Consider the following 72,089-nt stretch of genomic DNA (forward strand, 5'->3'; position numbering starts at 1 on the left):
TGCCTGAAGCAGTTTGTTCCTGAAGCTCCAATCTCCAGTCCGATGCTTATTATGATAAAGTCCCCCTCCTTGGGGGGGAACCAATGCACACTTTAGACCAAATATCACTACTTAACGAATGCTTAACGGGGTCACACATCTGCTGCTTGAGAGCGTAAATCCAGATTGCACTCTATACGATGGCATCTGATGTCAAATTATATGATATAAAACAAACTGTCAGAATATCTACCACCACTGTTGTTTAGTTAAGCCTCCCTTCTAGTCACACACAACTTTTGAATGCTGTTATCAATAACATATACATTTAGCAAGTATAGCATATTTTTGCATATATACATGGGTATTCCAAAGTTCAGAAACAAAATTACATTGTATGGCACCAGGTTAAGTAATAGTATTGCATGCATACACACATTCCCACTATGAACAAACAGTACTTGGCTCATTGCAGCTACTTTAGGCAAGGTTGCCTTCGAGAGACAAAGAGTTGCAGGATTCACTTGATTAGTTAGGATACTATAAGTCGAAAGGCACTGTTTTAGTTTGCGTTATCTGGCCAGCAAAAATCTACGTCATCATCAAATAGATGGGAATGTTGCCTCTCTGTGCAAATAATTATGTGAGTTTGTATATGTATATAGATATATTTTATTTTTCAAGGTACGGATATCACAGTAAAAAGACTACAGTATATATGTCACTGCCATAGATATTTGTCAAATTGCAGTTGTGTCCAGGAAAAAAACAGTTCATTTGTATTGATATATACAGCACCAGTCAAAAGTTTGGACACACCTACTCATTCCAGGGTTTTTCTTAATTTTGTAGAATAATAGTGAAGACATCAAAACTATTAAATAACACATATGGAATCATGTAGTAAACACAAAAGTGTTAAACAAATCAAAGTATATTTTATATTTGAGATTCTTCAAATAGCCACCCTTTGCCTTGATGACAGCTTTGCACACTCTTGGCATTCTCTCAACCAGCATCATGATGTAGTCACCTGGAATGCATTTCAATTAACAGGTGTGCCTTCGTAAAAGTTAATTTGTGGCATTTCTTTCCTTCTTAATGCATTTGAGCCAATCAGTTGTGTTGTGACAAGGAAGGGGGGTATACAGAAGATAGCCCTATTTGGTAAAAGACCAAGTCCATACTATGGCAAGAACAGCTCAAATAAGCAAAGAGAAATGAAAGTCAGTCAATATGGAACATTTCAAGAACTTTGAAAGTTTCTTCAAGTGCAGTCGCAAAAACCATCAAGCGCTATGATGAAACTGGCTCTCATGATGACCACCACAGGAATGGAAGACCCAGAGTTAACTCTGCTGCAGAGGATAATTTCATTAGATTTACTAGCCTCAGAAATCGCAGCCCAAATAAATGCTTCACAGAGTTCAAGTAACAGACACATCTCAACATCAACTGTTCAGAGGAGACTGTGTGAATCTGTCCTTCATGGTCGAATTGCTGCAAAGAAACCACTACTAAAGGACACCAATAAGAAGAAGAGACCTGCTTGGGCCAAGAAACATGAGCAATGGACATTAGACCGGTGTAAATGTGTCCTTTAGTCTGGAGTCCAAATTGGAGATTTTTGGTTCCAACCGCCGTGTCTTTGTGAGACGCGGTGTGGGTGAACGGATGATCTCCGCATGTGTATTTCCCACCGTAAAGCATGGAGGAGGTGGTATTATGGTGTGGGGGTGCTTTGCTGGTGACACTGTCTGTGGTTTATTTAGAATTCAAGGCACACTTAACCAGCATGGCTACCACAGTATTCTACAGCGATTCGCCATCCCATCTGGTTTGGGCTTAGTGGGACTATCATTTGTTTTCAACAGGACAATGACCCAACACACCTCCATGCTGTGTAAGGGCTATTTGACCAAGAAGGAGAGTGATGGAGTGCTGCATCAGATGACCTGGCCTCCACAATCCCCCAACCTCAACCAAATTGAGATGGTTTGGGATGAGTCGGACTGCAGAGTGAAGGAAAAGCAGAAAACAAGTGCTCAGCATATGTGGGAACTCCTTCAAGACTGTTGGAAAAGCATTCCAGGTGAAGCTGGTTAAGATAATGCCAAGAGTGTACAAAGCTGTTATTTGAAGATTCTCAAATATAAAATATACTTTTATTTGTTTAACACTTTTTTGGTTACTACATGATTCCATATGTCTTATTTCATAGTTTTGATGTCTTCACTATTATTCTACAATGTAAAAAATAGTAAAAAATAAAGAAAACCCTTGAATGAGTAGTGTATATATTTGAATAAGACATTGTGACTGGCAATGAGCAGACTGCAGTGTCTTCTGAGGTAGTTTACCTACGGTAGGATTTTATGACTTAGCCATACAGTTGCCATACTGACGGAAAGCCTTGGAAGCATACATGATATATATGTGAAATATAACACCATACAATGCACCACAAAACTCCAAATTCATTCATTCACTTTGGGCACTACCAAGTTAATAATTTGAAAGAGCTTAATTACGTTTCTTGCACACCCACTGTTTTAAGACAACACGGGTGTACAAGTTAAGGAATTAAACATCTGTGAGGAATGCCATTTTCAAGTGAGTTGAGAGTAGAGTGCAAAATAATCTTAGAATCTAGAATCTTAGAATCTGGAAATCTAGAATCTTCGAGTCTTCGACCTACAGTAAGACTGGGCTGGCCACACAAGGTGAGAGAGAGATTTAGAGTGCAATCTGCTTACCCCAACAAGCTACAGTACAGAAGGAACCCTCCTCTGATCATTGTGAATTCATTTCTTTTTCCATTTGTAGAGTTTTGATGCTCAACAGAGACTAAACACATTACTTTAGGCCTATGTATGTGCAGAATGAGAATAACATCCAGTTTCACCCCACCAAATCAAAAGAGGGGAGATGGAAATAAACAACGACAACAATGCAGCTAAACCTCTACAGCTTGACGGCTGCTAAAACAGGTCAATCAACCCGACTCAGATTTCAAAGGTAAAATAAAGAGGTATTATAGGTACAGTGCAAAAAGGATGAGAAATTCAAGCTTAACACAAAAAAAAACATGGCACCAAAGAAAATGCATGCAATCAACTGAGGTATTCAAGTGAAAAGGGCCTAATGATACTTTTGAGAGAAAATAAAGACATTTAGTCTACAAAGCTATGTTGTCACATAAGCTATGTCACAATGTGTTTGAACTAAATAATAAAACAAAAACGCTGGTATCCATATCCCTAGGAACTCACATGTGCAACCCTGTAGCGCCACATCTACATAAGCTTTGGTAAGTGAAGGGATGTGTGAACCGCAAGTCTGTTGAAGAACAACGCTGTCTGTGTGTTCTAAAGACTGTACTTAAAAGGTGCTCTGTGCCTTACAGAAGTATCCAATTCATACAAAATCTGCAGCATATTACCTGGGTGATAAGTCTTATTTTTCATGTCTTTTTCATAATATCTCAGTCAATAAAGAGACATAATTAAATGCTAAAAAAATAACCATCAAAAGGAATATTGTCAATCTTAGTATCAAAAGAAATACACCACCGTTTAAAAGTTTGGGGTCACTTAGAAATGTCCTTGTTTTCCATGAAAACGTACAAGAAATGAGTTTGAATAGGAAATATAGCAAAATGAATAGGAAATGTAGTCATTGACAAGGTTAGAAATAATGATTTTTAATTGAAATAATAATTGTGTCCTTCAAACTTTGCTTTCGTCAAATAATCCTCCATTTGCAGCAATTACAGCCTTGCAGAACTTTGGCATTCTAGTTGTCAATTTATTGAGGTAATCTGAAGAGATTTCACCCCATGCTTCCTGAAGCACCTCCCACAAGTTGGATTGGCTTGATGGGCACTTCTTACGTACCAAGCTGCTCCCACAACAGCTCAATAGGGTTGAGATCTGGTGACTGTGCTGGCCACTCCATTATAGACAGAATACCAGCTGACTGCTTATTTCCTAAATAGTTATTGCATAGTTTGGAGCTGTGCTTTGGGTCATTGTCCTGTTGTAGGAGGAAATTGGCTCCAATCAAGCGCCGTCCACAGGGTACGGCATGGCGTTGCAAAATGGAGTGATCGCCTTCCTTCTTCAAGATCTCTTTTACCCTGTACAAATCTCCCACTTTACACCATCACATTGCCTCCACCATGCTTGACAGATGGCATCAAGCACTCCTCCAGCATCTTTTCATTTGGGCTGCGTCTCACAAATGTTCTTCTTTGTGATCCGAACACCTCAAACTTCGATTCGTCTATCCATAACACTTTTTTCCAATCTTCCTCTGTCCAGTGTCTGTGTTCTTTTGCCCATCTTAATATTTTATTTTTATTGCCCAGTCTTAGATATGGCTTTTTCTTTGCAACTCTGCCTAGAAGGTCAGCATCCCGGAGTCGCCTCTTCACTGTTAATGTTAAGACTGGTGTTTTGCGGGTACCATTTAATGAAGCTGCCAGTTGAGGACCTGTAATGTATTTGTCCTCTTGCTCAGTTGTGCACCGGGGCCTCCCACTCCTCTTTCTATTCTGGTTAGAGCCAGTTTGCGCTGTTCTGTGAAGGGAGTAGTGCACAGCGTTGTACGAGATCTTCAGTTTCTTGGCAATTTCTCGCATGGAATAGCCTTCATTTCTCAGAACAAGAATAGACTGACGAGTTTCAGAAGAAAGTTATTTGTTTCTGGCCATTTTGAGCCTGTAATCGAACCCACAATTGCTGATGCTCCAGATACTCAACTAGTCTCAAGAAGGCCAGTTTTATTGCTTCTTTAATCATCACAACCGTTTTCAGCTGTGCTAACATAATTGCAGAAGGGTTTTCTAATGATCAATTAGCCTTTTAAAATTATAAACTTGGATTAGCAAACACAACGTGCCATTGGAACACAGGACTGATGGTTGCTGATAATGGGCCTCTACGCCTATGTAGATATTCCATAAAAAATCAGCCGTTTCCAGATACAATAGCCATTTACAACATTAACAATCTCTTCACTGTATTTCTGATCGATTTGATGTTATTTTAATGGACAAAAAAATTGCTTTTCTTTCTAAAACAAGGAAATGTCTAAGTGACCCCAAACTTTTGAACGGTAGTGTACTTGAAACCAAAGTTTCGACTTATGTCATAATAAACATATAATCTCTTTCTTTTGCTTTAGATATATTGATAGATTTATAATGTTTATATAAGCCATCCAGTTGCCATGGTTATTAATACATAAGCTACATGAACATGCATCCTCAAGTGCTGTTTAAAAACTATTTTTAAATTACAGTAACTGGGAATGTTGACTTTCTATCCTTTTTTTTCAGGATACGAGGGAGGGCCTTAGTATGTAAGGCAAATAATATTCATATTTCATCATATAGTTATAGATATTGTTACGTATAGTATTGTGGTGTCCATCCGACCACACAATTCTCAACATAACAGACCCTAATGGAATAAGTGCAATAATGACTGACGCTGCATTCCTAATGGCACCCTATTCCCTATATAGTGCACTACTTTTGACCAGGACCCATAGTGTCCTATATAGGGGAAAGGGTGCCATTTGAGACGCATCCTAAGAATACCATCTCAAGAGAGTTTAGACCGAGGTGGGCCCCAATGGTCTATTTTGTCGGTGGTCTGGCCTCTGCTTGCCATGTTCTTAGCCATAGCGTTTTAAAAACCACTTTAAAACTGGCACTAGTGCACAGACTGAGGAGTTCAGCATTGTTTGATTTACACGTTTGATTTGAACCCTCTATGTATAATCTAAAACGACTCATAATAACCATAAGCCTCATATCTCACTGACACAAAGTAGAGGTTAAACAAACCAAAGTAAAAAAAACAAAATAAAAAACAGAAATAAACAAAGTGACACCTGACCTTTTTTTTCTTTTTAACACTTTGCTATACATTAATAAAGCACTCTCGTGATTACACAAACCAGAGAAGTAAAGTAAAGATTGTGTTTGCGCAAAAAAAACATCCAATGTGAAATCCGTTACGACTAGATCAGCTCTCTTGTTGTGTTGTGACATCCCCAGGTCTCTACATAACGTTCCCTGGCTGCCTTAGTTGTGCCGTTGAGGGCTGGAGATACAGGGCTAACGTTGCGGTGTATTGGTAACTAGCATCAATCGCTAGCACCGGTAGCTACTGGTTAGCGTCAGTAGCTAGCATCAGTGGCTACTAGCTACCGTCGGTATCTAGCTAGCAGCTAGCATCAGTTGGCTAGTGTCAGTTGTAGGTAGCTAGTGTCAGTTGCTAGCATCAGTAGCTAGCTAGTTAGCGTGTGACGCTCAGTTGTTCGGGACCTGAGGTTGGTTGGCTTTGAGGCTGCGCAGGGCCCGGCGCGCGGCGGCAGACTTGGCAATCCGATAGCTGCGGCCCACACCTTTGAACTTGCCCTTGCCCACGACCTCCACCGTCACACGGACCTTCCCGTCGTACGTCCTCTCTGCAGGGCTGAAGAGGAGGGCAAATAATTACATAAAGGACACTAGAGGGACAATGGCATTCTAGCAACACAACCATCTTGGTCAGGAAAGCTTTTATTCTAGACACTGATTAAATATGGTAAAATATTGTATAAAACAATGCATATGTGAATTTTAGGATCTATATGGGGTAGAGGGTGAGGGGATATAAAAGAAGGGGAAAGATTACATTAATTGCAATCAAGTAAGTAAGCTAAAACTAAAACAAAACAAAATAATTCTTACCTGAACTTGGCCGTCTCTGGCTCCATCTCCAACAGCTCCCGCACCGGAGAGCGAGGGACATTAGCCGAGAATTTCTCTGCGAGGGAAAATAAAAACGTTATAACATGAACCTTCATCTTTTTAACTCCTCAATATGATGTATCACTGGGACAGACAAATATGAGAACATTTACATTTTGCAAATCAGTGGAACAATCAGAAAACCGAAAATCTAAATGTGGACGAAGTTTCCCTCTCTCCGTTTCTCTCCTCCTTACCTATAAGTGGCCTCATCATTGGATAATACACTTGCCACACAGTCTCCAGTGACATCCTGCTATCCATGTAAATTGCTCCGGCTAGCGACTCAAAGATGTCTCCCATTGCTTTGGGGACCTCAATGTCCTCCTCTTTCGCCTCGTCTTCCTCTGACCGCCGCAGCTGAAAGAAAGGGGGAATAACAGAGATGAAGTACAAGTTGTTTTGTTAGGGTGAAAAAAAGAAAGATTTTCTCTCGAGTGGATTAAAGGAAAAATTGATTGTCTGTGCTGTAGTATGGCATCTTTCTAATAACGCTGACTTAGCATTGTCACCAATTTCATTTCATATCCATCTAGTAACAAATGCGCTTAGAAAAAAGTCAACGTTAGCTATAGTGTGAATTTAGCATTTTCCTTTGAAAATGTAATATCTGAGGAGAAAAATATCTATTACACACCTCATTTTACGTATAGGCCTACATCGACAGAAAATTGCAAATGTATAATCGGCAAGCTTCAATGGTTTAATACAAGTATTGAACTGTATTCAAGTTATTACTGTATTAAGTTTAATACCAAAAACTCAGCTGTACCCTTGCACACTCTGGAGACCCAGAGACCCCATTGTCCAGTTGTGCTATTAAGGGGAAATATTTACCGATTTTCCTGAATTTGTTTTTCCTCTTACTGTATCCAATGTTGTCCCTTAGGCATAAAACCAGCACTGCTCAAACGAGACCAGATTCACTGCCAAGATAGGCATTTCAAAATAAATTAAATCCAACTGCTCTCACTCCAATCCAACTCTCTTTCCAATACTCAAAACTCAACAAAATATAAAACAGATTCATAAGAACTGACAGCCCATGTTTTGGGCTGTTAATAATTAGTAATAGGGGCAGAAAAAACATGATTATGTCCCACAAAACATATTTAAATGTTAGTAATTATCAACAAGGCCAAAAGCTATCATTATGTCCCTGCAAAGATTTATTGGTTGACATATACACTGAGGTATGCTGGGAAAATTGGGAATGGGCGGACACTTCGAACAGTAGAACAAGAGAAATACAACAGATGTACACTACCGGTCAAACATTTTAGAACACCTACTCATTCAAGGGTTTTTCTTTATTTTTTACTATTTTCTACATTGTAGAATAATAGTGAAGACATCAAAACTATGAAATAACACATATGGAATCATGTAGTAACCAAAAAAGTGTTAAACAAATCAAAATATATCTTAAATTTGAGATTCTTCAAATAGCCACCATTTGACTTGATGACAGCTTTGCATACTTTTGAAATGATCTCAACCAGCTTCATGAGGTAGTCACCTGGAATGCATTTCAATTAATAGGTGTGCCTTCTTAAAAGTTAATTTGAGGAATTTCTTTCCTTTTTAATGCATTTGAGCCAATCAGTTGTGTTGTGATAAGGTATACAGAAGACAGCCCTATTTGGTAAAAGACCAAGTCCATATTATGGCAAGAACAGCTCAAATAAGCAAAGAGAACAAACAGTCCATCCTTACTTTAAGACATGAAGGTCAGTCAATACGGAACATTTCAAGAACTTTGAAAGTTTCTTCAAGCGCAGTCGCAGAAACCATCAAGCGCTATGATGAAACTGGCTCTCATCAGGACCGCCACAGGAATGGAAGACCCAGAGTTACCTCTGCTGCAGAGGATAAGTTCATTAGAGTTACCAGCCTCAGAAATTGCAGCCCAATAAATGCTTCATAGAGTTCAAGTAACAGACATATCTCAACATCAACTGTTCAGAGGAGACTGTGTGAATCAGGCCTTCGTGGTCGAATTGCTGCAAAGAAACCACTACTAAAGGACACCAATAAGAAGAAGAGACTTGCTTGGGCCAAGAAACACGAGCAATGGACATTAGACCAGTGGAAATGTGTTCTTTGGTCTGGAGTCCAAATTTGAGATTTTTAGTTCCAACTGCCGTGTCTTTGTGAGACGCGGTGTGGGTGAACGGATGATCTCCGCATGTATATTTCCCACCATAAAGCATGGAGGAGGAGGTGTTATGGTGTGGGGGTGCTTTGCTGGTGACACGGTCTGTGATTTATTTAGAATTCAAGGCACACTTAACCAGCATGGCTACCACAGCATTCTACAGCGATACGCCATCCCATCTGGTTTGGGCTTAGTGGGACTATCATTTGGTTTTCAATAGGACAATGACCCAACAAACCTCCAGGCTGTGTAAGTGTTACATCAGATGACCTGGCCTCCACAATCCCCTGACCTCAACCAAATTGAGATGGTTTGAGATGAGTCGGACCGCAGAGTGAAGGAAAAGCAGCCAACAAGTGCTTAGCATATGTGGGAACTCCTTCAAGACTGTTGGAAAAGCATTCCAGGTGAAGCTGGTTGAGAGAATGCCAAGAGTGTGCAAAGCTGTCATCAAGGCAAAGGGTGGCTATTTGAAGAATCTCAAATATAACATATATTTTGATTTGTTTAACACTTTTTTGGTTACTACATGATTCCATATGTGTTATTTCATACTTTTGATGTCTTCACTATTATTCTACAATGTAGAAAATAGTCACAAAAAAACATTTTTTTTGGAATAAGTAGGTGTTCTAAAACTTTTGACCGGTAGTGTACATCCCACTACGACAAACAAACACACGCAACTTTTGTTCCACATCCAGAAAGCACCAATAACTACACCACAACAAACAACTTCTTCACCAAGGCTGCATCCCAAATGGCACCCTATTCCCTATATAGTGCACCACTTTTGACCAGACCCCTATGGGCTCTATATAGGGAATAGAGTGCCATTTGAGATGCAATCCAACTTCAAAATCCCGGAGATGGACAACCTAACCGTAAACCCACCTCAGAGTCCATGCCTTGCATCTCGTTCTTCTCCAGCTGGAATTGCACAAAGTCGTCAATGACGTGAAACAGCTCGGGCGACACAGCCTTGAAGTACTTGTGGTAGTCGTACTGGACGGCCAGGGAGGCGAAGATAGTGTTGTTGACGAGTGCCGAGCGCAGGTCTGTGAGCACGCCGGGAGAGTGTTGGCGCGGGTCTTCATAAAGGTGCTTCGTTATGAGGTAGTCTAAAATTGCATCGCCAAGAAACTCCAGCCGCTGGTAACAATCTGGGACAGAGAGAGAGCGGGGAGAGAAAGAGCGGGAGGGAGTGATGAGAGGAAGTGTCAATCATACTAAGTCGACACAAAATAAGCTTATTACTGAGGCACCAGCAGGCATACTAAAGCGAAGCTGTAATCAACTACTTCAAGTTTTTCTGCGTGCCTCTTTAAAGTGGTTCAGCTAATGGTATTGTTGTTTTAATATTACAGCCCCTTAGGTATGATCGTATTGCAACTGAATTGGGTTGCTGTGCTACTACAGGCCCTCACCTTGTTATTATTAGGTCTCACCTAAAATGGTGATATTTCTAACCTGTAATGGTATTATAATGGTAGGAGGCGTGTGTGAAGGCCTGCAGCAGGTAGGCCTTGTTCTGGAAGGTGTAGCTGATCTTCCTCTCAAAGTTCTCGAAGCCGGAGATGAGGTGGTTGAGGGTGCGTTCGGCGTCCGGGTGGTCGAACATGCAGCGGGGCGGGATCTTCAGCCAGCCATACTGGAGGTCAAGGTTCGCTACCTCTGTGACTCCACCCTCCTCCCTCAGACTCCGACTCCGACTCTCCACCGGTAACACCTGTTTGATACATTGATATAGAAAGATTTTATTATTGAACTAGAAAGGGTAATTTTCCTGAAGAAAAATTGTGTGCTTGCTTGAGCTGTCCAAAAGTATTTGTATTGTAGTGGAAGAACTTCCTCTCCACCGGTAAAACCTGTTTTGATATATTGACATTTTTATTGAAATACAAAAGTCACAATCATGTGGTGTTGGAACATAATATAACACCACCACCTTGGACATAACATAAGACACCATTGAAAAAAATTATCACGGTTTTCGATTTAGAGATTTTTTAAATCATTAAACGCATTATGAAATAATTACATTACAATGATTTCGTAGCTTTTTAATGGAAATTCCAAAGCCAAAAACAGTGAACATTCAATTGCCAAAACATTACAAATATTATATTGTCTATGTCAGGTCCACATTGGCTATGAAATAACAAAATATATACAGTGACTTCGGACAGTATTCAGACCCCTTGTCTTTTTCCACATTTTGTTAAATTACAGCCTTATTCTAAAATGGATTAAATATTTATTTTTTCTTCAGCAATCTACACACAATACCCCATAATGACGAAGTGAAAACAGGTTTTAAGAAATGTTTGAATATTTATTAAAAATAAAAAACAGAAATACCTTACTTACATAAGTATTCAGCCACTTTGCTATGAGACTCGAAATTCACCTCAGGTGCATCCTGTTTCCATTGATCATTCTTGAGATGTTTCTACAACTTGATTGGAGTCCACCTGTGGTAAATTCAATTGATTGGACATGATTTGGAAAGGCACACACCTATCTATATAAGTTCCCACAGTTGACTGTGCATGTCAGAGCAAAAACCAAGCCATGAGGTCGAAGGAATTGTCCGTTGAGCTCTGAGACAGGATTGTGTCGAGGCACAGATCTGGGGAAGGGTACCAAAACATTTCTGCAGCATTGAAGGTCCCCAAGAACACAGTGGCCTCCATCATTCTTAAATGGAAGACGTTTGGAACCACCAAGACTCTTCCTAGAGCTGGCACCATCCCTATGGTGAAGCATGTTGGCGGCAGCATCATGCTGTGGGGATGTTTTTCAGCGGCAGGGACTGGGAGACTAGTCAGGATCGAGGCAAAGATGAACGGAGCAAAGTACAGAGAGATCCTTGATGAAAACCTGCTCCAGAGCACTCAGGACCTCAGACTGGGGCGAAGGTTTTCCTTCCAACAGGACAACGACCTTAAACACAGCCAATACAACGCAGGAGTGGCTTCGGGACAAGTCTCAATGTCCTTGAGTGGCCCAGCCAGAGCCCGGACTTGAACCCGATTGAACATCTCTGGAGAGACCTGAAAATCCAACCTGACAGAGCTTGAGAGGATCTGCAGAGAAGAATGGGAGAAACTCCCCAAATACAGGTGTGCCAAGCTTGTAGCGTCATACCCAAGTAGACTAGATTCTGTAATCGCTGCCAAAGGTGCTTCAACAAAGTACTGAGTAAAGGGTCTGAATACTTATGTAAATGTAATATTTCAGTTTTTTATATGTCTAAAAACCTGTATTTGCTTTGTCATTATGGGGTATTATGTGTAGATTGATGTGGAGAAAAAAATGTATTTAATACATTTTAGAATAAGGGTCTAAATACTTTCCGAAGGTATCTTTCTTTGACCTACATACACACACAAAAGTACACTGCATATACAAAAGTATGTGGACACCCCTTTAAATTAGTGGATTCGGCTATTTCTGCCACACCCGTTGCTGACAGGTGTATAACATTGAGCACACAGCCATGCAATCTCCATACGAGAACATTGGCAGTAGAATGGCCTTACTGAAGTCAGTTCTTCAAATTTCTGCCCTGCTAGAGCTGCCCCGGTCAACTGTAAGTGCTGTTGTTGTGAAGTGGAAATGTCTAGGGGCAACAACGGCTCAGCCGCGAAGTGGTAGGCCACACAAGCTCACTGAACGGGACCGCTGAAGCGCGTAGCCCATAAAAATCGTCAGTCGTCGGTTGCAACACTCACTACCGAGTTCCAAACTGCCTCTGGAAGGAACGTCAGCACATTAACTGTTCGTCAGGAGCTTCATGAAATGGGTTTCCATGGCCGAGCAACCGTACACAAGCCTAAGATCACCATGCGCAATGCCAAGCGTCGGCTGGAGTGGTGTAAAGCTCGCCGCCATTGGACTCTGGAGCAGTAGAAACGCGTTCTCTGGAGTGATGAATCACACTTCACTATCTGGCAGTCCGACGGATGAATCTGGGTTTGGTGGATGCCAGGAGAATGCTACCTGCCCAAATGCATAGTGCCAACTGTAAAGTTTGGCGGAGGAGTAATGGTCTGGGGCTGTTTTTCATGGTTCAGGCTCCTTAGTTCCAGTGAAGGGAAATCTTGACGCTACAGCTTACAATTATATTCTAGACGATTCTGTGTTTCCAACTTTGTAGCAACAGTTTGGGGAAGACCCTTTCCTGTTTCAGCATGACAATGCCAACGTGCACAAAGCGAGGTCCATACAGAAATGGTTTGTCGAGATCGTGGTGGAAGAACTTGACTGGCCTGCACAGTGCCCTGACCTCAACCCCATCGAACACCTTTGGGATGAATTGGAACGCTGACTGCGAGCCAGGCCTAATCGTCCAACATCAGTGCCCGACCTCACTAATGCTCTTGTGGCTGAATGGAAGCAAGTCCCTGCAGCAATGTTCCAACATCTAGTGGAAAGCCTTCCCAGAAAAGTGGAAGCTGTTATAGCAGCAAAGGGGGGACCAACTCCATATTAATGCCCATGATTTTGGAATGAGATGTTCGACGAGGAGGTGTCCACATTCTTTTGGTAATGTAGTGTGTGTATGTACGTATGTATGTACGTATGTATGTATGTATGTATGTATGTATGTATGTATGTATGTATGTATGTATGTATGTATGTATGTATGTATGTATGTATGTATGTATGTGGCTATATGAGAAGTGTACAATGTGTATGACAGGGATAACGTGGAATGTATGTATTATGTAGAGTGTGTAATGTACAGTGTCTATTTTGTATACAGCAGTTTTTCTTATTTTTTTTCACCTTTATTTAACCAGGTAAGCCAGTTGAGAACAAGTTCTCATTTACAACTGCGACCTGGCCAAGATAAAACAAAGCAATGCGATAAAAACACCACAGAGTTACATATGGGGTAAAACAAAACATAAAGTCAAAAATACAACAGAAAAATATAAAATATATATACAGTGTGTGCAAATGTAGCAAGTTATGAAGGTAAGGCAATAAATAGGCCATAGTGCAAAATAATTACAATTAGTATTAACACTGGAATGATAGATGTGCAAGAGATGATGCGCAAATAGAGATACTGGGGTGCAAATGAGCAAAATAAATAACAATATGGGAATGAGGTAGTTGGGTGGGCTAATTTCAGATGGGCTGTGTACAGGTGCAGTGATCGGTAAGGTGCTCTGACAACTGATGCTTAAAGTTAGTGAGGGAGATAAGAGTCTCCAGCTTCAGATTTTTGCAGTTCGTTCCAGTCATTGGCAGCAGAGAACTGGAAGGAATGGCGGCCAAAGGAGGTGTTGGCTTTGGGGATGACCAGTGAGATATACCTGCTGGAGCGCATACTATGGGTGGGTGTTGCTATGGTGACCAATGAGCTAAGATAAGGCGGGGATTTGCCTAGCAGTGATTTATAGATGGCCTGGAGCCAGTGGGTTTGGCGACGAATATGTAGTGAGGACCAGCCAACAAGAGCGTACAGGTCACAGTGGTGGGTAGTATATGGGGCTTTGGTGACAAAACGGATGGCACTGTGATAGACTACATCCAATTTGCTGAGTAGAGTGTTGGAGGCTATTTTGTAAATGACATCGCCGAAGTCAAGGATCGGTAGGATAGTCAGTTTTAAGAGGGCATGTTTGGCAGCATGAGTGAAGGAGGCTTTGTTGTGAAATAGGAAGCCGATTCTGGATTTAACTTTGGATTGGAGATGCTTAATGTGAGTCTGGAAGGAGAGTTTACAGTCTAACCAGACACCTACGTATTTGTAGTTGTCCACATACTCTAGGTCAGACCCGTCGAGAGTAGTGATTCTAGTCGGGTGGGCGGGTGCCAGCAGCGTTCGATTGAAGAGCATGCATTTAGTTTTACTTGTGTTTAAGAGCAGTTGGAGGCTACGGAAGGAGTGTTGTATGGCATTGAAGCTCGTTTGGAGGTTTGTTAACACAGTGTCCAATGAAGGGCCAGATGTATACAAAATGGTGTCGTCTGCGTAGAGGTGGATCTGAGAATCACCAGCAGCAAGAGCGCCATCATTGATATACACAGAGAAAAGAGTCGGCCCAAGAATTGAACCCTGTGGCAACCCCATAGAGACTGCCATAGGTCCAGACAACAGGCCCTCCGATTTGACACATTGAACTCTATCTGAGAAGTAGTTGGTGAACCAGGCGAGGCAGTCATTTGAGAAACCAAGGCTATTTAATCTGCCAATAAGAATGCGGTGGTTGACAGAGTCGAAAGCCTTGGCCAGGTCGATGAAGACGGCTACACAGTACTGTCTATTATCGATCACGGTTATAATATCGTTTAGGACCTTGAGCGTGGCTGAGGTGCACCCATGACCAGCTCGGAAGCCGGATTGCATAGCGGAGAAGGTACGGTGTGATTCGAAATGGTCGGTGATCTGTTTGTTAACTTGGCTTTCAAAAACTTTCGAAAGGCAGGGCAGGATGGATATAGGTCTGTAACAGTTTGGACCTAGAGTGTCACCCCCTTTGAAGAGGGGGATAACCGCGGCAGCTTTCCAATCTCTGGGGATCTCAGACGTTACAAAAGAGAGGTTGAACAGGCTAGTAATAGGGGTTGCGACAATTTCGGCGGCTAATTTTAGAAAGAAAGGGTCCAGATTGTCTAGCCCAGATGATTTGTAGGGGTCCAGATTTTGCAGCTCTTTCAGAACATCAGCTGTCTGAAATTGTGTGAAGGAGAAGCGGGGGGCATGGGCAAGTTGCAGCGGAGGGTGAAGAGCTGGTGACTGGGGTAGTGGTAGCCAGGTGGAAAGCATGGCCAGCCGTAGCAAAATGCTTGTTGAAATTCTCGATTATTGTAAATTTATCAGTGGTGATAGTGTTTCCTAGCCTCAGTGCAGTGAGCAGTTGGGAGGAGGTGCTCTTATTCTCCATGGACTTTACAGTGTCCCAAAACTTTTTGGAGTTAGTGCTACAGGATGCACATTTCTGTTTGAAAAAGCTAGCCTTTGCTTTCCTAACTGCTTGTGTATATTGGTTCCTAACTTCCCTGAAAAGTTGCATATCGCGGGGGCTATTTGATGCTAATGCAGTACGCCACAGGATGTTTTTGTGCTGGTCAAAGGCAGTCAAGTCTGAGGAGATCTGTTCTTAGTTCTGAATTTTTTTAAACACAGTACTGTGTGTATAAGACAATTTTCTCTTTGGGGACATTAAAGTTAATTATAGATAGAGGTGGTGTATGTGAGGCCATACCTTGAGTCCCAGTGAGCAGAGGAACATCTGAGCAGCCCTCTCCCCACAGCTGGTGAGGTAGCAGCCCAGCAGTGCCTCCACACAGTCAGCGATGCTCTTGTCAGCGATGCACTGCTCCGTGTGCAGGTCGTAGGAGATGGACTGTTTCGCCAGCTCCACTCCACAGTTCTCCTCAGACGGGTTCCAGAAACCCACCACGAAATCATCCTCCTCCCCCGCCTTGCTGGGGTCCAAGTAACACATGGCGTCCCACGAGCTAATAATAATTCATCATCATTTATTGGATTTATATAGCACTTGTCCAGGGGGTTTACTTGTACATCAAAGCTGCCTCACGCTACAGAAACAGGAAATCGGCTCCTGCCCTATGGGCCGTTCTGGCTCGGACAAGGCTTACTTACTTAATAATAATTGATTGTATTTATATAGCGTTTTTCCACCTAGGTGCTCAGGTTCCACTTTACATAGTATGGAGGGGACTCACCTGTAGTCAAACTCATCTGCTGAGCCACCACCGCTAGGCTCCGAGGGGTAGTGGGGGGTGGGGACCGGGACAGGTTTCTTGGGGGGTTTCCACTCCCCGTAGCTGGGCTCGGCTGCAGGGGAGGAGGAGCGGGCGGAGGGGCTGGGGCCAGGGGCCGCGGTGGTGAGGGCAGGGGGGAAGGTCCTGAGGGAGATCTTTTTGCCGAAGGCACCGGTGCCCATGAGCATGTTGTCGATGAACTTGATGTGCTCCTAGTAGTAGGGATGAGTTAGAGTAATGAATCAATTCGTTGATGGAGGGCATCCGTATCGATAAAAAAACTAAAAAACGTGATGTTTTCCATAGCTTGACAGACAAATTAGTTTAAATAAACTAGATTGTGTTTTGATTCAGCTTTTTCCCCCTGTAATAGATAAGTAAGCATGTGTCTAGTATGCATGCATACCTCTTACTATATTTGGCCGAGAGAACTTAGATTTATTAGTTTAAAAAAACTAACTTCGATTAATCACCCCTGACAACCATCAACTAGCCTAATCAATCCTGAAAAACTTGGGTACGCCCCAAATGGCACCCTATTCCCTATAGTAGTGCACTTCTTTTGACCAGAGCCCTATAGGCCCAGGTCAAAAGTAGTGCACTACTATAGGGAATAGGGTGCCATTTGGGACAGACCCCTTGTGCTGAACTCCTCCCTACCTGGTAGTACTCCAGGTCATCCTCGATGTTGACTTCTTCTTTAGGCTCCTTCCACATCAGATCTTCATCCTCCTCCAGCACCTCCTCCTCTAACTCCTCCTCATCCTCACATAACTCCTCTCCAGCACTACCGTTGTCTAGGGGGTCCTCTTTGGCCTGAAAGAGGGAGTGAGGAAGGAAGGAGGGAGAGAGGAGGGAAAGACAAGGGAGTAAGTGCGAGGATGGCGACAGAGAAACAACGAAAGGAAGAGGGTAGAAGGAGAGAGAGAATGGGCGACAGAAAAAGTGGATGGATTACTATGTGGATTGTATTAATGTCTCATTACCCAACGTCTCTTTAATCCAGCAGTGCCTCCAGGCCTGTAGTTGACTCCTGGAGCCGTGGTCAAGACCCACAGTGGGATTTACACAGATTATAGTCTCAGAGTTTCACTCTCACTGCAGCATTAGGTCAACTAAGAGGGCTTTGGATGTGAGAGGGGAGCCAGGCCTATCCAACTCAATGACTCGTAGGCCTAATGCAATTCAATATCTGACAAGCGGCATCCTGAATATTACATTTATAATCGTTAAAAGTTGACCATGTGGGAAATTCTCTGATGCATATTCATTAAATGCTAATGGCCCTGACATCTAATATTGTCAGAATACAGCCAGGCCCTGACGCTGAAAATTACATCGCCCCGAGTGCATTATGCACACATGGTGTTACACACACACTCTCCACTTTCTCTCTTGCACACACGCACGCACACACACGACAAACACACACACTTGACAAACACACACACACACTCGACACACGCGCTAAGCAAATGCAGACTTGCCAGCTTAACAAAATTCAACACATCTACCTCAGATACACACCTCCCTAACAAGCCAGGCAGAGTCTCCAGCTATACCCAAGTTTCCCTAACAACCCCATATCACCCTGTACTGTTTACTACCCTGCTGTTCTCATACTAACTCGTGCTACATTTAAGGTATTTCATGCATTTTTTTATTTTATATTTGGCATTTATTTGGATAATGTATAAGAATGTCTACATGTTCACTAAGAGAGAGAAAGCTACCATAACAAGAGATATTTCATGTACTGTTTATAAAGCATACCCACATGCACTTATTGACAATCTCCTTCAGTATCCCCGTGTAGCTCAGTTGGTAGAGCATGGCGTTTGCAACGCCAGGGTTGTGGGTTCGATTCCCACGGGGGGCCAGTATGAAAAATGTATGCACTCACTAACTTTAAGTCGCTCTGGATAAGAGCGTCTGCTAAATGACAAAAATGTAAATGTATCATATGGAGAAGACGCTACCAGTTGAATTATACCAGTAAGGTGAAAGCCTGCCCTCTGGTGGTCTAGTCATGAATTACAGAGCATCACGTACCTCATCCTCGTCCCATTTGTCTTCGCTGCTCTCGTCCTGGTTGACCACGTAGCCAGGGGGCAGCCAGTTGACCGGCGGATCAAAGATGGACACTACCATCCTGCTAGGAAGACCTTTCTTCTTCCCCAGACGATACAAGTTACAGTTGCTCACCTGTTAGACAGAAAATAATTATATTCACACCATTTCACACATACTTTCTAAAAATACATGAAACATGAGCAAATTATGGGCCTATCTATCAATAACAAATAGGCAAACACAGAGCATTCCATTGACAAACATTAAATTCAGACATTCAACCTAAACTCTGTGTTTATGTCCCAAATGGCACCCTATTCCCTATATAGTGCACTACCCTATGTGGGCCCTGGTCAAAAGTAGGGCACTATAAAGGGAATAGGGTGTCATTTGGGACGCATCCGCCATCCTCCCCCCCGCCAGACTCACCTTCTTGCTCCTCATGTAGGAGAGTCGTCCCTCGTGTGCGTCAGGGTAAGTACAGAACAGGTAGGTGGTGATGGCGTGCTTCAAGAACGAGTCTCCCAGCATCTCCAGACGCTCCAGGTTGAAGCCATCGCTAGCGTTGGATAGGGTCAGGGCCTGCAGAAATGTAAAAAACAAGATTGAATTGAAACTTATATCCAAGTGAGTGCTGGCCTTTTTCATTTTTGAAGTAATACATATTTTTGTTCAGGGCCTGAAGGTAGGGATCAGTTACATTAATTGGTTCGTCTATTCAGAGCATCCGAATTGATAAAAAAATTTGGGAATCGAACATCGAAAACAACACATTTAACTGATATTCTGAATTGCTGGACACAGATTTGAGTTTAAATAAACAAGATTCTGTTTTGATTCAGAATATGTGTGGCCTTTCTCCCCCGCAATAGACATGTAAGCATGCGTCTAGTATGCAGTAAGCACGCGCACTCATATTTATTAGTTAAAACAATCAAAACTTCAATTAGGTCAATTAATCAATTAATCGACCAAAGAAAACAATCAACTGACTCTGAAAAACTTGTGTTGAACCCATCCCTACCTGAAGGATAAGCCCCGGGTTGGGCCCCAGGGTCTTGGGGCAGGGGCCAGGGGTGTCCCCCCCTGTGGAGCTGGTCTCCTGGGTCTTTGAGTAGTCAGGTAAAGGTGCTGTGGTTGTGATGGGAGCAGTGCCCTTGGGCCACATCACTGTTGCTGGGCTGCAGGAGTCTGAGGTAGCTTGATTCATGTGGTGTCCATCGCCCTCACGGAGCTCTGTGGTCCCCCCTGGTTTACATTCATCGCTAGCCTGGTGGGGTCGAGGCTGGGTCCGGGGCTGAAGCTGAGACTGGGTCTGGGGTGGTGTTGGGGTTAGATTCTGGTTCTCTGTGCTTGGAGAGGGCTGCACAGGAAGAACTGAGGTAGTGGTTTGTGTTGTCATTGTTGTTGATACTTCTTCTTCGCTCTCCAGTGGCGAACCAGGGCCACCCGGGAGGAACTGGCAGTTATCCCGTCCGTCGTGAAGGTTAGCGTGGTCGCCGTAGTCACCATTGTCTTTGGCGACGGCAGCAGTGCCGTTAGTGAGGGTATTGGTGCAGGAGGCAGAGTCTGGCTGCTGGGGCTCCTCCTCCTCTGGCCTGTCATCTTCTGGGTGTTTGCTGACGTCGCCCCTCTCAGGCCAGGAGGAGACATGACAGTCACTACAGGGTTGCTGAGCAACAGCAGGGTCAGGGGCTACAGTCTGGCCTTGTTGTTTACAGTTCTCATCACCACTGTCCTCTTCCTCCTCATCATCATCCTCTTCCTCATCACACGGACAGATGAAAGACTTGCTGTCGATGGACTTCTTCCATCCAAAGTCCAAGTTTGGATACCTATAAAGACAGAGTGAGATTTAGGGGCAGAATGTAGTGTTGGAGAGTGGAGTGTTATCAAACAACCAGTCATGAAATGAATTATTAAAAGGGATAGTTCTTCAAAATGTCATCAAGTTCATCAAAACAAAATGTATCAGATGTACCTGAAGTCAGGGGGCAGGGTCTGGGCTCCTACTCCAGCGTCGCTGGCTGTCTGGGCCCTCAGCTCCTCAGCTGTGAGGAGGCAGTGGAGGCGGTACAGTATGCTGGGGAGACACACAGCCTTCCGCCACAGAGAGGCTGGGATGGGGTGAATGGCACACAGCTCTGGGACCAGGATCTGGAGGGGCAGTGAGGGGAGGAAAAAGAGAAAGAAAATGTGACATCCTTCCAAATGTTTGTAGGCTAGGGCCAGAAATACAGTCGATGCTGGGATGGGGTGGATGGCACACAGCTCTGAGACCAAGTTGTGGAGGGGAGGAAACATCCTTCCAGAAGTAGGAGAAGATGGTTCTCCAACATGCTCTAATCTAGATTATAGACCAGGGATCATCAACTAGATTTAGCCGCGGGCCAATTATTTATTGAGCGGATGGTCAGGGGGCCAGAACATAATTACAAATAAATTGTAGACTGCAAATGGACCACGAGAAGCCCAAACAGATATATTATTTGACAAAAACATAATAATTTGAATATATTATGCGTGAGAATGCTTTGGAACATATTTCCAAGATGTTTATCACTTGCAGCTGATTTGCTGGTGTTTTACAGTCTTTTACGTCCCAAAAAAAACAAAAAACGTTATTTGCTCAGAAAACATGGGGGCCCATATAAAATCACACGCGAGCCAAATTCAGCCCACGGGCCGCCAGTTGGGGAATCCTATTTTAGACCATCTTCAGAGTTAGTCTTCAGCCATTGGTTCATCTCTAAATATGGTGGAAGGTGGATCTATGGCTATGTGTTTAGACTAGATTACCTGTTTGTTCTGTAGACTCTCCCACTTGGCCTTCCTCTTCTCTGCACTGCTGAGGGGCAGTGCCTTCCCCTTCTGGTTCAGGTGGCGAGGGGTTAACAGGTTCAGTCTGCAGGGAGAGGTCAGAAACTGGATGAGTTACACAGTAGTTCAGATACAGTAACCTTCATGGGTGTAAGGTACAGATAAAGGGTTCTCCCCATATCTTTATACATTTTGATGGTGATCATGCTCCCCCCACCACCCATGGAGGTCTGAGAGACAGAGGGCATCCTTATGATGATGGAGAGTTGAATAAGATGAATTTTCCTCTCTCTCCCTCCTTCCTCCCCATCTCCTTCCACCTCTCCTCTCTCTCACCGTGAGGAGGTGTGGTCGACATCCAATAGTGGCTGGTTTACATTGGACAGGTCCAGGTTGTACTTGGTTTTGTAGTACTCAGCAAAAGTCTCATACTCCGGCGACGGGAACTTGCTGAGCGGCGTGAGGTCTGTGTAAACGTCAGCCACGTAGAAACGGTGAGGCTGGTCAAAGTTACGATACCTGAGAGAGAAAGACAGGGATTAGAGGTCAAGGGTTGGCATAAATGGAACAGTGAAGATATACACTGAGTGAACAAAACATTAAGGACACCTTCCTAATATCCGGTTGGACGAGAAAAGCTTTTTGTGCGTATGGAACATTTCTGGGATCTTTTATTTCAGCTCATGAAACATGGGACCAACACCTTACATGTTGCATTTATATTTCTGTTCAGTTTATAATCTTATGGCTCATACCAAATTAATTGTATGCTGTTTAAATCAAAAGCATCCCAAATGGAAGTCTCTTCCCTATGGACCCTGGTCAAAAGAAGTGCACTATATACAGTGAGGGAAAAAAGTATTTGATCCCCTGCTGATTTTGTGCGTTTGCCCACTGACAAAGAAATGATCAGTCTATAATTTTAATGGTAGGTTAATTTGAACAGTGAGAGACAGAATAACAACAACAAAATCCAGAAAAACGCATGTCAAAAATGTTATAAATTCATTTGCATTTTAATGAGGGAAATAAGTATTTGACCCCTCTGCAAAACATGACTTAGTACTTGGTGGCAAAACCCTTGTTGGCAATCACAGAGGTCACACGTTTCTTGTAGTTGGCCATCAGGTTTGCACACATCTCAGGAGGGATTTTGTCCCACTCCTCTTTGCAGATCTTCTCCAAGTCATTAAGGTTTCGAGGCTGACGTTTGGCAACTCGAACCTTCAGCTCCCTCCACAGATTTTCTATGGGATTAAGGTCTGGAGACTGGCTAGGTCACTCCAGGACCTTAATGTGCATCTTCTTGAGCCACTCCTTTGTTGCCTTGGCCGTGTGTTTTGGGTCATTGTCATGCTGGAATACCCATCCACTACCCATTTTCAATGCCCTGGCTGAGGGAAGGAGGTTCTCACCCAACATTTGACGGTACATGGCCCTTTGATGCGGTGAAGTTGTCCTGTCCCCTTAGCAGAAAAACACCCCCAAAGCATAATGTTTCCACCTCCATGTTTGACGGTGGGGATGGTGTTCTTGGGGTCATAGGCAGCATTCCTCCTCCTCCAAACACGGCGAGTTGAGTTGATGCCAAAGAGCTCCATTTTGGTCTCATCTGACCACAACATTTTCACCCAGTTCTCCTCTGAATCATTCAGATGTTCATTGGCAAACTTATGACGGGCATGTATATGTGCTTTCTTGAGCAGGGGGACCTTGCGGGCGCTGCAGGATTTCAGTCCTTCATGGCGTAGTGTGTTACCAATTGTTTTCTTGGTGACTATGGTCCCAGCTGCCTTGAGATCATTGACAAGATCCTCCCGTGTAGTTCTGGGCTGATTCCTCACCGTTCTCATGATCATTGCAACTCCACGAGGTGAGATCTTGCATGGAGCCCCAGGCCGAGGGAGATTGACAGTTATTTTGTGTTTCTTCCATTTGCGAATAATCGCACCAACTGTTGTCACCTTCTCACCAAGCTGCTTGGCAATGGTCTTGTAGCCCATTCCAGCCTTGTGTAGGTCTACAATCTTGTCCCTGACATCCTTGGAGAGCTCTTTGGTCTTGGCCATGGTGGAGAGTTTGGAATCTGATTGATTGATTGCTTCTGTGGACAGGTGTCTTTTATACAGGTAACAAGTTGAGATTAGGAGCACTCCCTTTAAGAGTGTGCTCCTAATCTCAGCTCGTTACCTGTATAAAAGACACCTGGGAGCCAGAAATCTTTCTGATTGAGAGGGGGTCAAATACTTACTTCCCTCATTAAAATGCAAATCAATTTATAACATTTTTGACATGCGTTTTTCTGGATTATTTTGTTGTTATTCTGTCTCTCACTGTTCAAATAAACCTAACATTAAAATGATAGACTGATCATTTCTTTGTCAGTGGGCAAACGTACAAAATCAGCAGGGGATCAAATACTTTTTTCCCTCACTGTATAGGGAGCTATTTAGAACTTCATCTAAAACTCCATTGGCTCCTCAGTCAGCAAGCAAGCAGCATACCGTGGAATGATGACAGCGTCTTGGTAGTCTTCCAGTTTGAAGGTGAAGGGGTTCTGCTTGGTGTACTGGGTGGTAGGAATGCCAATACGAGCCTCAGACTTCTCTATGTCCTCCATGAATTTAAAGTCCAAATCTAGAGTGTTGGAATCCTCAACTGGAAGAAGAAAAAACGTATACAATGGGAGCTTACATGGTGAATGAATACTTTCAGACATTGGAAACTCACTGATTTGACACTAGGGTTGGGTGGTATACAGTATATACCATATCCTGGGGTATTTCGAAATACCCTCGGTATGATTTTCCAATACCGCTTTTTTATGAATTGGAATATTTGTACTATTTAAATATATACCTGCAGTCAACTTGTGCACTAGGTAATAGATAAAGCAGATCGTGTTAATCATTTCGCCTGTTAAGATTATTTTTCATTTTGAAGCTTACCAGTAATAGTTTCCAAAAACAGCTGTTTGAGCCTGTCACATTCGTTTGTTCAAAAGAACAACGAGCAAAATGGGAGCTTCGTGAGGTGAATCACTCCTGCAGCGCAACTTAAGTGAGGTGATCAAGTTGCACTTCTATGAAATTCACTCCTAATGTTTGACAGCTATACATCTTATAATTATTAAGTTAACTATCTAAGTGATGTGCCAAATAAATAAATTCCAGAAAATCACATTGTAGGATTTTTTATGAATTTATTTGCAAATTATGGTGGAAAATAAGTATTTGGTCACCTACAAACAAGCAAGATTTCTGGCTCTCACAGACCTGTAACTTCTTCTTTAAGAGGCTCCTCTGTCCTCCACTCGTTACCTGTATTAATGGCACCTGTTTGAACTTGTTATCAGTATAAAAGACACCTGTCCACAACCTCAAACAGTCACACTCCAAACTCCACTATGGCCAAGACCAAAGAGCTGTCAAAGGACACCAGAAACAAAATTGTAGACCTGCACCAGGCTGGGAAGACTGAATCTGCAATAGGTAAGCAGCTTGGTTTGAAGAAATCAACTGTGGGAGCAATTATTAGGAAATGGAAGACATACAAGACCACTGATAATCTCCCTCGATCTGGGGCTCCACGCAAGAACGGTGAGCAAAAATCCCAGAACCACACGGGGGGACCTAGTGAATGACCTGCAGAGAGCTGGGACCAAAGTAACAAAGCCTACCATCAGTAACACACTACGCCGCCAGGGACTCAAATCCTGCAGTGCCAGACGTGTCCCCCTGCTTAAGCCAGTACATGTCCAGGCCCGTCTGAAGTTTGCTAGAGTGCATTTGGATGATCCAGATGAGGATTGGGAGAATGTCATATGGTCAGATGAAACCAAAATATAACTTTTTGGTAAAAACTAAACTCGTCGTGTTTGGAGGACAAAGAATGCTGAGTTGCATCCAAAGAACACCATACCTACTGTGAAGCATGGGGGTGGAAACATCATGCTTTGGGGCTGTTTTTTCTGCAAAGGGACCAGGACGACTGATCCGTGTAAAGGAAAGAATGAATGGGGCCATGTATCGTGAGATTTTGAGTGAAAACCTCCTTCCATCAGCAAGGGCATTGAAGATGAAACGTGGCTGGGTCTTTCAGCATGACAATGATCCCAAACACACCACCCGGGCAACGAAGGAGTGGCTTCGTAAGAAGCATTTCAATGTCCTGGAGTGGCCTAGCCAGTCTCCAGATCTCAACCCCATAGAAAATCTTTGGAGGGAGTTGAAAGTCCGTGTTGCCCAGCGACAGCCCCAAAACATCACTGCTCTAGAGGAGATCTGCATGGAGGAATGGGCCAAAATACCAGCAACAGTGTGTGAAGACTTACAGAAAACGTTTGACCTGTGCCTCATTGCCAACAAAGGGTATATAACAAAGTATTGAGAAACTTTTGTTATTGACCAAATACTTATTTTCCACCATAATTTGCAAATAACTCCATTAAAAATCCTACAATGTGATTTTCTGGATTTTATTTCCTCATTTTGTCTGTCATAGTTGACGTGTACCTATGATGAAAATTACAGGCCTCTCTCATCTTTTTAAGTGGGAGAACTTGCACAATTGGTGGCTGACTAAATACTTTTTTTCCCCACTGTACGTGTTCCAGGACATGCTGAGTAGACAGGTGGTGGTGTACATCCACGATATCCTGATCTACTCGGCTAAGTTCGAGGAGCACGTCAGGGACGTCCGAGCTGTCCTACTCCGCTTCCGGGAACACAGCCTGTTGGTGAAGGGGGAGAAATGAGAATTCCACCAACAGGCCATCTCCTTCCTGGGATACCGGATGTCCTCAGGGGGTGTTCGCCGTCAGGTCATGGACAGTTCCCACCACCATCAAGGGCCTATAGAGCTTCCTGGGCTTCGCTAATTTCTACTGCCGCTTCATCAGGTCCTTCAGCTTCATAGCTGCCCCGCTCACCTCTCTCCTTAAGGGTGGGCCACGTCACGTCTCCTCCCGTTGCTCCCCTCCGGCACTCTGATTCGCCGGTCTACTGAGCCACCGGTCTGAGCGCACCACCTCGTCAACACCGGAATGGAAACCCAACGCACCCTAATCACCTCCAGTGCACCTGCACCTCATCATCTCATCACCACTCCTATTTAGCCCTGGACTGTTCCTTATGATGTTGTGTGTGATTGTTTAGCTTCGTGTCGTGTACTCTATCTTTTTTTATTTCTCTTTGTCATTGTTTGAGTAAACCTTGACCTTGTTTATTCCTGCGTCTGCGTCTTGCCTCTTCGTATCCTCAGTACTCGTCACAGTGTTTTTATTTTTTTATTTATTCTTATTATTTTTTAGGGGTTACATCAGCTTTAATATTGCAGATAGATTGTAACTTCCATCAATGTCCTGCCTCTTCATATACTTAGTACTCGTCACAATAATATGGACAAATAGGGCTATCGTCTGTATACCCCTACCTTGTCACAACACAACTGATTGGCTCAAACACATTAAGAAGGGAAGAAATTCCACAAATTAACTTTTAAGAAGGCACACCTGTTAATTGAAATGCATTCCAGGTGACTACCTCATGAAGCTGGTTGAGAGAATGGCAAGAGTGTGCAAAGCTGTCATCAAGGCAAAGGGTGGCTATTTGAAGAATCTCATATAAAATATATTTTGATTTGTTTAACACTTTTTTGGTTACTACATGATTCCATATGTGTTATTTCATAGTTGTGATGTCTTCACTATTATTCTACAATGTAAAAAATAGTAAAAATAAAGAAAAACCCTTGAATGAGTAGGTGTGTCCAAACTTTTGACTGGTAGTGTATACCGCCCAACCCTATTTGACACAGTGCACATCCCTATGGGCCCTGCTCAAAAGTAGTGCACTACAAAGGGAATAGAGTGCCATTTGGTACACACCCATAGGCTTACTAATGGAGTAAGGCCTACAGTATGTGCGCAACGTTGGGCTCTCACACCAACATTGAGAGGCAACATGTGTGTATCTAACAGTATAAGTCACCAACATTGAGCGGTAGTATACAGCAGACTAACTCACCAACATTGAGAGGTAGAACGCAGTAGGCTGAGTCGGCCTGCGTGGGTTTGAACTCCAGAGCAGGTTTCTCCAGGCGGAGGATGTGAGAGAAGATGTACTGGTGTAATCTGGTGATCAGGTCCAGCTGGACAGCACTCAGGGTGAACCCTGCCTTCTGGAGCTCGATGGAGATGGTCACCTCACCAGACCGTGTGTACACAGGAAAATGGGGGATCTGTGGAGAGGGATGAGGGGGTTAGGTGAGTTTCACTGTACACTTAATAAAGGGCATACTAACTTTGGAAAAGCAAGTGGCCCCTGCTGTCTAGCTGTTGCTTCCTAGAAAAATATGTTCTCGATCAGTTTCAATAGAAATTGTTAATGTTTGCATCCCTAAATATTGCTTTGAGGACCTGCCAGGAAACAAATCAATGGGAAACTGAGATAGGTGTGTTCCTTACCCGAGGTATAGGTTTGGCGGTCAGGATGCCGAAGCACCTGGTAGTGTCCTCTGGAGGGTAGAGCTTCCTGCGCCGGAAGTTGAGCTCATCAGGCAGAGGGGTGGTGAGGACCATGCCGACCACATACAGGTAGTAAGACTGCTCTGGTACAGGGTAACTGTCCCGAAGACACTCTGGTATCTGGGGGGAAAACAGCATTGGATTGGTGAAAACGAGTTTCCACCATAATTCTTACACTAGTGAATTACGTTTACATCCATGGGGGAGGGAGTGAATGAGTGAACACTTCTGGGAGAATAGAGAATCAGACAGTAACCAAGGAGGGAAGCAGCTTCACACCATTTAGATGAGGGGCACCATATCAGCAATGGAAAACAGCCCCAGTCAAAAGTAGTTCACTACAGTATACACTGAGTATACAAAACATTAAGGACACTTGATCTTTCCATGACATAGACTGACCAGGTGAATGCTATGATCCCTTATTGATGTCACCTGTTAAATCCACTTCAATCAGTGTAGATGAAGGGGAGGAGACAGGTTAAAGAAGGATTTTTAAGCCTTGAGACAACGGAGACATGTATTATGTATGTGTGTCATGAATGGGCAAGACAAAAGATTTAAGTGCTTTTAAACGATGTATGGTAGTGGGTGCCAGGCGCTACTGGGTTTTTCACGCTCAACATTTTCCCATGTGTATCAAGAATGGTCCACCACCCAAAGGACATCCAGCCAACTTGACACATCTGTGGGAAGCATTGGAGTCAACATGGGCCAGCATCCCTGTGGAACGCTTTTGACACCTTGTAGAGTCCTTGCCCCGACGAATTGAAGCTGTTCTGAGGGAAAAAGGGGGTACAACTCAATATTAGGAAGGTGTCCCTAATGTTTGGTATACTCAGTGTATAGAGAATAGGGTGCAATTTGGGATGCATCAGGAGTGATGACTACTCACAGCTTTAGGGTAGCACTGCCTCCTCTTGGTGGATCCTGGCCTGCCTGGAACACTGGTCTCCTCCTCATCATGGAGATCCAGCTCCTCCTCATACTTTACTGTCTCCTTCCCCACAGGCATCAAGTGGTCATCTAACTCACCTGGGGGAGGGAGGGAGAGAGAGACATTTATTGGCACCATTTAGCTACTGTACATGCATGGCAAAATGAAGTTAAATATGTCACAGCAGTTAATACCAGGTCCCCCTCTTCTCCCACCAAGAAAGATGGGGAGGGAGAGATACAATCTGGGACTAGCTGCAGTGAGCTAGTCTGGGTACCAGTCTGTTTAGCTATCATTCCACTCCGGTCATGCTAAACATGGCATAATCTTTGGCATAATGACACAAGTAGTAGAATGTTAGCTAAACAGACTGGTACCCAGGCTAGCAGTGAGCACTACATGAAGAACATTCTACCAATCAAATAGCTCATTTTATTTACCTTTTTTGTGAAGCTTTTCACAACAAAGTAGTGCTACTGCTTTCTCTGCCAGTCTTGCACAGTTCATTGTCGGCCCCTGCAGTGACAAAACAAAGTGTACATTGGTCTCAAAGACATCCATTATACACACCGTTAGGTGAATCTTGACGTCTCGGAGAGAAACAGTGGGTGTTACACAATGGTGGTGGATGAGGTGAATTTCCTGCTTACTACAGTATGTAGCCTACTACAGCCCTTTGAGCATCTGGAAGCACTGTATAATTATCTGTCCCAAAAGGCACCTTTTCCCCTATATAGTGCACTACATTTGACCAGAGCTGGAATATATAGGGAATAGGGTGCCATTTGGGATGCAGACCTATAAATCCAATCAATGACGAAAGCCTGCAGACTCACAGCAACGGGCACCCGTAGAGGGGAGTTGATGGGCAGGTAGAGGGTTGACTGGTAGCGCCCATCCTTCAGCTCCTTGGTCTTACACTTGGGTGCCAGGTGGGTAAACGGGTCACTGGGCAGACGGGCACAGTATCTGTGGCAGCCATGGGGGAGAGGGACATTAGCACAGCAGACCACCAAGAAAACAAGAACCAACAAAAATGTAATCTTCAAATCAAATTTAGCAACACTGCCTGCAGATATTTACAGTATTTTGAGACTCCAACTTATTTTGTTCTCAGTGTATTTAGTCTTGTTTCCATCGAGCACCCTTTTAAAACCCCATTTCCTCTTACCTGTTGATGTGTCCGATGGCCGTGTTGATGGTGACGCGGGGCCCTCCATCCTCAGAGCGGAGCACGTATGGAGGCAGGATGTTGTCATCATCCAGCACCTGTTCCACCTCAAACTCACCGACCCCCGCTGCCTTGGAACACTTATTCCTCAGAATCTGGAGACATCAAGAGAAGATCTACATTTGTCAGTATTAGGGTTGTCACAATACTAGTAGAGAAACAGATAAAAAAATGTCATCAGTGTTCCCATTTTCCTTTTCTCAAAACGTACACGTCAAACTCCCCTTGACATCAAAACTTGATTTACGTGAAAAGTTCCACATGTAAATCGTCCAGTCAGGATTTGGCAATTAAGTAGCATTCACCAATGACCTCACATATCATCCAAGGATGGCCCTTGTGGCCATGCTCTGAAAACCAGTGTTCTTCAAACAGACACACCAATCAATTGAACATAATTGAGTGGAGTATGGTGAAACCATAATCAGCAAACACAGGAAGATACTTAGGCTCAGTCCCAAATGGCACCCTATTCCCTATATAGATGCATACTTAGACAACAATCTCTGAGAATCACCGTGTTCCTCAGACAGACACACACATCATGGCCTCTAAACCTTCAAGCTGCATACTGGATCCTATTCCTACTAAACTGCTGAAGGAGCTGCTTCCTGTGCTTGGCCCTCCTATGTTGAACATAATAAACAGCTCTCTATCCACCGGATGTGTACCAAACTCACTAAAAGTGGCAGTGATAAAGCCTCTCTTGAAAAAGCCAAACCTTGACCCGGAAAATATAAAAAACTATCGGCCTATATCGAATCTTCCATTCCTCTCAAAAATTTTAGAAAAAGCTGTTGCGCAGCAACTCACTGCCTTTCTGAAGACAAACAATGTGTACGAAATGCTTCAGTCTGGTTTTAGACCCCATCATAGCACTGAGACTGCACTTGTGAAGGTGGTAAATGACCTTTTAATGGCGTCAGACCGAGGCTCTGCATCTGTCCTCGTGCTACTAGACCTTAGTGCTGCCTTTGACACCATCGATCACCACATTCTTTTGGAGAGACTGGAAACCCAAATTGGTCTACATGGACAAGTTCTGGCCTGGTTTAGATCTTACCTGTCGGAAAGATATCAGTTTGTCTCTGTGAATGGTCTGTCCTCCGACAAATCAACTGTACATTTCGGTGTTCCTCAAGGTTCCGTTTTAGGACCACTATTGTTTTCACTATATATTTTACCTCTTGGGGATGTTATTCGAAAACATAATGTTAACTTTCACTGCTATGCGGATGACACAGCTGTACATTTCAATGAAACATGGTGAAGCCCCAAAATTGCCCTCGCTAGAAGCCTGTGTTTCAGACATAAGGAAGTGGATGGCTGAAAACTTTTTACTTTTAAACTCGGACAAAACAGAGATGCTTGTTCTAGGTCCCAAGAAACAAAGAGATCTTCTGTTAAATCTGACAATTCATCTTGATGGTTGTAAAGTCGTCTCAAATAAAACTGTGAAGGACCTCGGCGTTACTCTTGACCCTGATCTCTCTTTTGACGAACATATCAAGACTGTTTCAAGGACAGCTTTTTTCCATCTACGTAACATTGCAAAAATCAGAAATTTTCTGTCCAAAAATGATGCAGAAAAATTAATCCATGCATTTGTTACTTCTAGGTTAGACTACTGCAATGCTCTATTTTCCGGCTACCCGGATAAAGCACTAAATAAACTTCAGTTAGTGCTAAATACGGCTGCTAGAATCCTGACTAGAACCAAGAAATTTGATCATATTACTCCAGTGCTAGCTTCCCTACACTGGCTTCCTGTTAAGGCAAGGGCTGATTTCAAGGTTTTACTGTTAACCTATAAAGCGTTACATGGGCTTGCTCCTACCTATCTTTCCGAGTTGGTCCTGCCGTACATACCAATACGTACGCTACGGTCACAAGACGCAGGCCTCCTAATTGTCCCTAGAATTTCTAAGCAAACAGCGGGAGGCAGGGCTTTCTCCTATAGATCTCCATTTTTATGGAACAGTCTGCCTACCCATGTGAGAGACGCAGACTCGGTCTCAACCTTTAAGTCTTTACTGAAGATTTATCTCTTCAGTAGGTCATATGATTGAGTGTAGTCTGGCCCAGGAGTGTGAAGGTGAACGGAAAGGCTCTGGAGCAACGAACAGCCCTTGCTGTCTCTGCCGGGCCGGTTCCCCTCTCCACTGGGGTTCTCTGCCTCTAACCCTGTTGCAGGGGCTGAGTCACTGGCTTGCTGGTGCTCTTTCATGCCGTCCCTGGGAGGGGTGCGTCACTTGAGTGGGTTGAGTTACTGACGTGATCTTCCTGTCTGGGTTGGCGCCCCCCTTGGTTTGTGCTGTGGTGGAGACCTCTGTGGGCTATACTCGGCCTTGTCTCAGGATTGTAAGTTGGTGGTTGAGGATATCCCTCTAGTGGTGCGGGGGCTGTGCTTTGGCAGAGTGGGTGGGGTTATATCCTTCCTGTTTGGCCCTGTCCGGGGGTTTCTTCGGATGGGGCCACAGTGTCTCGGACCGCTCCTGTCTCAGCCTCCAGTATTTATGCTGCAGTAGTTTATGTGTCGGGGGCTGGGGTTAGTTGGTTATACCTGGAGTACTTCTCCTGTCTTATCCAGTGTCCTGTGTGAATTTAAGTATGCTCTCTCTAATTCTCTCGTTCTCTCTTTCTCTCTGAGAACCTGAGCCCTAGGACCATACGTCAGGACTACCGGGCATGATGACACCTTGCTGTCCCCAGTCCGCCTGGCCTTGCTGCTATTCCAGTTTCAACTGTTCTGCCTGCGGTTACGAAACCCCTACCTGTCCCAGACCTGCTGTTTTCAACTCTTAATGATCGGCTATGAAAAGCCAACTGAGAGACCTGAGCACCTAGGACCATACGTCGGGACTACCGGCCGTGGTGACTCCTTGCTGTCCCCAGTCCGCCTGGCCTTGCTGCTATTCCAGTTTCAACTGTTCTGCCTGCGGTTATGGAACCCCTACCTGTCCCAGACCTGCTGTTTTCAACTCTTAATGATCGGCTATGAAAAGCCAACTGAGATTTATTCCTGATTATTATTTGACCATGCTTGTCACTTATGAACATTTTTGAACATCTTGGCATGGTTCTGTTATAATCTTCACCCGGCACAGCCAGAAGAGGACTGGCCACCCCTCATAGCCTGGTTCCTCTCTAGGTTTCTTCCTAGGTTTTCGCCTTTCTAGGGAGTTTTTCCTAGCCACCGTGCTTCTACACCTGCATTACTAGCTGTTTGGGGTTTTAGGCTGGGTTTCTGTACAGCACTTCGAGATATTAGCTGATGTAAGAAGGGCTATATAAAATAAAATTGATTGATTGATTGATTGAGGACAGGCTCTGAAAACCACACCTTCTCTATGGCCTTGTAGGTCTTCAGGTCGTCCTCAAAGGTCTTGGTCCTCTCACTGTCAGCCAGCATGATGTAGTTGGATACAGGAGCTCTGGCTCGGCCTTTAGACTGAACGTAGGACCTGTAGTCAAGTCATAGACAACATTTATTTAAAGTGCACAACACACTTTATATGATTAAAAAAACAGGAACAAAACAATGTAGAAAGGGGAGGGAAATAATATCAACAACAATATAAAAATATAAAAATATAAAAAGCTAAAAAGAGAAGCCAATAGTCCATTGGGCAGGAAGCAACAAGGCAGTGGATGGATAAGCAGTGCTGTACCTGTACTCAGTGGGCAGGTCGAACCGCACCACCAGGTTACACTTGGGAATATCCACTCCTTCCTCCACGATGCTGGTCGCTATGAGCAGGTTGGTCTCGTGGGCTCGGAATTTACGCAGAACCTGAGGGATGATGACGCAAGGTAGTTAGGTGTGGATGGATGGAAGTATAGGTGGATTAATGGATGGATGGATGGATGGATGGATGAAGGGATGGATGGATGAAGGGATGGACAGATGGACAGAGATACAAATGTCGGGGTAGGTCAATTTCGATGTATCTACAGAGGATGAAGTAAGAAAATACAAAATGGCATCAGTGTGTTCTTACCTCTTCCTGCTTCCTGAACTCTACCTCCATTTGTTTGTTGCGTGGCTGGTTCTTGCCGATGCTGTGGCCTGTGATGAAGTTACTGCTGATGTAGGCCAGCTCTGGGTCCTGCTTCCCGGCCTCCTTTATCAGCCTGACACAAAGAGGGACAGTAATCATGGAAATGGTATTAAGACAACCTAAATCCTCCCAAAATAAGACATTATTATTATTTTCTTCCTATATGGTGACAAGTCATTTTGAGCAGTGTACAATAAGGAATCTAAGGAGACAAGGTAGCAGAGGCATCACACATTTTAACGAAAATGGCATTGAATCCCAGAATTGTACCGGTTGAGGATGACGGCCGTGTAGCGCCTCTCCACGAAGATTATCCCACACAGGATGTTGGTGAATGGCGAGGGGAAGTTAGCCTCGGGCTTCTCCTTCACCTCCACCTCCTCATCCTCGTCTTCGTCCTCTGAGTCGCTCCACGATACGTAGTTGTCCTCGTTGCGATTGTTATACCACTCCACGCTCTCAAACTGCTGCCTCTCGAAGGGCTTGTACTCATGGAGGATCTCTAAGAGACGGATGACTTTGGGAGACACAAACTTCAGGTCCAGAGAAGCCGGGGAGAAGTGCTCCTCGCACAGAGCGTGGACCTAGGATACCAGAAATAAATAACTTAATTAGCCTATACCCAGAGGGGAAATTCACCTGCCTCTGTACACACACACACACACACACACACACACACACACACACACACACACACACACACACACACACACACACACACACACACACACACACACACACACAGTAGATTGCACAGGAACACAAAATACAACTGATTTATATAGTCCTTATTACAGCAACAGTTGTCACAAAGTGCTTTACGGAACTCAACTAAACACGAATTACAACATACACACAGGGGATAGTTAGTATACACATACCTTACATCAAACACAAAGGAATATATAGACAGCATACTGTACATACCTTCCTCAGGATGGTGTCAGTGAAGAGCAGGAACTTCCTGTTGACCTCTTCCTGTTCGTGTTTGATGTACTTCTGTAGCTCCCGCACCATGATGCCAGCCACCTTGTCGGCACACCACGGCCCCAGCACCAGCAGCACCGCCCGGCAGTCATTCAACACCTGGGGAAGAGCAGGGAGACATTTACTTATTTATTTAGCCTTTATTTAAACAGGTAAGTAATTGAGAACACATTCTCTTTAACAATGAAGACTTGGCCAAGAAGGAGCATTAAACAGTGCAGCAAAGCAGACAAGTGACATTAAAGACAAAGCAGACAATTACAATCTCAGCTGTATAGGCTAGGCTGTAGGGCTCTGGTCAAAAGTAGTGCACTATATAGAGAATACGGTGCCATTTGGGACACAAGCTTGGATATGTAGATGGGGTCAGACCTGTTTGGTTATGAAGGTGGGGTCTCTATCCTCTCGAGGCACAGATATGTTGCAGTCGTTGAGGAAGTGGAGAGCCTCATCCAGCTCGCTCAGCAGACGCTCAGAGAGGCCGCTCTTGTCCAGGTAGGGTCCACAGTCCAGCACCACTTCTCTGGGCTGGGAGGCATATCTGAGACACACACACAAAGTTCCGTTTTCCGTTTTCGATCATAATGAATAAGATTGTGGACAGGGGGGCCCTGATCCTAGATCAGCACTCCTCCTAGGGGTTGCTTAATGAATATGGGCCATGATGTGTATTATTACAATACCTGTCGAGGACAACAAGGTCAGTAGCGGTCTCTGCATTGCTCCTTAAGATCCGCTCCAGGTTCTGGATCTTCTGCTCCAGTTCAGACGGGTCACATTTACCATTCAGAATGGATGCTGTGAGGCCCAGGATGCGAGGGCTGCACAGAGAGCCCTCACATAGCTGAAACAAAGATAGAGAGCCTTCACATCAATGAAAACAGAGATACAGTAGAGACAGCCCTCACATAACTGAAACAGAGATAGACAGCCCTCACATAGCTGAAACAGAGAGACAGCCCTCACATAGCTGAAAGAGATAGAGAGCCTTCACATAAATGAAAACAGAGATACAGTAGACAGCCCTCACATAGCTGAAACAGAGATGGAGATAGCCCTCACAGAGCTGAAACAGAGACAGAGACAGCCCTCACATAGCTGAAACAGAGATAGACAGGCTTCACATAACTGAAACAGAGATAGAGACAGCCCTCAAATAGCTGAAGCAGAGATTAGAGTATACAGTGGGGGGGAAAAGTATTTAGTCAGCCACCAATTGTGCAAGTTCTCCCACTTAAAAAGATGAGAGAGGCCTGTAATTTTCATCATAGGTACACGTCAACTATGACAGACAAATTGAGAAAATAAAATCCAGAAAATCACATTGTAGGATTTTTAATGAATTTATTTGCAAATTATGGTGGAAAATAAGTATTTGGTCACCTACAAACAAGCAAGATTTCTGGCTCTCACAGACCTGTAACTTCTTCTTTAAGAGGCTCCTCTGTCCTCCACTCGTTACCTGTATTAATGGCACCTGTTTGAACTTGTTATCAGTATAAAAGACACCTGTCCACAACCTCAAACAGTCACATTCCAAACTCCACTATGGCCAAGACCAAAGAGCTGTCAAAGGACACCAGAAACAAAATTGTAGAACTGCACCAGGCTGGGAAGACTGAATCTGAAATAGGTAAGCAGCTTGGTTTGAAGAAATCAACTGTGGGAGCAATTATTAGGAAATGGAAGACATACAAGACCACTGATAATCTCCCTCGATCTGGGGCTCCACGCAAGATCTCACCCCGTGGGGTCAAAATGATCACAAGAACGGTGAGCAAAAATCCCAGAACCACACAGGGGGACCTAGTGAATGACCTGCAGAGAGCTGGGACCAAAGTAACAAAGCCTACCATCAGTAACACACTACGCCGCCAGGGACTCAAATCCTGCAGTGCAAGACGTGTCCCCCCTGCTTAAGCCAGTACATGTCCAGGCCCGTCTGAAGTTTGCTAGAGTGCATTTGGATGATCCAGAAGAGGATTGGGAGAATGTCATATGGTCAGATGAAACCAAAATAGAACTTTTTGGTAAAAACTCAACTCGTCGTGTTTGGAGGACAAAGAATGCTGAGTTGCATCCAAAGAACACCATACCTACTGTGAAGCATGGGGGTGGAAACATCATGCTTTGGGGCTGTTCTTCTGCAAAGGCACCAGGACGACTGATCCGTGTAAAGGAAATAATGAATGGGGCCATGTATCGTGAGATTTTGAGTGAAAACCTCCTTCCATCAGCAAGGGGATTGAAGATGAAACGTGGCTGGGTCTTTCAGCATGACAATGATCCCAAACACACCGCCCGGGCAACGAAGGAGTGGCTTCGTAAGAAGCATTTCAAGGTCCTGGAGTGGCCTAGCCAGTCTCCAGATCTCAACCCCATAGAAAATCTTTGGAGGGAGTTGAAAGTCTGTGTTGCCCAGCGACAGCCCCAAAACATCACTGCTCTAGAGGAGATCTGCATGGAGGAATGGGCCAAAATACCAGCAACAGTGTGTGAAAACCTTGTGAAGACTTACAGAAAACGTTTGACCTGTGTCATTGCCAACAAAGGGTATATAACAAAGTATTGAGAAACTTTTGTTATTGACCAAATACTTCTTTTCCACCATAATTTGCAAATAAAATCATTAAAAATCCTACAATGTGATTTTCTGGAGTTTTTTTTCTCATTTTGTCTGTCATAGTTGACGTGTACCTATGATGAAAATTACAGACCTCTCTCATCTTTGTAAGTGGGAGGACTTACACAATTGGTGGCTGACTAAATACTTTTTTCCCCCACTGTAAATAGCCCTCAAACAGATACAGGGACAGAAAGCCCTCACATAGCTGAAACAGATACAGGGACAGAAAGCCCTCACATAGCTGAAACAGATAGAGGAGGCAGACTGCTTCAGTCTTATTAAAACAAGGAAAATGCTAAAACATTGAACATCCTGCAATGGGGTTCAATAAGGACGGCTGACTGACAACATTTTAATATAATGACTAACTCCAATCTCCATAATGCCTTGGCTCTCGCCATACAGGGAAGGAAGAGTATGTGCTTGGCTTTCAAGCGACAATTGAATGCATAACTACGTAGAGCAGACTGTAATTGTACCTTCATTATCTCCTGGTAGGGATGGTCTGTGATTGCCAGGTGACACTCATCAAACACCACCAGGTTGAGTTTCGATAGTGGCAACACTCCATTCTTCAGCACATGCAGGAAGACATGGCAAGTCATAACGAGCACCTAGAAGAACAGAAATGATGGAGAGAATGAGTGGAGGGGAGGTTGGAGGGATGGCATATTGCCTTGAATAATAGATTACAGTGTCATGACATTGATTGTATCCATCCACAGAATACTAACTTTCCCCTCCTCATGGAAATGACACTGGGAATTCAGTGTTATTTTTCTAAGTTGTTGAAATTGAGAGGGGAAAACTTTAGTAATGCTATTACCACTGGTATTTATCATGAAAGTAATTGGTAACCATTGGTACTTTATTCTGGCAATTGAAATTATATGACAAAATTGGTAGAACCCCACCTGATTTTCGATCATTTCTTGGCTCCACTTTTCCCCAGACCATGAAGAGGTCTTCTCCGTGCTGGTGTATTCTCCAACCTGGAGATCAGAGTGGGTCCTAACACTAGCTGCTTGCTGAATCACAGACGATGCTTTATTTATCATTCAGGAAAAGAGGGGAAAACAGAGAAAACTCATGGTCTCAATCATACCATATTTGATGTACACTTATTAGAAGTTGATACTTCTAAAAGGCTGCATATCCTGACTCTTTACCCTTTTCCTGAAAGTGCGCACTTCCACACTCCCTCTAATGGATTTCACAATGCTTACAGACAATGCTTACACCAATCCAATGCTTTGAAATCCATGATGGGGAGTGCAAGTGCACACTTTGGGAGAAGTGTGAAGAATTCGGATGCACCAAATAGTGCATTTCTTTGTGACTCCAAATGTAGTTACCTGTATTCACCAGGAAAACTGTCCTCTTCCCGTCTCCCCGGATTTGGTGGGAAAGCTCTTTAGTTAAGAGTACTGCAATAAAGGTCTTCCCTGAGCCAGTATTTAAACAGACGATAGTATTGTGTTCAAGAGCTGCTTCAAGAAGTTCAACCTGGTAGGGCAGAGAAGGTTACAGTCATTAGTTTCAACTGTTGCGCAAGCACACTCAACTGGTTACACTTTTTTTTTTTATACAGATAAAATATAGATAGATACCCATACACTGACGAATGTTCCCACAGTTTATTTTGCAACATTTAGACCCGAAGGTCTTCCTGTTCATGTTTGAAGTATTCCTATATTGCTGTTATTAGTACGCCTGCGCAGTAGTCTCACTAGAGATGGACCTGGCCTGAGTGTGATGGCAACTGTGTACTGTGAAGTAAACGTTGTTAAACTGGAACCTAGTCGTTGTCATTTTGAGTTAACATTGGTGGCAGAGGATGGCTAATAACTACAATGTGCCACCTCACTTCGACGTGAAGAGGTCATATGAAAGTTGGAAAAATGAACTTGGAATCTGGACACGGGTTACTAATCTGGACGTGAAAAAGCAAGCACTTGCGGTGGTATTATTGCTTGAGGGAAGAGCGAGAGATACAGCACTGGAAATATCCGTGGAGGATTTGAACAAGGATGACGGTATGAGAACTTTGATCAGAGCACTGGAATCTGTGTTCCTTAAAGAAGAGAAAGACCGTGCCTACGAGGTATATTCAAACTTTGACACTGTTACTAGAGTCATTTCGGTTGCAATGACGGACTACATAATTGATTTCGAACAGAGGTACAATAGAATGCGCAATTACGACATGGTTCTCCCGGATGCAGTGTTAGCTTTCAAGTTGCTAGATACTGCTTGTCTGGATGGTAGGGAGAAACAGTTGGCTTTGACTGCTTGTACTGTGCTGACTTTTGCGTCAATGAAGTCGGCACTAAAAATGATGTTTGGTAAAAAGACGTCTGTCGCGCCAATAACAGATGGAATGCTAGTGAGTGACGCGGCAATTTACACTGAGCAGATTAGAAAAGGCGCCAACAAGTCACATTCTCAAGACAACCAGACGAGGGCGCCATTGCCCGGCACAAATCCACTGGAAGGAGATCAAAATGTGCCATTTGTTAAAGCACTTACCATTGGGTTAAAGACTGTCCTCATAAAAAATGAACAAGTTAAACTAACAGAGGAAAATGTAAAACACAGAGATGGAGCAGTGTAACATTACACTGTTTTCAAACGAATCTGCTTCTTAGATCTTTATAGTTGAATCCTTAGGATCTGCTGTGATTGATACTGCATGTACACGCACAGTGTGTGGTGCAAAATGGTTTGATAGCTATGTCAGTGAAGTAAATATAAAAGAAGTACAAAATATGATTGACACACCAAGCAACAGAGCTTTCAAATTTGGAGATGGGAGAGTCGTCCATTCTACCAAGAGAGTCAAGATACCAGCAAAATTTGGTCAGACTAAGTGTCACCACATAATCAACCACTTCACATTCTTCAGTGCTGGACGCATCGTGAATTCAAAGAAACCCAGTGAAATCATCAAGCACTTCATTCATTCCTGGATAAGTGTGCATGGCCCGCCCCAGAAATTGTACAGTGACAATGGAGGAGAAATCAATAATAATGAAATAAGAGAAATGGCTGAAAAATTCAACATGGAAGTAAAGCCAACTGCTGCATACAGTCCATGAAGCAATGGACTTCTGGAGAGACATAATCAAACACTCAAAGAGATCATGCTGAAAGTGAAGCAAGACAATAGAAGTGACTGGAAAAAAAGCCCTAGATTGGGCTTTGATGGCAAAAAACTCAATGCACAATGATCATGGATACAGCCCATACCAGCTAGTGTTCGGGAACCCTAATCTTCCCTCTGTACAGGTTGACAAGCCACCAGCACTAGAAAGGACCAGTGTGAGTGTATGGGTGGGACAGCACCTTTCAGCACTACATGCAGCGAGAAAAGCGTTCACTGAAGCAGAGTGTTCAGAGAGAATTCGCAGGGCTCTGCGTAAACAGCTTCGACCCACGAGACTGGAAACAAAGTGTACTACAAACGAGTTGACTGTCAAGAGTGGAAAGGACCGTGAGTCATCATTGGCCAAGATGGTGTAGTGATATTTGTGAGGCACAATTGTCAGGGTGCATCACCCAAGATTGCGGAAAGTAAATGATCAACAAGATGGAAGGGCTGTTGTTGAGAATCAGCCTCCTACTGAAAATGACAAAAAGGACACATTAACAGACACAAACCTACCAGTTGTCGCATCCAATGATATGGACACTGAAACTGACACAGGAAATGGATCAAAGACCTTCAACCAAAACACAGGTAATACTGTTGAGGGTTCAAATGAGGAAAACGTTCAACAACAGCCACATGTTAAGACAACATGGTTGTTCCAATCTGAAAACTGGACATTTACATGGACAGAGAAAGTGGTATTCCACACACAGCAACAGTCATTGGACAAGCAGGAAAAGCCAAAGGAAACTTGCAGTACTCTGAACCAGCTACACTTTTGGTACAACAGGGTCAGCTGACCTGTCACTTGTAGATAATCTCAGAATTTAACCAATGGAAAATCGAGAAAAAAAGAATGATATTCAAAATGATTATGTACTTGAAACAAAGGACGTGTCATTTGACTCAGCTAAACAAGATGAGCTCAGTAATTGGAGGAAAAATTGAGTGTTTGAGAAAGTCAAAGACACTGGCCAAAAATGTGTCTCAACAAGTTGGGTGTGTACCCTTAAAGAATCCTTAACTGGAATAGTGCCAAAAGCACATCTAGTGGCTAGAGGTTGAGGAGCTGGCTGCTAAAGAACTCCCAAAAGACTCACCGACATGCGCCTCAGAGTCACTCAGATTGCTGCTGACTTTGATCTGCCAGAAAAAATGGAAACTTCATTGCATTTCTGCAGGGAACAGAGCTGTCAAGGGACATTCACATCTGACCTCCACCTGAAGCTAAGAGCAAAGGAACACTGTGGAAACTAAAAAAGTGTGTGTCTGGCCTGGCAGATGCATCACTCTACTGGTACAATAAAGTCAAGGCAACAATGCTGAATACAGGTGGAAGAATGTCACAAGTGGATCCTGCAGTCTTCTATTGGCTTGATCAAGACTGCAATGTGACTGGAGTACATGCCTGTCATGTTGATGACTTCATCTGGGGTGGCTCACAGACCTTTGCAACAACTGTGATTCCCCACCTCAAAGTTTTCCTGGTCGGCCACAAAGGAACAGCTTGCTGACTGTCTGACTAAAAAGGGAGCATCCGGTCTTGTGCTCCTAAAGGCACTAAGTAATGGAAAGTGGCAGCTTGAGTAATACAAATTAAAACTTTGTCACACAACCCATTTGTAATGGGGAACTTAAATAATACGTGATGGCGACTATGTACTGTGGTAATACGGTGAAGTAAACGTTGTTAAACTGGAACCTAGTCGTTGTGTCATTTTGAGTTAACACTTCTGTCAGGCCAGTCAAAGTTTTGCACTAAAAACTGCGGGAGCATTAATCTGCGTGCGGGTATCCATCTTTATTCCATAGGTTAGGCTATAGTCATTATCAGATATTAGATCAATGGGGAAAGTGATAACAATGTCTACATACAACGCACTGCAATCTCTTTCCTAGTGCATAGTCAAGTGTCAGTTTAAACACGGTTGAGCTCCAATGTCAATTGGACTTCCTCCTTCCTTACCTGATATTTCCTAGGTGTGTAGATGTTATCGTGGATGGCCTCCTGTTGCCACGGGAGACCAAAGAAAGGCCCCATGGGATTGGAGGCGGGGGTGACCAGCTGGAGTCCTGACATGCTGCTTCAGGACTGGGGGACGCTGGGGGTGCAGTCCTCCACTCGTCCACTTTCTCTTTATCTCATTTCCTCATTCTCTTCCTCTAAAACTTACTGGTTCACAAAACAACAGGCAGCATGCCGGCCGGATGTTACTAATAATACAATCATTACTAATATTATTGACAAGATCAATAATAAACATGATATTATTATTCACACAAGTGTATACTTACAGATAGGGTCATAGACTCTGTGATGGACCAGGCAGCACTAACTCTGGGCTTCATGATCAACGCTCATCAATCAGCTCATCATACTCCCCCGCATCTCAACTAGAGGAGCTGTACAGAGAAACACACAACCCCCCCTACATAAATCCCATGAATAGGCCTATTACACCGAAGCGAATCATACTGGTGTCCTAGATTCTGGCCAACCATCCTATCTATTACACGTTAGGCTTATGGTAAAACTAATTTTACCTCTACACAGTTGAAAGGCTGTAATGACAGGGCTTGAGGAGCTGAAGATTCTTCCTTCCTAAACAGCAATCACAGACAGAGAGGGAAAATAAATGAGAACACAGACATCTTGCTTGGCGGGAATGGGAGAGGGCTGGTGTGGAGTGGAGAAGGAAGCGCACCTGCGTGTAGGGGGTGGGGGGATCTACATTCTGGATGACAACTGGCTTTTCAACACATTTTTGCTGCCCTAAAATCAAGACTGCACGCCTGCCCTGACCACTGCTGTAGAACCCAGCTGCAACCAATCCCAGAAGTCATTTCAGTTTAGCCAGCACAAGCCCTCATTTTTATAGAGTGCTCACATTTGCTGCTGGTTAAAAGCTGTTGGCGCTCTCTTGCTCTCTGATAGCCTCCCGAATGACACCCTATTCCCTATATAGTGCACTACCTATATAGTGCACTAAGCCCCTATAGATGGGTTGGCTGACAACATCACGAAAACAATGTGCGCACTTCCATGGGACAGTAGTCAGCCTGTTGTCGTGATTCTGGATGGCCAGATTGCTAGCAAGAATGACAAGAAACTGCCATGTGGGGAATCGTAAGTGTCTAGTTTCAGCTTGTTTCATCTTGTTACTGATACCATGTCTTGTTTTGAGGTGGTTTGACTGATTTCATGTCAATGCTAATATGGCTCAAATTCGCTAGCTAGCTAACCAGCAACTGTAACAATGTATTTGAGAGACAAGTGGTCATTGCGCAAATGTATTTATGTGTTCAATAAACATTAGAGACGAAATATAGTTTACATGTTGTCAACCTCATCTTTTTTGCCCCATGATTGCGCACGCGTTGTTTTTGTTGCTAAACAACCAACCCGTATATGGGCCCTGGTCAAAAGTAGTTCACTATATAGGGAATGTATGGGATGGGATGCCATTTGGGACGCAATCTCTGACTCCATGCAGAGAAAGCACATACACGCATATATAAATAAAACAAATCCAACAGATTATGTACATCTAGGCCTTGCCTCAAATGAAATGCATGCTGCTGACATGCCTCAACTTTCCCCGGTTCTCATTGCTCTTTCCATGTCAAAGATCTCTCTGGGGAAGAGTGCAACCTTTTCTGAACCAGAACACTCTGATGAAGTAGGCAGTAATGATATAGCAATCACTGAAAAAATGTATTCGCTATACTGCAGTTCCTCACGACATGCCGAATGCAGGTCTACAGCCCGGAAAGGCTAATCTAGAACAAGCCCTTAGGGCCAATCTGCCTATCTTTCCACCTCGGCTGACTACTGTGACCCAGAAAGAAAGGGGGTGGGGTGTTGGACGCTAGTTGTGTCTGAAATGGCACCCTATTCCCTACATAGTGCACTACATAGAGAATAGGGCGCCATTTGGAACAGATTATTAAAAGTAGGCTTCATCAATAATTTATTCCTGTTTCTCTGCGGCCACTCGCATTTGGGGGAAGTGATAGAGAACAATTTTGTGTGAAGAAACATTTGCTAAGCACATGTGGGCTAAATGGTTACGTGACAACCCTCTCCACTTCAAAACCCCTGCACACGCTTGCACATATGATACACATTCAGGACAATTGGCTAATAATGAAACTGAACAGGGCTGGGTATATGGTGTGTGTGTAAAAGAGACAGAATAAACTAGTCAAATTGAGATGGGCAACTGTACTTTACCATAACCCAGTGTTTCCCCTATATTCATTAAGCAGCCAAAGAATATGATACAAAAATACACAGTACCAGTCAAAAGTTTGGACACACCTACTCATTCAAGGGTTTTTCTTTATTTTTACTATTTTCTACATTGTGGAATAATAGTGAAGACATCAAAACTATGAAATAACACATATGGAATCATGTAGCAACCAAAAACAAATTAAAAGTTAAACAAATATATTTTAGATTTTAGGTTCTTCAAATAGCCACACTTTGCCTTGATGACAGCTTTGCACACTCTTGGCATTCTCTCAACCAGCTTGATGAGGTAGTCAACTGGAATGCATTTCAATTAATAGGTGTGCCTTGTTAAAAGTTAATTTGTGGAATTTATTTCCTTCTTAATGCGTTTGAGCCAATCAGTTGTTGTGACAAGGTAGGGGTGGTATACAGACGATAGCCCTATTTGGTAAAAGACCAAGTCCATACTATGGCAAGAACAGCTCAAATAAGCAAAGAGAAACGACAGTCCATCATTACTTTAAGACATGAAGGTCAGTCAATATGGAACATTTCATGAACTTTGAAGGTTTCTTTCAGTGCAGTCGCAAAAACCACCAAGCGCTATGATGAAACTGGCTCTCATGAGGACCGCCACAAGAAAGGAAGACCCACAGTTACCTCTGCTGCAGAGGATACATTCATTAGAGTTAACTGCACCTCAGATTGCAGCCCAAATAAATGCTTCACAGAGTTCAATTAACAGACACATCTCAACATCAGACTGCGTGAATCAGGCCTTCATGGTCGAATTGCTGCAAACAAACCACTACTAAAGGACACCAATAAGAAGAAGAGACTTGCTTGGGCCAAGAAACACCAGCAATGGACATTAGATGGGTGAAAATCTGTCCTTTGGTCTGATGTGTCCAAATTTGAGATTTCTGGTTCCAACCGCCGTGTCTTTGTGAGACGCAAAGTAGGTGAACGGATGATCTCTGCATGTGTGGTTCCCACCGTGAAGCATGGGGGAGGTGGTGTGGGGATGCTTTGCTGGTGACACTGTCTGCGATTTATTTAGAATTCAAGGTGCACTTAATTAACCAGCATGGCTACCACAGCATTCTGCAGCGATACGCCATCCCATCTGGTTTGCGCTTAGTGGGACTATCATTCGTTTTTCAACAGAACAATGACCCAAATCACACCTCCAGGCTGTGTAAGGGCTATTTGACCAAGATGGAGAATGATAGAGTGCTGCATTAGATGACCTGGCCTCCACAATCCCCCGACCTCAACCCAATTGAGATGGTTCGGGATGAGTTAGACCGCAGAGTGAAGGAAAAGCAGCCAACAAGTGCTCAGCATATGTGGGAACTCCTTCAAGACTGTTGGAAAAGCATTCCCCATGAAGCTGGTTGAGACAATGCCAAGAGTGTAAAAAGCTGTCATCAAGGCAAAGGGTGGCTACTTTGAAGAATCTAAAATATTTGTATTTGTTTAACACTTTTTTGGTTACTACATGATTCCATATGTGTTATTTCATAGTTTTGAAGTCTTCACTATTATTCTACAATGTAGAAAATAGTAAAAATAAAGAAAAAACCTTGAATGAGTAGGTGTGTCCAAACTTTTGACTGGTACTGTATATTTTAGAGAAAAACAACAGGTTGATAAAACATTTCAGTGTAAACTTAAATGACTAAAACAAGATATAAAGTATGTAGAAAAGATAATGGACCTATATATATATATATATATATAGATAGATATTTTTTTTATTAGATCATTTTCGAGCACTAACAATCACCAAAATAAAAACTAGATTATCAGGGAAAATCTAAAATGCAAAAAGTTGATTGTTATGTTTGAGTCACTCTGATAGCATAAGAACATGGCATAAACCATGGCAAAATGTGTTGAATTGCAGGACATTTATTTTAAAACATTACCAGTCCACAAAATGTCAACATAAATGTATACATAGCACATCATTCATTGTGCATAAATATAGCTAGTTCAAACTGAGAACATAATTTCTCACCACCAACAAGCAACTTGCTAACAAATTTCATTTCGAATCATCAACCAACACATTCCAAACTACGACGAGAGATCAGGCCAGGGAAAGAATAATGACTAGCCAACTATACATCTTAATATTTGAATAGTTTCTACGTTAGGCCCCAATGAGACCTTGGCCTTTCAGTGAAACGAGTTAGCCAAGTTAGTTAACGTTAGCTGGCGAGCAAATGATAAAAAACTGGCTGTTCCGTTAGCATTTAGCAAGCTAGCTAACTAAGCACAGGTGGCTAGCTACATCAACCTGATGGCAAACAAACACGTCCACGAGGACAAGTTTATACCTTGGACAAATGTCTAAATAGATTAACAAATATTTAATGTGGTTATTCTTTGATGGATTGATAGATGCAATTGCTTGCTATCCCACGCGTGCAGCTAGCGTCGCTACCGAATTTGACAGTGACAGCTTAGCAAAGTAGCTAACTAGTTGGCTGGTTGACTAATTAGAATGAAATACACAGAGCATAGATGCATAACATTATTTTGTCTAAGACGACTGATGGACATAGTTACATGCAAAGCTACAATGTGTAAATTGTATATTCGAATAATGATTAATGTGCAAAGAAAGTGAGCCACGCTATCTAGCTAACGTTAGCTTGTTAACATTATTGACTAGCTTAGTTTTTAAGCAAATATACTTATATTGTGGGTGCGACAAGGCATATTTCACTCTGTCGACAAAGCCCGCGCAAAGCCACCAGTAAGGAATAGCATGCATTCCTAGTGCTTCCGTTAAACGTCCTCACCTAATAAATATTTTTTATAGAGCCGTCTTGATTGAAAATTGTCCTTTTATTTCGTCTGATACACTCTCCTCCACTCCCTCCTGCTGCTGTCAGGAACTACCCCACCACGATACTTCCTTCCACCTGGGCCTTCGAAACGCAACATTTTGCGTAAAATACGTAAGATTGTTGTTCTACATAGCATGGATGACATGCGTGTGTGGTGGTCGAGAATACAAATCCCCTCAAAACCAAAGAATTGCTACGCAAGTGAAGCCATTTGCCCCCAGCATTGGCTCCTGAAAACTGAAAATAACTATAATCTGGACTCAAACAATGAGCTGTTTAACTCTGCTTTGATTTGTTTGTGTTGTTTCCGCAACTTTGTAGCGTGCTTGAATTTCAAACAAGGCAACAGTCAACATGTCGTCCCCAACGAATGATGCAGCACCCCCTCTTGCACCAATTAGCGGCAACAATTCCATTTCAGACAGCACAAGAGATCCAGATCAAGTGGTTTGACAAGATGAGATGTGTGTGACCATCAAGACCTAAAGAGGAACTGACTTGTTCTAGCTTAAACAATTTAAATATTATATCCATCCTTTGAGTATCACATAAATCCTAACAGATTTTTGCATGTTTTCTACACACCCTTCATTCATCAAGTAGAGACAAACTCATTCCACCACATTAATGCATTTCACACCCATTACTTAAATACCGGTAACTATATAGTCAAAAAATATATTATAATATCATTATTATTAAATAAAATACATAAACTGTATTGTAGCTATGTCAAAAACACATTCCTGTCTAAATCTGGTCTTATCCCATTACTCTTCATACAGTAACTGGAGCATTGAAATGCAGGAAGGAGCTCGTTTATTAAATTTTTTGATTATTTATTTATACACTTGATTTTTGTGTGATGTTCAGTAAGTTTTCACCAGGTCATACATTTTTCCACTTGTGGAAACGCACAATAATTCGAGTGAAATTTAGTAACTAGGACCAGATGTATGGTCCCCAGGCAACTGAATCATATGCTAATTGTTATTTGACCATTTACTGTTTCTGTACCTGTATCTGTGCAACAGGATGAAGGTGACTCTCTTGCTGATGCTGATGGCCCTGGGTGCCGTGGCGACAGTGTCCTCTCTGAACCGACCACTGAGCTCTGAGATGGATGGTGTCTGGGAGGGCAGGAAAACTCAACCCAGCAAACAATGTGCCCAGGTAAAACAGACCCTTACATGTCCTGATAATGATAAACTCAACACATGAAAACAGTGAGCTGATGATAGTAAGATTTAGGTGTTTCTCCTAATAAATATGTCTTAGGACTCTGTGAGTTCAAAGATGTTTTGTTCCTATCTCAGATTTCTTTACTGCTTCTACAGTGCCTTCGGAAAGTATTCAGACCCCTTTACTTTTTCCACATTTTGTTACGTTACAACCTTATTCTAAAATGTATTACATAAAAAGATGTCCATAGTAATCTACACACAATACCAATGACAAAGCAAAAACAGGTTTTTAGATTTTTTAGCAAATGTATAAAAAATAAAAAACAGAAAAACCTTATTTAAGTAAGTATTCAGACCCTTTGCTATGAGACTCGAAATTGAGCTCAGGTGCATCTTGTTTCCATTGATCATCCTTGAGATGTTTATACAACTTGGAATCCACCTATGCTCATGCTGCCAAACATGCCCTCGTAAAACTGACTATCCTACCGATCCTTGACTTCGGCGATGTCATTTACAAAATAGCCTCCAACACTCTACTCAGCAAATTGGATGTAGTCTATCACAGTGCCATCCGTTTTGTCACCAAAGCCCCATATACTACCCACCATTGTGACCTGTACACTTTTGTTGGCTGGCCCTCACTACATATTCGTCGCCAAACCCACTGGCTCCAGGTGATCTATAAATCACTGCTAGGCAAATCCTCGTCTTATCTTAGCTCACTGGTCACCATAGCAACACCCACCCATAGTCTGCGCTCCAGCAGGTACAGTGGGGAAAAAAAGTATTTAGTCAGCCACCAATTGTGCAAGTTCTCCCACTTAAAAAGATGAGAGAGGCCTGTAATTTTCATCATAGGTACACGTCAACTATGACAGACAAAATGAGGAAAAAAAATCCAGAAAATCACATTGTATGATTTTTAATGAATTTATTTGCAAATTATGGTGGAAAATAAGTATTTGGTCAATAACAAAAGTTTCTCAATACTTTGTTATATACCCTTTGTTGGCAATGACACAGGTCAAACGTTTTCTGTACGTCTTCACAAGGTTTTCACACACTGTTGCTGGTATTTTGGCCCATTCCTCCATGCAGATCTCCTCTAGAGCAGTGATGTTTTGGGGCTGTCGCTGGCCAACATGGACTTTCAACTCCCTCCAAAGATTTTCTATGGGGTTGAGATCTGGAGACTGGCTAGGCCATTCCAGGACCTTGAAATGCTTCTTACGAAGCCACTCCTTGTTGCCCGGGCGGTGTGTTTGGGATCATTGTCATACTGAAAGACCCAGCCACGTTTCATCTTCAATGCCCTTGCTGATGGAAGGAGGTTTTCACTCAAAATCTCACGATACATGGCCCCATTCATTCTTTCCTTTACACGAATCAGTCGTCCTGGTCCCTTTGCAGAAAAACAGCCCCAAAGCATGATGTTTCCACCCCCATGCTTCACAGTAGGTATGGTGTTCTTTGGATGCAACTCAGCATTCTTTGTCCTCCAAACACGACGAGTTGAGTTTTTACCAAAAAGTTCTATTTTGGTTTCATCTGACCACATGACATTCTCCCAATCCTCTTCTGGATCATCCAAATGCACTCTAGCACGGGCCTGGACATGTACTGGCTTAAGCCGGGGGACACGTCTGGCACTGCAGGATTTAAGTCCCTGGCGGCGTAGTGTGTTACTGATGGTAGGCTTTGTTACTTTGGTCCCAGCTCTCTGCAGGTCATTCACTAGGTCCCCCCGTGTGGTTCTGGGATTTTTGCTCACCGGTCTTGTGATCATTTTGACCCCACGGGGTGAGATCTTTCGTGGAGCCCCAGATCGAGGGAGATTATCAGTGGTCTTGTATGCCTTCCATTTCCTAATAATTGCTCCCACAGTTGATTTCTTCAAACCAAGCTGCTTACCTATTGCAGATTCAGTCTTCCCAGCCTGGTGCATGTCTACAATTTTGTTTCTGGTGTCCTTTGACAGCTCTTTGGTCTTGACCATAGTGGAGTTTGGAGTGTGACTGTTTGAGCTTGTGGGCAGGTGTCTTTTATACTGATAACAAGTTCAAACAGGTGCCATTAATACAGGTAACGAGTGGAGGACAGAGGAGCCTCTTAAAGAAGAAGTTACAGGTCTGTGAGAGCCAGAAATCTTGCTTGTTTGTAGGTGACCAAATACTTATTTTCCACCATAATTTGCAAATAAATTCATTAAAAATCCTACTATGTGATTTTCTGGAATTTTTTTCCTCAATTTGTCTGTCATAGTTGACGTGTACCTATGATGAAAATTACAGGCCTCTCTCATCTTTTTAAGTGGGAGAACTTGCACAATTGGTGGCTGACTAAATACTTTTTTCCCCCACTGTATATCTCACTGGTCATCCCCAAAGCCAACACCTCCTTTGGCCGCCATTCCTTCCAGTTCTCTGCTGCCAATGACTGGAACGAACTGCAAAAATCTCTGAAGCTGGAGACTCTTAACTCCCTCACTAACTTTAAGCGTCAGTTGTCAGAGCAGCTTACTGATCACTGCACCTGCACACAGCCATTCTGAAATTAGCCCATCCAACTACCTCATCCCCATATTGTTATTTATTTTGCTAATTTGCACCCCAGTATCTCTATTTGCACATCGTCTTTTGCACATCTATCATTCCAGTGTTAATACGAAATTGTAACTATTTTTCACCATGGCCTATTTATTGCCTTACCTCCATAATTTACTACATTCGCACACACTGTATATATATTTTCTGTTGTATTTTTGACTTTATGCTTTGTTTACCCCATATGTAACTCTGTGTTGTTGTTTTTATCGCACTGCTTTGCTTTATCTTGGCGAGGTCACAGTTGTAAATGAGAACTTGGCTTACCTGGTTAAATAAATGTGTGGGGGGACTTGATTGGACATGATTTGGAAAGGTACACACCTGTCTATATAAGGTGCCACAGTTGACAGTGCATGTCAGAGCAAAAACCAAGCCATGAGGTCGAAGGAATTGTCTGTAGAGCTCCGAGACAGGATTGTGTCAAAGCACAGATCTGGGGAAGGTTACCAAAACAGTGGCCTCCATCATTCTTAAATGGAAGAAGTTTGGAACCACCAAGACTCTTCCTAGAGCTGGCCGCTTGACCAAACTGAGCAATCGGGGGAGAAGGGCCTTGGTCAGGGAGGTGACCAAGAACCCGATGGTCACTCTGACAGAGCTCTAGAGTTCCTCTGTGGAGATGGGAGAACCTTCCAGAAGGACAACCATCTCTGCAGCACTCCACCAATCAGGCCTTTATGGTAGAGTGGCTAGACGGAAGCCACTCCTCAGTAAAAGGCACATGACAGCCCGCTTGGAGTTTGCCAAAAGGCACCTAAAGAATCTCAGACCATGAGAAACAAGATTCTCTGGTCTGATGAAACCAAGATTGAACTCTTTGGCCTGAATGCCAAGCATCACATCTGGAGGAAACCTGGCACCAGCCCTACGGTGAAGCATGGTGGTGGCAGCATCATGCTGTGGGGATGTTTTTCAGCGGCAGGGACTGGGAGACTAGTCAGGATCGAGGCAAAGATGAACGGAGCAAAGTACAGAGAGATCCTTGATGAAAACCTGCTCCAGAGCGCTCAGGACCTTTAGACTGGGGTGATGGTTTACCTTCCTACAGGACAACGACCCTAAGCACACAGCCAAGACAATGTAGGAGTGGCTTCGGGACAAGTCTCTGAATGTCCTTGAGTGGCCCAGCCAGTGCCCGGACTTGAACCCGATCGAACATCTCTGGAGAGACCTGAAAATAGTTGTGCTGCAACGCTCCCCATCCAACCTGACAGCGCTTGAGAGGATCTGCAGAGAAGAATGGGAGAAACTCCCCAAATACAGGTTTGCCAAGCTTGTAGCGTCATACCCGAGAAGACTCGAGGCTGTAATCGCTGCCAAAGGTGCTTCAACAAAGTAATGAGTAAAGGGTCTGAATACTTATGTAAATGTGATATTTCCATTTTTTTATTTGTAACAAATTATGAATTTAAAAAAAAAAAATTAAGTTTTTTGCTTTGTCATTATGGGGTATTGTGTGTAGGTTGATGAGGGGAAAAAACGATTTAATCAATTTTAGAATAAGGCTGTAACGTAACAAAATGTGGAAAAAGTCAAGGGGTCTGAATACTTTCCGAAGGCACTGTATAATGCTAGATATAAGGTGGCGTTATTACATTTACGTCATTTAGCAGACGCTCTTATCCAGAGCGACTTACAGGAGCAATTAGGGTTAAGTGCCTTGCTCAAGGGCACATCGACAGATTGTTCACCTAGTCGGCTCGGGGATTAGAACAAGCAACCTTTCGGTTACTGGCACAACGCTCTTAACCACTAAGCTACCTGCCGCCCACATGGTGGGCTACTGTATGTCTGCATCCCAAATGGCACCCTCTTCCCTACCCAGCTAACAACAAACGTTCCCACAACTTTAGAGAACATTCCCTTAAGAGTCTCATTAGGTCATTAACTAATGTTTTCATAGGAATGTTCCCATGATGTGCAAGGAATGTTTCCAAGCCATTCCCTTAATGTCAAATAGAATTGATCCAGAACGTGGTTACCATGTTCTCAGAGCTTAAGATTAGAATGTTCTAGGCACATTTCATGGGAACGTTGCAAGAACATGTCCAGTTTCTGTGAGTTAGGAGAATATTCCATCAACGTCACACCAAACATACACAGAACATGGTCGCAATGTTCTCAAAATATAAGATATTCATGTTCTAGATACAGTTCATGGGAACATTGCAAGAACATTTATGTCTAAAGAAAAATTAATTACACATCATCAACCTCTGCTCTATTCATAGCTCTTTGTCTTTTAGCAGGGTTAGGGATACTCACACATACAATGCTTTTAGCATACAGTGTTTTCAACATATTTGACACACGATTACATTGTGCATGTTCATTTAAGTATTATTCAACATGTCCAGACCTGGGATTTGAACTCACAACCTCTTTGTTCTCAGTACTCCGATCTTCCTGCTGTGCCACCATGTCCTTGTCTGGTATCAGTTAATCTGACCATTCTCTCATCATTGATTTGATTGACTTATTTCAGCAATTGAAGGGCTTTCTGTATAGTTGTCTAATGTTGGTGGGGCATATTAACCTGTTTTAATGATACTCCTAAATCACTATGATCAATAAAATATTTTATTGAGTGTACCTTCAACAGAGCTGAGATTTACTTCAAAGTGCATTCTTTTTATTGCTTACAACTATAAATGTGTTTCAGATCTACACAAGTGCCTAGGGAGGAGGGTTTAGGGTTTGTTCTGGACGGGGCCTAACTATACTGGCCCAATAAGCACATGTTCTAGATACTGTATATCCCTTATTGGCACCATGGTTAGGGCGTTCATCATTGGTGCTGGTGGCCTGGGTTTGAGACCAGCTAGGGGAGTCGGCCTTCCCTCACATTCTTAGCAATATACACTACCGGTCAAAAGTTTAGAACACCTACTCATTCAAGGGTTTTTCTTAATTTTTTTTTACAATTTTCTACTTTGTAGAATAATAGTGAAGACATCAAAACTATGAAATAACACATATGGAATCATGTAGTAACCAAAAAAGTGTTAAACAAATCAAAATATATTTTATATTTGAGATTCTTCAAATAGCCACCCTTTGCCTTGATGACAGCTTTGCACACTCTTGGCATTCTCTCAACCAGCTTCACCTGGAATGCTTTTCCAACAGTCTTGAGGGAGTTCCCACATATGCTGAGCACTTGTTGGCTGCTTTTCCTTCACTCTGCGGTCCGACTCATCCCAAACCATCTCAATTTGGTTGAGATTGGGGGATTGTGGAGGCCAGGTCATCTGATGCAGCACTCCATCACTCTCCTTCTTGGTCAAATAGCCCTTACACAGCAGGGAGGTGTGTTGGGTCATTGTCCTGTTAAAAAACAAATGATAGTCCCACTAAGCCCAAACCAGATGGGATGGCGTATCGCTGAAGAATGCTGTGGTAGCCCTTCTGGTTAAGTGTGCCTTGAATTCTAAATAAACCACAGACAGTGTCACCAGCAAAGCACCCCCACACCATAACACCTCATCTTCCATGCATCATGGTGGGAAAAAAACAAGCAGAGATCATCCGTTCACCCACACCGCATCTCACAAAGACACGGCGGTTGGAACCAAAAATCTCCAATTTGGACTCCAGACCAAAGGACACATTTCCACTGGTCTAATGTCTATTGCTCGTGTTTCTTGGCACAAGCAAGTATCTTCTTATTATTGGTGTCCATTAGTAGTGGATTCTTTGCAGCAATTCAACCATGAAGGCCTGATTCACACAGTCTCCTCTGAACAGTTGATGTTGAGATGTGTCTGTTACTTGAACTCTGTGAAGCATTTATTTGGGCTGCAATTTCTGAGACTGGTAACTCTAATGAACTTATCCTCTGCAGCAGAGGTAACTCTGGGTCTTCCATTCCTGTGGCGGTCCTCATGAGAGCCAGTTTCATCATAGCGCTTGATGGTTTTTGCGACTGCACTTAAAGAAACTTTCAAAGTTCTTGAAATGTTCCATATTGACTGACCTTCATGTCTTAAAGTAATGATGGACTGTCGTTTCTCTTTGCTTATTTGAGCTGTTCTTGCCAGAATATGGATTTGGTCTTTTAACAAAAAGGGCTATCTTCTGTATACCCACCCCCACCTTGTCACAACACAACTGATTGGCTCAAACGCATTAAGGAGGAAAGAAATTCCACAAATTAACTTTTTTGGTCCCCGTGTAGCTCAGTTGGTAGAGCATGGCGCTTGCAACGCCATGGTTGTGGGTTTAATTCCCACGGGGGGCCAGTATAAAAATAAAAAAAAGGTATGCACTCACTAACTGTAAGTCGCTCTGGATAAGAGCATCTGCTAAATGACTAAAATGTAAATGTAAATGTAAGAAGGCACACCTGTTAATTGAAATGCATTCCAGCTTTGGCTCCCCTTCCTGTCCAGCTCAGACGTTCGGCGTCGCCGGCCTTCTAGCTGCTGCCGAACCTACTGCTGGCAAACGCCCTTCACTCATCAACACCGAACTTGTCTCGTCATTATTACACACACCTGGTTCCAATCCCCACTCTATCACTGTATTTATACTCCCGCTGCCATTTGTCTTTGTCGGTCATTGTATATGTTACTGTCACGCCCTGACTCTGGAGACTCGTATTTGTTGAGTCAGGGTGTGTATTTTCTGTGTGGTATGTTGTATTTTCTAAGTTTAGATCTAGATCGTCTAGATCTATGTTGGCCGGTGTGGTTCCCAATCAGAGGCAGCTGTCGCTCGTTGTCTCTGATTGGGGACCATACTTAGGTAGCTTATTGGCACTAGTGGGTTGTGGGATCTTGTTCCGTGTTAGGTATGTTTGTTTTGTGTACCTTGGACTTCACGTTTCGTTTGTTGTTTTGTCATTGTGTTTATTCGGAAAAATAAACATGTACACATATCACGCTGCGCCTTGGTCCGTCCCGTCTGTAAGCGAACGTGACAGAAGATCCCACCAAACGAGGACCAAGCAGCGTGTTCAGGAGCAAACGCCGGGAATTCAACAGGAGGTTACATTAGTAGATGTCCTCCTCGGTTGGGGGAGAATTACGGAGGAGGAGGCCGTCCGTTACCGGAGGGCGATGAAGGAGGATGCCCAGGTAGGAGAGGAGAAACGGCGCCAACAGTGCCGACGACGGAGACCCGAGAGGCAACCCCAAGAAAATTTTTGAAGTGGCGTAGACTTCGGCTTGCCTCCAGAAAAACAATTGTGTGCCCGAACAGCTGAAAAAACCCTTGCCGAAGTCCAAAACGAACAAAAACGTATATGCACGAACTCAACCAAACTGTTTCGGCTGGGAAGCATGCAGACGCATTTAAGGAGCACACTGTGTCCCGGTGTTTTTGCCGTTCATGCTCTCCCCATTTAGTAGACTATATCACAGTGACATCTAGATGACTACCAATATTAGTGATTTCTTGTGTAGGCTGCTATCCTACTTGAAATATAATCCTGGGAGGGAAAAATAACTGGCCACATTACTAGCTATGCCGGCGACACTGAGTGTGAATAGGCTACAGCAGCCCAGTGGCACTGCACCTTCTTAGGTCGGCAGGCATCTCGATAAAAAAACGGTGCACTGGTCATTCGCATTATCGGCTTTAGTGGCTCGCAAGTACGGCCCACGACGTGGTTTATGTGTAAAATGCAGCCCGTTTGTCACGACTTCCGCCGAGGCTGCCTCCCCTCCGTGTTTGGGCAGGCTTTGGCGTTCGTCGTCACCGGCTTACTAGCCACTGCCGCTCCATATATCATCATTCCATTTGTCTTGTCTTGTCAATTACACACACCTGGTTCTTATCCCCTCATTAGTCCGTGTATAAGTGTTCCCTCTGCCCCCTTGTCCCTGTGGGTGAATGTTTATTTGTGAGAGTAGTGTAGCTCGGTGGAGCTATTCGTACCTTGTATTGCCGGGGTAGATTTTTCCCCTGTATATTGTTGGAGCTACTCGTACCTTGTATTGCCAGAGTAGATGGTTTCCCCTGTGCCTGTTTTCTGTTGTCGCTATCCAGCGCAATTGTGTACGATGGAATAAACTCTGTATTCGGTGATATACTCTCCTGCGACTGACTCCTTCTATCACACTCATCACAGAATCACCCACCCGCTATGGAGTCGTGTCACGGGTCCAGGAGCATTCCACGATGCTGGCCAGCTTGGGGGAAGCGATGGATCGGGTTCTTCAGGTCGCCCAACGCCTGAAGAGGAGAGGATCCGATCTGTCGAGACCAGCTGGCCAACCAGATCCAGACACCTACACCCCAGCACCCGGAGGGATCCAGATATCCCGACCACGGGCGTTCGACGGGACGGCGGCGCTCTGCCAAGGATTCCTCCTCCAACGGGAGCTCTACTTCTTCAGCATCAGGCCGGCCCCATCGGAGTGTCCGTCCTCGTTTCCTGCCTCTCGGGGAAAGCCCTGGAGTGGGCCAACGCGGTTTGGAACGAAGGAGGAGCCGCATTGGAGAACTATGGGGAGTTTGCTTTCCTCTTTCGGGCTGTCTTCGATCACCCGCCCGAAGGTCGAGAGGCGGGCGAGCGGCTGGTCCACCTGAGGCAGGGGACGAGGACCGCGCAGGACTTTGCGTTGGAATTTAGAATCTTGCAGCGGGGTCCGGGTGGAACGAGCGGGCCCTGATCGACCATTTCCGGTGCCATCTGCGGGGGGACGTCCGATGGGAGCTAGCCTACCGGGACACCATGTTGTCCTTCACGGAACTGGTGGACATGGCCATCCGTTTGGACAACCTGCTGGCAGCCAGAGGACGTCCTGGTAGGGGTCTTCCCATTTCCACCCCGGACGACTCGGATCCCGAGCTGATGGAGCTGGGTGGAGTTGCCGTCCGAGAGAGCGGAGGACGACAGCGACAGTGCCACTCTGGTGGCATGAAGGGACAGTACACCACACGTCGTCGTCAACGCTCTTTTGGGTCTGGAGGCGGCAGGCAGGGCACTCTTGCATCACCCCAGGTATCAAACACCTACACTCGTTCAGAGCCCTCTGCTGCACACTGTACCCTACCTATCTACTTTCCCGATCACATGGTAGCTAGTCGATTCAGGCACAGCTGGGAACTTTATGGACAGGGCATTCTCACGCCGTCAAGGCATTTCATTGGTTCCCCTATCCATTCCACTCCCCATCAGAGCACTTGATAGTCGACCATTAGGGTCCAGGTTTGTTAAGGAAGTTACTGTACCAGTCACCATGATCACGCAGGAGACTCATTGTGAGCAGGTAACTTTTTGGATTATTGAGTCTCCTGCTTTCCCTGTGGTATTAGGTATCCCTTGGCTAGCACTCCACAACCCCACCTTCTCATAGCCACAGAGGGTTCTCACGGGGTGGTCGCGAGAGTATCAGGGTAGGTGTCTAGGTGTTTCCGTTGGTGCAACCACGGTGGAAAGTCCAGACGGTACCTCCACCGTGCGCATTCCCCCCGAATACCTCGATTTGGCGTACGCGTTTTCTAAGACGCAGGTGACAAAATTACCACCTCATCGGGCGGGGGATTGCGCGATAAACCTTTCGGGTTAGACACTGTACCTCCCAGGAGTCATGGGTACCCCCGGTTGCAGGCTGAAATGGAGGCTATGGAAACATACGTCACCGAGTCCCTGGGCCAGGGGTTTATACGTCCCTCCACTTCACCCGCCTCCTCGAGTTTCTTCTTTGTGAAGAAGAAAGACAGTGGTCTGCACCCGTGCATTGATTATCGATCACTGAACAAGGAGACGATAAGATTTAGTTATCCTCTCCCCCTCATTCCTTCAGTGATTGAGTCAATGCATGGGGCGCGCTACTTCACCAAATTAGATCTCAGGAGTGCATACAACCTGGTGCGTGTTCGGGAGGGGGATGAGTGGAGGAAAGCATTCAGCACAACCATGGGGCATTATGAATACCTGGTGATGCCCTATGATTTGATGAATGCTCCATCCATCTTCCAGTCCTTTGTGAACGAGGTGATTCGGGACATGCTTGGTCGCAGTGTAGTGGTCTACATTGAAGACATCATGGTGTATTCCACCACTCGTGACGAGCATGTGTCCCTGGTTCACAAAGTACTGGCCAGACTGTTGGAAAATGACCTTTATGCCAAGGCAGAGAAGTGTATGTTTTTCCAGCATTCCGTCTCCTTCCTCGGATACCGCATTACCACCTCAGGTGTGGAGATGGAGGGAGAACGCATTTCAGCCGTGTGTAACTGGCCGACTCCAACCACAGTTAAGGAGGTGCAGCGCTTCCTTGGCTTCGTCAACTACTCTCTGAGGTTTATCCGGGGCTTTGGCAAGGTCGCAGCTCCCATTAATCCCTGTTGAAGGGTGGACCGTCCCGGCTCCGTTGGTCTGCTGAGGCTGACCTGGCCTTCAGTAAACTCTGGGTACTGTTCACCTCAGCCCCGGTACTGGCCCACCCTGATCCATCACTACCGTTTGTAGAGGAAGTGGATGTGTCCGAGGTAGGGATAGGCGCTGTCCTATCTCAACGCTCGGGCACGCCACCCAAGCTCCGCCCCTGTGCCTTCTTCTCTAAGAAGCTCAGCCCGGCGGAGCAGAACTACGACGTTGGTGATCGGGAGCTGTTGGCTGTTGTCCGAGCTTTGACCGTGTGGCGGCATTGGCTCGAAGGGGCGAAACACCCTTTCCTCGTCTGGACGGACCACCGTAACCTGGAGTACATCCGGGCAGCGAGGAGGCTGAATCCTCGCCAGGCCAGGTGGGCCCTATTCTTCACCCGGTTTGATTTTACACTGTCATACATTCCGGGTACGAAGAACGTGAAGGCAGACGCACTGTCCCGGCTGTATGACACAGAGGAGAGGCCCAGAAACAAAAAACCCATACTCCCGGCCTCCTGCATTGTGGCGCCAGTAGTATGGGCTAAAGAGCAGGCATTACGCACAGATCCATCTCCACCTCAGTGTTCAGCTGGGCTGCGGTATGTGCCTGCTCTTATCCGTGATTGTCTGATCTACTGGGCCCACACGTAACCCGGTATCGGTCGTACAGTGCGCTGACTGACCGGAAAGTACTGGTGGCCTACCTTGGCTAAGGATGTGAGGGTGTACGTCTCCTCCTGCTCGGTGTGCGCCCAGAGTAAGGCACCTAGGCACCTCCCAGCGGGTAAGTTACAACCTTTACCAGTTCCACAACGACCATGGTCTCACCTAAGTGTTGATTTCTTGACTGATCTTCCACTCTCCCAAGGTAACGCCACCATCCTGGTCGTTGTGGACCGCTTTTCCAAGTCCTGCCGCCTCCTTCCTCTGCCCGGTCTCCCCACGGCCCTGCAAACTGCGGACGCCCTGTTTACTCACGTCTTCCGGCACTACGGGGTACCAGAGGATATAGTGTCCGACCGAGGTCCCCAGTTCATGTCCAAGGTCTAGAAGGCGTTCATGGAATGTCTGGGGGTCTCGGTCAGCCTGACCTCTGGGTTCCACCCGAGTCTAATGGGCAGGTGGAACGGGTAAATCAGGATGTGGGTAGGTTCCTGCGGTCCTACTCCCAGGACCGGCCAGGGGAGCGGTCGGTTTTCTTGCCATGGGCAAAATATGCCCAGAACACTCTCCACCACTCCTCTACTAACCTAACGCCATTCCAATTTGTTTTAAGTTACCAACCGGTTCTGCCACCATGGCACCAGAGCCAGACCGAGGCTCCTGCGGTGGATGACTGGTTTCGGCGCACGGAGGAGACGTGGGACGCTGCCCACGTCCACCTCCAGCGCGCAATGCCTCGTCAGAAAACCAACGCTGACCGCCACCGCAGTGAGGCCCCGGTCTTCGTACCGGGGGATCGGGTCTGCTCTCAACCCGGAATCTGCCCCTCCGCCTGCCCTGCCGGAAGCTGAGCCCGCGGTTTGTGGGGCCGTTCAAAGTCCTGAGGAGAATCAACAAGGTCACTTATAGGTTATTACTCCCCCCTGATTACCGTATTAACCCCTCGTTTCATGTGTCTCTCCTCAGGCCGGTTGTGGCTGGTCCGCTCCAGGAGTCTGAGGTGCGAGATACAAGGTACGAGTAGCTCCACCGAGCTACACTACTCTCACAAATAAACATTCACCCACAAGGACAACACCTCCTCTGGACATTGAGGGGGCCCCGGCATACTCTGTCCGTTCCATCCTAGATTCGAGGCGTCGGGTGGGGGGCCTTCAGTACCTCGTGGAGTGGGATGGGTACAGTCCGGAGGAACGGTGCTGGGTCCCGGTGAGGGATATCCTCGATCCCTCCCTGTTGCGGGATTTCCACTGTCGCCATCCGGCTCGCCCTGCTAAGTGTCCTCCTGGCCGTCCCCGAGGCCGGGGTCGGCACGCTGCTGGAGCTGCGCGTCAAGGGGGAGGTACTGTCACGACTTCCGCCGAGGCTGCCTCCCCTCCTTGTTCGGGCAGGCTTCGGCGTTTGTCGTCACCGGCTTACTAGCCATTGCCGCTCCATATATCATCATTCCATTTGTCTTGTCTTGTCAATTACACACACCTGGCTCTTATCCCCTCATTAGTCCGTGTACAAGTGTTCCCTCTGCCCCCTTGTCCTTGTGGGTGAATGTTTATTTGTGAGAGTAGTGTAGCTCGGTGGAGCTACTCGTACCTTGTATCGCGGGGGTAGATTTTCCCCCTGTGCCTGTATATTGTTGGAGCTACCTGTACCTTGTATTGCCAGGGTAGATCGTTTCCCCTGTGCCTGTTTTCTGTTGTCGCTATCCAGCGCAATTGTGTACGACGGAATAAACTCTGTATTCGGTGATATACCCTCCTGCGCCTGAGTCGTTCTATCACACTCATCACACCTATTAAGCAAAAAAAATTGTTGCGCTGGTAATATGGGTCATCTTTTGAACTGCTAGAAACAAGCAATTTTCTCTTTAGTAATGGTAGCAAAAAAAAATAATGGTCATGAATCTGCACTGAGTGTATTCTCTATGGCACTCAGGGGCTGCGATACAGCCTACCATCACAATAATTATTATTTGGGTGATGTTTTTCTAGGTTGCACAGCAATTTAGAACAGACCGAAATGGCTTGTGTCAATTTGAGCTAGCTAACTAGCTAGCTAGCTAGCTAGCTTCCAAACGTTATCCAGCTAGCTAGCTAAGAAAACATTATACTAGCAATAAACATGCTACTTGGCTAGCAATAAAGATACTTAGAAACAAGTCATGGTACCTACCCAGCAGCTGCTGAAAATATTCTTACAGTTCACAGCCGCTTAAAAAATACATTTTACTAAAGTAGTCTAAGCGTCGTGTCTCATCCAACAACATGATATTGCCGCTTGAAACTGATCATTTTGATAATTGATGGTATTATACTGTGCATTCTACAGTGTTTTACTGTTGAGATTACAGAAAAGTGTTATTCTGTGTATGTTTGGTGGAACGTTGATGGAATATTCTCCTTACCCTCAGAAAACTGGACACATGAATGTTCTTGAATGTTGCATATTCTGAGAACATCGTAGCCAGATTCTATATAAGTTCTGCTTGACATTAAGGGAATGTTCTCCTAACTTGAACACCAAAACATTCTAAAAAGGTTCTCAGAAGGTTTTTGCTAACATAAGTAGAATGTTCCCCTAACTAACGTAAAACTGGACACTCAAACATTAGGGGAACATTACGGGGAACATTACAAAAATGTTCTCTCTCCCTAGAATTGTTAGCTGGGTATATAGTGCACTACTTTTGACTAGAACCCTACAGTATGAGTCTCGGTCAAAAGTAATGTACTAAATAAGGTCCCATTTGGGACACAGTCGAGTAGTAAAGTTCCTACTGTATGGCCCAGGTGGAGGAGAGCCACAGGAAGATGGTCTGGGAGGACAACATGCGATTCATCGACCAACACAACCTGGAGGCAGCAGAGAGCAATTACACCTACACCCTGAGAATGAACCACATTGGAGACATGGTAAGGCCTGTAACTATGCTTATGTCCCAAATGGCACCCTATTCTATGTATTGCACTAGTAAATAGCATTACCAATGTATTGCACTACTTACTGTATTGCACTACTTTTGACCAGAGCCCAAAAGTAGGCTCTGGTCAATACGATCTGTTGTTTTTTGATGTGTTCGACTGGTCGTCATTGTAAATAAGAATTTGCTCCTGATTGGTGTACCTGTATAAAAAAGGTGAAATAAAAAAAACTTTAAAAAACATAGGGAATATGGTGCTATTTGGGATGCATATCTACTTAGTTGGTTACACTGTAAATACTACATTGATTACCATGTAAATACACAGATATTGTGCCTCAATTTATAGTTGGACTTACAGTGCCTATCATAAGTATTCACCCCCCTTGGATTTCTTCACTTTTTATTTTGTTACAAAGTGGGATTAAAATTGATTTAATTGTAATTTTTTGTCAACGATCTGCAAAAAATACTCTGTAATGTCGAAGTAGAAGAAAAAGTATATATTTTTCTATGCTTAATGACAAGTTAAACACTAATATACAGTGCATTCGGGAAGTATTCAGACCCCTTCACCTTTTCCACATTTTGTTACCTTACAGCCTTATTCTAAAATTGATTAAATTGTTTTTTCCCCTCATCAATCTACACAATACCCCATAATGACAAAGCAAAAACAGGTTTGTAGAATTTTTGGCAAATGTAAACAAAAATAAAAACGGAAATATCACTTTTACATAAGTATTCAGACCCTTTACTCAGTACTTTGTTGAAGCGCCTTTGGCAGCGATTACAGCCTGGAGTCTTGTCGGGAAGCCATTCCTGCATTGTCTTGGCTGTGTACTTAGGGTCGTTGTCCTGTTGGAAGGTGAACCTTCGCCCCAGTCTGAGGTCCTGAGCACTCTGGAGTAGGTTTTCATCAAGGATTTCTCTGTACTTTGCTCCGTTCATCTTTGCCTTGATGCTGACTAGTCTCCCAGTCCCTGCCGAGGATTTGTATTTATTTAATCCATGTTAGAATAAGGCTGTAACGTAACAAAATGTGGAAAAAGTCAAGGGGTCTGAATACTTTCCGAAGGTACTGTACCTTGATAGATAAGTATTCATCCCCCCTGAGTCAATACATTTTAGAGTCAACACCTTTGGCAGCTATTACATTAAGACTGTGAGTCTTCTTGGGTAAGTCTTGTGACGTCACGAGAGGCTACACAGATTTCAGCGGGATTGCTCAAGTAGTGCATGGAGACAAGGTTCAAACAAAACAAGGATTTTATTATAGGTCTTGGGAAATTAACGAAAATATAACAAAATTCTGTTCTCTTGTGGCTCTTTAAGGGTTAACAGTTCAGGGATGTCTCTTCCACATCCAAAATCATAATTCTCACTCGCTCAGATAACTTTTCCCCAGCCTTACTGTAGTCCACGTTGCAGCTAGTGGCCAACCCAGCAAAAAGTCCTTCCAAATGTCTCTCACGTATTTCCACCGGTGCATATATCCAAAGGTGAGTATTTCCCAAAGGTAAGTATCTCCAAATCCTTATATTCCTCATGGAAGTGGGACGTGCAGCACTCTTGTCCTCCAGAGAGCCCAGGTTGGAGACTGTGTCTCTTCCCTTCCCAAACCTTCAGCTCATCAGCTCCTCATTTGTTTCAGCTGCGTGGGAAGATTGGCCATAGAGGGGTGGAGTTCCCGACCATACCAGCAGATGGAGCCATAGCTGTCTGGGTTTGCAGCCACCTCAGGGGGATGTAACGTCCCTCCAGGACACAGCCTCTCGTGACATCACACATCCCCCTCCTCGGGACCGACGTCCTCGTCGGGTAAAGGCAGCGAAGAAGGCATCACGCCGGGAGAGGGCGTCCGCATTGCCGTGGTGCTTGCCAGCCCTGTGGACAACAGAAAAGTTAAACGGTTGCAAGCTCAAAAACCATCTGGTTACTCTACTGTTTGATTCCTTGTTCTTGGCCATCCACTGCAGAGGGGGCGTGATCAGATACCACCATGAAACGTCGGCCCAGGAGATAGAACCGAAGGGACTCCAGGGCCCAGACTACAGCCAGACATTCTTTCTCCACCGTTGAATAGTTCTTCTCTCTTGGAAGTAACTTTCTGCTTAGGTAGAGAATGGGATGTTCTTCACCGTCATGTGCCTGGGTGAGGACAGCACCCAGACCCACCTCCGAAGCATCCGCTTGGACAATGAATTCCTTCTTGAAGTCTGGTGCCACCAGGATCGGACTGGAGCAGAGTGCTCGCTTCAGGTTGAGGAAAGCCGCCTCCGCCGCAGGGTTCCACTTCACCATTCGTGAGTGGCGTTTGGTCGTCAGCTCCGTCAACGGTGCAGCTATGGTAGCAAAATCTGCAATAAAGCGTCTATAGTAGCCAGCGAGGCCCAAAAATGACCTTACTTGCTTCTTGGTGATGGGCTGCGGCCAGTCCTGTATGGCCCGCAGTTTGGCTTCCTGTGGTTTGACCAACCCCCGCCCAATGGTGTACCCCAGGTAGTTTGTCTCACTGAAGGCCAGCTTGCACTTCTTCGGGTTTGCCGTGAGCCCTGCTTCCCTGAGCGAATCCAGCACCGCTTGTACCCGGGGTATGTGGCTGGCCCAATCCGGACTTTGTATAACAACATCATCCAAATAAGCCGCTGCGTGCCTCTTGTGGGGGCGCAAGGACTCGATCCATCAGGCGTTGGAACGTGGCAGGTGCCCCGTGGAGACCAAACGGAAGTCGGGTATACTGGTAGAGCCCCCTCCCGGGGTGGCAAAGGCTGTCTTCTCCTTAGACGCCGGGGTCAGGGGCACCTGCCAGTAGCCTTTTGTGAGATCAAGAGTGGTTAGGAAACGAGCATGCCCCCAAGGAGTCTATTAAATCATCGACACGAGGCATTGGGTATGCATCAAATTCAGACACTTCATTCAACTTTCGATAGTCATTACAAAATCGTACTGAACCGTCTGGCTTGGGAACTAGTACGATGGGACTTGCCCAGGCACTGTGGGACTCTTCGATTACTCCCAACTCCGCATCTTCCTTACCTCCTTCTGTATAACCACTTTACGAGCCTCTGGCACGCAGTGCGGGCGCTGGTTTACCGTTCGGCCAGGCATGGTGCGGATCTCATGTTGGACCACCTCTGTGTGACCGGGAAGGGAGGAGAAGACATCCTGGTTCTGCTCCACGAGTTCCAGGACCATCTGTCGTTGATGTGGGGACAGATTTGGACCCAGCTGAACCTCTTCTCGCGCCGGTTCCTTGGTCTCTGTGGGGGTAGACAGCTGAACAGCGCCTCTCTGGCGTGCCACTTCTTTAAAAGGTTAACATGATAAATCTGCTCAGTTTTTCTTTTATCTGGTTGCCTCACCTTGTAGTTTACTTCTCCCATGCGTTCAATGACCTCATATGGTCCTTGCCAGGTTGCCAGGAATTTACACTCAACGGTTGGCACCAGGACCAGCACTCTGTCCCCCGGCCTAAACTCCCTGGGTTGAGCAGATCTGTTGTAGGAGGCTTGCTGTTGCCGCTGACTGGCCTCCAGGTGTTCCCGCATCATGGGATAGATGGCCTTCATTCTCTCCCTCATAGCCCCGACATGGTCGATCAGTGTCCGCTGTTGGCATGGCTGCTCCTCCCAGGCCTCCTTGGCGATGTCGAGCAGTCCTCTGGGTCTGTAGGAAAGCAAGAGCTCAAAGGGTGAAAAACCAGTAGAAGACTGAGGTACCTCTCTCACCGCAAATAATATGTAGGGTAACAGCTGATCCCAGTTGCGCCCATCTTCCCCTACCGCTTTCCGCAGCATGGATTTTAGTGTTTTGTTAAAACGTTCGACTAGGCCATCTGTCTGGGGGGTGGTAGACCGAGGTTCTCAGCTGTTTGATTTTCAGTAAAGCACAGAGTTCTTTCATCACCCTGGACATGAATGGAGTCCCTTGGTCCGTCAATATCTCTTTTGGGATTCCCAGACTAGTTGAGAGACGGAACAGCTCCTTGGCGATTTGTCTGGATGTAGCCTTCCTCAGCGGAATGGCCTCCGGGTACCGGGATGCATAGTCCAGAATGACCAGAATGTATTGATGTCCCCTGGAACTTTTCGGTAAGGGCCCGACTATGTCTAATCCAATCCTCTCAAAAGGAGTTTCGATAATGGGCAAGGGAATGAGCGGGTTTCTATATGTGGGCTTTGGCGCAACCTGCTGACACTCAGGGCAACTACGGCAGTAGTTCTCTATCTCTTTGTGTACTCCTGGCCAAAAGAAACGTTGCATGATTCTTTCCTTAGTCTTCTCTACCCCCAAGTGGGCCCCTAGCGGGTGTGTGTGTGCTAGGTTGAGTACTGTGGCCCGATAGGGCTGTGGCACGAGGAGCTGTTCATGCACTTCATCATTTTTCTTGACTATCTGATATACTAACCCCCGGTTTACTGCGAAATGGGGGTAAGTAGGGTTTGTCTTATCACCTAACACTACACCTTCTAATACCTGCACATTTCTTAAGGCATTTGCAAGAGTAGGATCTTGTAATTGAGCCGTACCATACTGGCCTGTGAGAGGGGGAAGCTCTTGGGTGCCTGGGACGTCTTCTTCACTGGAGAACGGAGCACTTTCCTGGGCTGCGTTCTCTTCTCCCGTATCCGGACCAGTCTCGGTGTCGGTCTGGGCACCTGCCATCCCTATCAGAGCCCGGGCGGGAGTGAGTAACTCGGAGGATTGCACCGGAGCCTTCCCAGGATGAGTCTTGCCTCTCCGTTTCCGAGGTACTCGGGTTACCCTCTCCTGAGACTCTCTCCAGAGCGGGTAAAAGGCTGGGCAGTCTCGTCCAATTAGGACAGGAACGGGGAGGGAATCAACCACCCCCGCCGTCGTGTGTATGGTTCCCGTGTGCTGGTCATTGTAAGTTCAGTAATGGGGTATTCTCTGGTGTCCCCATGGACACAGGAAACTGGGAGGACTTTCCCCGGGGTCAGACACGTTGGGCCCACCAAATCCTTACGCACCAGGGTGGCCCGGCTACCAGAATCCAGTAAGGCCTCCACATCATGGTGATTCACAGTTACCGGGCAGGTGGGGGGTCGATCTGGGCCGCCATCTACGACTCCCAAGAGCGAGGCAAAACGGTGTGTGGGTGCTGAGCTGGAGGACTCCGCAGTGGGCATAGGTTCATCGGCTGGTTTCCCACACTGCCAGGAGATATGTCCCATCTCCCCACACCGGTAACACTGTCGAGTTTCCCCCCTCCTGGTGTACTCTTCTTGGACCCGTCTGGTTTCTGGCTCCCCCTGGAGCCGGGATAAGTCCTGACGTGGCTGGGTTCGAGACCTTGGGGTCCTTTGGGACGGGTTCTTCCCATTTGTGGTGGGGCCGCACTCCTGGGGTCTTTTCGGGAAGCATTCAGCATCTCCGCTGTGGCCTGGTACTTTTCCACAGCTTCCACGGTCAGATCAGCCGTGGTCAAGGCCTGTTGACTGATGAACCGTTTTGCCTCATAAGGCAGGGCGCGTAGGTAACGATCCACCACAACGGCCTCCACCACCGCCGCTGCTGTATTCCTCTGCGGATCCAGCCATTTCCTTGCGATTCGGACAAGTTCATGCATCTGCGCCCGAGGAGGTTGGTCTGGTTGGAAGGTCCAACTGTGAAAGCGCTGGGCCATACCAAACTTTGTGAGTCCATATCTGCTGAGGATCTCAGACTTCAGGGCATCATAGTCAGTAACCTGGTCAGGGCCCAGGTCCCGGACAGCATTCAGCGATTCCCGGTTAGAAAGGGGGCTAACAGACCAACCCACTGTTGCTTGGGCCAGGCTTCCCTAGTGGCCGTGGCCTCAAATGCATGCAGGTATGCCTCAATGTCATCGGTAGCTCCCATCTTAGATATAAAGTCACTTGCCTTTATTGGGCGGGTATTTTGGACCACCCTCTGTCTCTGCAACTGCAATTCCTCTGCCTTCAGAAGGTTGGCTTTCTTTTGCTCCTCCAAGAGAGCCACGTTTACTTGCATCTGGGCTTGCTGGCCAGCAACAAGGGCTTTCAATATGTCCTCCATTTCAGTCGGCCGGGAGCCTACGGCCAACTTGGAAAACTGGGTGATCAAACCTTCGGTATCCTCCTCTGACATGCACTATTAACGCTTGAGCGTGCCTGTATTCTCCACCATCTGTGACGTCACGAGAGGCTACACAGCTTTCAGCGGGATTGCTCAAGTAGTGCATGGAGACAAGGTTCAAACAAAACAAGGATTTTATTATAGGTCTTGGGAAATTAACGAAAATATAACAAAATTCTGTTCTCTTGTGGCTCTTTAAGGGTTAACAGTTCAGGGATGTCTCTTCCACATCCAAAATCATAATTCTCACTCGCTCAGATAACTTTTCCCCAGCCTTACTGTAGTCCACGTTGCAGCTAGTGGCCAACCCAGCAAAAAGTCCTTCCAAATGTCTCTCACGTATTTCCACCGGTGCATATATCCAAAGGTGAGTATTTCCCAAAGGTAAGTATCTCCAAATCCTTATATTCCTCATGGAAGTGGACGTGCAGCACTCTTGTCCTCCAGAGAGCCCAGGTTGGAGACTGTGTCTCTTCCCTTCCCAAACCTTCAGCTCATCAGCTCCTCATTTGTTTCAGCTGCGTGGGAAGATTGGCCATAGAGGGGTGGAGTTCCCGACCATACCAGCAGATGGAGCCATATCTGTCTGGGTTTGCAGCCACCTCAGGGGGATGTAACGTCCCTCCAGGACACAGCCTCTCGTGACATCACAGTCTCTAAGGGCCCGATTCAGACTTTCAACTTTTCCTGCACACTCCTTTCCTACGCACTTCTCAGTAGTTGGCATTCAGACTTACCTTCTGCAGGTGCGTAACGGGCTTTGCAGGTTCCCTTATGAGCACTGAATAAATGTAATTAAGTCCTCCCACTTGCTGGTCATCATATTTTTTCTCCATCCCTTTAAATTTGGTGTACCTTTTAATTAGAATTTTCTCGACAGATTCAGTAGAATACATGGAGAGAACGGTTCAGAATATTGGGGATCAATTAAAGAAAGTTATGTAAATAGACGCATATTCGTCTCCTTTTCAGCACCATTTAGTAGATAAAAAAAAAACTCTGATCTTGTATATTATTTAGGGTTAGGAAAGTATTTATGAATAATAAAAAAAGGTTTGGTGAGCCTTTACGCATGAAATATATTGGTGAATCAAAAATACAGTGGTTTGAGTAATTCAGATCCTTTACCCAGTACATTGTTGAAGCACCTTTGGCAGCGATTACAGCCTTGAGTCTTCTTTGATATGACGCTACAAGCTTGGCACACCTGTATTTGGGGAATTTCTCCCATTCTTCTCTGCAGTTAAAAAAAAAATTAAGTAGATGTTGTTCCACTTGCTCGACTTTATTAATAGTTTCATCGCATGCAAAGGTGGTGGAATTATGAGGGAATTAAGTCAAGGTCAGAATATGGTGTATCTGCATGTATTTACATGGCTTTCTTTCATTGATCTCTAATATTCGGAACATTTCTCTCCATGTATTCTAGTTGGTCTGTCGAAAATTCTAATTAAAGTTACACCAAATTTAAATGGATGGCTTTAGATACATGTACTGTAAACCCCGTTGAATGAAAACTCCACGAGATAATCTGTTGGCCAGCAAGTGGGAGGGTTTTTCAGTGGTTGAATTACATTTATTCAGCGTGCGCAAGGGAACCACGCCTGCAAAGCCCATTACACACCTGCATAAGGTAAGTCTGAATATCAACTACTGAGGCGTGCGTAAGAAAGGCATACCTTTCCTATGTCTGAATTGGGCCTCAAGAGCGTTGCACACCTAGACTGCAATATTTACCCATTATTCTTTTCAAAATTCTTCAAGCTCTGTCAAGGTGTTGGGGATCATGGCTAGACAGCAAATTTCAAGTCTTGCCATAGATTTTCAAGCAAATTTAAGTAAAAACTGTAACTTGGCCACTCAGGAACATTCACTGTCTTCTTGGTAAGCAACTCCAGTGTAGATTTTGCCTTGTGTTGTAGGTTATTGTCCTGCTGAAAGGTAAAGTCCTCTCTCAGTGTCTTGTGTAAAGCAGACTGAAGCAGGTTTACCTCTAGGATTTTGCCTGTGCTTAGCTCCATCCCATTTAGTTTTATCCTGAAAAACTCCCCAGTCCTTGTCGATGTCAGGCATACCCATATCATGATGCAG

The 72,089-nt window shown here is 44.7% G+C and overlaps 1 protein-coding gene across 1 annotated transcript; it reads right to left on the bottom strand.

Moving 5' to 3' along the window:
* Positions 1–5,036: 5,036 nt before the first annotated feature.
* Positions 5,037–48,240, bottom strand: LOC121539588 (endoribonuclease Dicer). Its single transcript, XM_041848205.2, has 35 exons — positions 48,154–48,240; positions 43,648–43,705; positions 43,399–43,506; positions 43,070–43,276; positions 39,308–39,458; positions 38,867–38,997; positions 38,432–38,566; positions 36,010–36,170; positions 35,699–35,867; positions 35,267–35,425; positions 34,610–34,923; positions 34,280–34,412; positions 33,950–34,071; positions 33,622–33,742; positions 30,219–30,373; positions 29,884–30,016; positions 29,488–29,563; positions 29,006–29,145; positions 28,051–28,230; positions 27,611–27,824; positions 24,089–24,242; positions 21,921–22,103; positions 21,564–21,669; positions 20,746–20,921; positions 19,789–20,599; positions 19,194–19,346; positions 18,744–18,896; positions 17,352–17,507; positions 16,653–16,903; positions 16,169–16,424; positions 10,413–10,671; positions 9,837–10,105; positions 6,982–7,144; positions 6,725–6,800; positions 5,037–6,467 (listed from the first exon to the last, which is right to left on the bottom strand). The coding sequence occupies exons 4-35, from the start codon at positions 43,181–43,183 to the stop codon at positions 6,302–6,304; spliced, it is 5,940 nt and encodes a 1,979-aa protein (XP_041704139.2). The 5' UTR covers positions 43,184–43,276; positions 43,399–43,506; positions 43,648–43,705; positions 48,154–48,240; the 3' UTR covers positions 5,037–6,301.
* Between the last annotated feature and the right edge of the window lie 23,849 nt (positions 48,241–72,089).

The sequence above is a fragment of the Coregonus clupeaformis genome, chromosome 20, assembly GCF_020615455.1.
Source record: "Coregonus clupeaformis isolate EN_2021a chromosome 20, ASM2061545v1, whole genome shotgun sequence".
NCBI classification, from domain to species: Eukaryota; Metazoa; Chordata; class Actinopteri; order Salmoniformes; family Salmonidae; genus Coregonus; species Coregonus clupeaformis.

Coding starts and splice junctions, on each gene's coding strand:
- LOC121539588 (XM_041848205.2), bottom strand. CDS start 43,183: ATGTCAGGACTCCAGCTGGTCACCCCCGCCTCCAATCCCATGGGGCCT. Junction 18,897..19,193: donor CCTACATGAGGAGCAAGAAG/GTGAGTCTGGCG, acceptor TCTGTCTAACAG/GTGAGCAACTGTAACTTGTA. Junction 10,106..10,412: donor CCATTATAATACCATTACAG/GTTAGAAATATC, acceptor TCTCTGTCCCAG/ATTGTTACCAGCGGCTGGAG.